This window comes from Aotus nancymaae, unplaced genomic scaffold (assembly GCF_030222135.1).
Source record: "Aotus nancymaae isolate 86718 unplaced genomic scaffold, 86718_ANA_hifiasm-v0.15.2.pri h1tg000020l, whole genome shotgun sequence".
NCBI classification, from domain to species: Eukaryota; Metazoa; Chordata; class Mammalia; order Primates; family Aotidae; genus Aotus; species Aotus nancymaae.
Genome location: NW_026988432.1, coordinates 13,735,290 through 13,807,378, shown reverse-complemented (window position 1 = coordinate 13,807,378; position 72,089 = coordinate 13,735,290). Strand labels below are relative to the sequence as shown.

The following is a 72,089-nucleotide window of genomic DNA, read 5'->3' as shown; positions in this document are numbered from 1 at the left end:
AGTTCAGCCCCAGAGTGTTAGAAAACATAATTTGCTGACTTTTGGCACTGCAGGAAGAATAAGCTTCCAAACAAGAGCTGCAATGTGGTGGCCAGGGAAAATTCTCAGTCCGAAGATTCCTTGGCCTAGCAGATGAAATGAGGAGGAAGAGAAAGCTTTCCCAGCTGAAAGCAGGGTGGTGCTCTCTTTCCTACTCAGTGCAATTGTTCCAGGTTTGCAGGTCCCAGATTCCAAGACTTTGGGGTCTCCTTTAGCTCACTTGGAACCGATATATTTTGGAGTTGGTAAGGGTTGGGGGGCTTTGTGGAGAGAGGCTGAGGAGGGATTTGGGTGTGGGCACAGGAAAGAGCAAATATAACATAAGGCAAGATTTAGAGCTGACCATACAATTTAAGCTTGAAAAGCATTTTGGAAAGTCACAAGTAAATCACTCTACTTAGATATGCATCATTAAGGAGTCATGACACAACTCATACAAGAAGGGACTGTGGTAAAATATGGTAGCCGCAAAAAGCCCCCCCAAATATTAAAATATCTCTTACACAATGTTGGAAATTCCTATTAGTCATAATTGGGGGTCAGTTAACTAACAGGGATATCATTGTCTTGAGGGGGCCACTACAAGGAATTTTGGGAAACATCTGGTTAAAGACAGCAGATTAAAGACACTCATTTAACTTCAGGCCCCTTCTAAAATCAGACAATAAATTAGCAAAGTTTTCTTATTGTTGCTACTGTTGTTTTAAAGCATTAACCTAGGAAGATAAAGGGAGTTGGAGAGAATACAGCAGCCATCCCTTTTTGAATGCTGAAAAGTAGATTGGTTATTATGAATGGTAGAACCAAAAGGGTTTGATACTAGAAAGGAAGCTATTTGAAAAGTAGAAAATAAATTTAATTTACTCATTTAATATTGTTAAAACTGAAGAATTAGTAGCAAGTACCTCAGGAATGAAGGGTTGAAAACAAGCTAAAAACAAAAAGATAAGCATTCCGTTGGAGAAGCAGTTGGACTGTCAGATCCCCTCACACAAGCCACGCAGTCTGCATAGCAACCTTCCCCTGCAGGAAGGCAGGTGATGGAGCTTGATTCTCCAGGGAGAGTAAAATAGAGGGTGATAGTCCAGATTGCCGTGCAGCAGACAGAGATAGGATCACGGTTGCCATACTGAAAATGGAGGAGTAAGTAAAAGCTTAAGTTCTGAATTCTTATATCTGAATTCTTATATAGGCCCTACTGGGTTCCAGAAATCTGTTCCAGGGATAAGATTGGAACAACCTTCTCAGGGATCCAAAGATAAGAACAATGGGTATGTCTCCCCAAAAAAGAGCCCAGCTAGACCATCCTACATTCAACATTTTTCTCCCTTCTTCCTAGATTCCCTTCCAAGCTGAACTTCCAATTTGCCTTTTTGGTGTCCCTTTCTAAAATGAGTAGACCACAGAAGGATTTAAGGAGCACATCTAAAATGGAAGTATGACACCAAAGTACTTTTTAGGTTCAAGATGCTTCTCCTAGGAGTTGCCAGAGGGTCTAGGAAACACAACCCAGAAGGGTGGAAGAGTTAGTGTTCCACACAACAGATGCAAACCAGTGAGGGGCAGGATACTACAATAAACCTGTAGATAAATTTTTTAAATTCTAAAGCACTCTTCCAGGTACTCTATTTCCATGCTGCTTCTCTAAGATGTCCTGTGTGTATGAATATTTGGCTGGTTTTTCAAGGTGTAGCCACCTAGGTAATGAACCACTTGGTATCAGTTTTCCTTCTTTTGCATCACCTCTGTTCTTCTTTCACTCTTGATGCCATGGAATTGCACCGTAAAACAACCATTAGAGGGCCAGATTTGCCTTAGGGTCTTTTGTTGGGTAACAGGAAATAATGTAATTGGGGACATGAATGAACGCATGGAGCAGACCACTCATCTTCCGCCTACTGACTCCCATTAGACCACAGGGTAATTGAAAATGACATTTTATTCTATTAAAGAATAGGTAGTTTTTACTCTTTGTTATGGGAAATTTCAAATGGAGACAAAAGAAGAGATAATAGTTTAATTAACCTCAAGGCACTCCTTAACTAACTTCAATAATTATTATCCCATAACTTCTCTTGTTTTATCTATATGACCACTTTTTTTCTCCCTCTACTTTGATTATTTTGAAGCAAATCCTAGGCATTATTTCATTTTATCCACAAATATTTTAATACATCTCCCTAAAGTACTCTTTAAAATTATAACACTAATTCTAAAAACAATCTTTTTATAGTATCAAAAAGCCATTGTTCAAATTTCTCCACTTGATTTTTGTCTTTTTGGTTTATTCAAATCAGAATCCAAATAAGATCCACAAATTGCATTTTTGATATAGGTCTTATTTCTTTTAATCTAGATCTTCCCCCTTTCTTTTTGTCTTTCAATATAGTTTTTGAAGAAAATGAATAATTTATCCTATATATTTTCCCACAAATTTCCATTGTTTTGTTGATTTCATCCTTGTATTTAACGTATTCTTCTCTTCGCTTGCATTTCCTATGAACTAGCAGTGGGAAAATGACTTGATTAGATTCAGATCTTCCTCCCTCCCTCTCTCCCTCCCTCCCTCCCTCTCTCCCTCTCTCCCTCCTTCCTTCCTTCCTGCCTTTCTCCCTCCCTCCCTCCCTTCCTTCCTTCCATTTTTACATTCCTTCCTTCCTCCCTTGCTTCTGTTTTTTTTTTTTTTTTTTTTTTTTGGTCAAAAATACTTCATGTGGGAGGGGGGTTATACATGTCCATCAAGTGACATTAATGCCTGGTTGGCTTTCCTTTTGTGATACTAAGATTCAGCATTGAAAGCATGTGTAGCCAACCTATCATTATGAAATTTCTTTTTGCCTTTAACCTAATGGACTTAGCAGTAACTGAAGATATGACATAGACCCTTTACTTTGTTACAGATAGCAAAATGGTGATGGTTTAATTTTGTCAATTATTCTTCATTTACTAGTTATATTTCTAGGAAGAAAATCTCTTCCTCCTCAAGGAAAAGTATGATGAGTATTTTAATAATTTACATCATTTACCAGTTTTCCGAATAATAATCTAGTCTATAGTATCATCTGAATTTGACTAATGGAGTTTTATATTTTTTCCCTGTAAGTAACATTTTTAAGTTATGGACTTTAATAGATTTAAAATTTTAAAATTCACTGCAGTTATTATTGTCTTTCATGCTCAAAGTTCCTAACTTTTTCAATTGGCTCCTACGTCTTTTTGACAAGACCTTAGTATCATTCCATGACCTCTTTGCTTCCTGGTACAACAGGATGGTTCCAACTCATATTTTATATTGCCTGCCCTAGACCTAGAATTATTTTCAAATATCCCTCATCCTCTATTTTAAATATAAAATTTTTTGTTGTTTTAACTTTTAAGTTCAGGGGTAAAGTACAGGTTTGTCATACAGGTAAACTTGTGTCATCAGGGTTCGTTGTACAGATTATTTCATCACCCAGCTATTAAGCCTAATACCCATTAGTTATTTTTTTCCGATCCTCTCCCTCCTCCCAGCCTCCACCCTCTGAGAGGCTCCAGCGTGTGTTGTTCCCTTCTATATGTCCATGTGATCTCATCATTTAACTCCCACTTATAAGTGAGAATGCGAGGTATTTGGTTTCCCGTTTCTGTGTTAGTTTGCTGAGGATAATGGCCTCCAGGTCCATCCATGTCCCTGCAAAAGACATGATCTCATTCTTTTTTATGACTGCATTGTATTCCATGGTGTACATACACCACATTTTCTTTACCCAGTCCATCATTGATAAGCATCCCTAGTCTTCTTTAGAGGCAAAAGTTTTGTAACTTAATATAGGAGAATATTTTTCTGAGATTGGGATAGAAAAAAATTTTTTAAGATGGAGTTTTTCTTTGTCACCCAGGCTGGAGTCCAGTGGCATGATCTCAGCTCACTGTAACCTCCGCCCCCCAGGTTCAAGCAATTCCCACCTTGGCTTCTTAAGTACCTTGGATTACAGGCACCTGCCACCACCCTATTAATTTTTGTACTTTTAATACAGACAGGATTTCACCATGTTGGCCAGGCTTGTCTTGACTCCTGACCTCAAGTGATCAGTCCACCTTGACCTTCCAAATTGCTAGGATTAGAGGTGTGAGCCACCTCACCTGGCCGAAAAAACTTTTTTTTAAGACACATAATGCTAAGCATGTACAAAAGTATATATGAATATGACAGCATCAAAGCCATCTTAAATGAAAGTCCAAAATGGCAAATTAGAATATTTTTGCAACCTATATAGCTAGCAAAGGTTAAATATCTAGTACATATAAAGAAGTCCCATAAGTCAACAAAAAGACAAATAACAACCAAAAAACTGCCTTTCAGATTTTCCCGTCAAAAACTTTTAAGTAAAAATTCCACAGAAGAGGAAATACACATCATCGCGATATTATGAAATAACAAGAGCTGTTCAATCTCTTCAGCAGTCAGAAAAATGCAAATCAGGACATGCCGCCTTATACATACTATAATAGCTTGTCAAAAATTAAGACATTTGACAAAATTAAGTGCTGGAGGGGTGTATATTGGAGATGTCTTTGTATATTGTTGATGGGAATATGTATTTTTAAAAGCATATCAGAAAACAAAAACTAGAAGTAACCTAAATATGTATTGACAGGAAAAAAATGGATAAATAAATTATGATACTTTAATTCTTTCAATGGAGTAGCAATGAAAAAATGAAATGTACCTACAAGAAACAACTGGCTGAATTTTGAAAATATAATGTAGAAAGCTCTAGAGGACTTGTAACAATTTAGTAAACAATTTGGCATTGTTTTCTATGTACACTAGTGAAACCCTTCCATTTCCCATGCATATGTTCAGAGTTTCTCTAGAGGAGTCCAAATCCCATAGCATTACAAATTATTTATTTATTTATTTATATTATACTTTAAGTTTGGGGTACATGTGCAGAACATGCAGGTTTGTTACATAGGTATACATGTGCCGTGGTGGTTTGCTGCATCCATCACCCCATTGTCTGCATTAGGTATTTCTCCTAATGCTATCGCTCCACTTCCCCCCATCCGCTGCTGTCCCTCCCTGAGCCCTCTACCTCCCGACAGGCCTCAGTGTGTGATGGTCTCCTCCCTGTGTCCATGTGTTCTCATTGTTCAACACCCACTTAAGGGTGAGAACATGTGGTGTTTGGTTTGCTGTTCTTGTGTCAGTTTGCTGAGAATGATGGTTTCCAGCTTTATCCATCAATGACAGACTGGATAAAGAAAATGTGGCACCACATGTTTTTTGTAGGTGAAATTGTGTTGGGACACAGCCATACCCACTTGGTCATATCTGCTTGCCTATCACAGGGCAGAAATGCGTGGTGGAGACAAAGACTAAGATATTTACTATCTGACCCTTTTACCAAACAAGTTGGCAGTCACCTTCTCTAGAATATTTATAAGGTAATGCTTAATTTTTATAAAGTTCACACACAAGCAATACTCAACAATACACTATCTGGGCAGACTTTCATGGATCAAGATATGAAAATAAAACTAGAAAATAATGAATATAAATTCAGAAGAGTGTTTACTTCAGGTAAGGATGGAAAGGCTGAGTTCCTTCTTTGGGAAAAATCCACAGTAAATAGAAGTTAATAGAAATATACCCTTCTATGCACTAATTAGTATATTAGAAATATTAAAAAAATATAAAGACAAAAGGAAATAATTCAAGAAAATTCCCTGAGACTAAATGACATGAGCTTACAGGCTAAAAGAGCCCACTAAATGCCAGTAAAGTGGATAAATGTAATCCTACCCAAGAGACACCATGGTGAAATTTCAGGACATTGGAAACAGAGGGTCTGTAAGCTTCCAGAGACCAAAATAAAGTCACAGATTAAAGAACAGATACTAGAATGACGTTGGAATTCTAACAGCAAGACTAGAGGCTAGAGTAGGATAAAAAAAAGCTCTTGAATTTTGAAGCAATATTTTAAAATCTAGGATTCTATATATCACCCAATTACCAATTTGGTAGCAGCATTTTCAGACATTTATGATCTCAGAAAGCCTTTTCTCCATGCCTTTGTTTTTTCAAGTAGGTACTAGAGCATGTGCTGCTTAAAAATGAGTCAGGGAACCATGAAGAGGTTGGTAAAAGATATAGGAAAAAGAGAAGACAATCCAAGAGAGGGATAAAGGGATCCACCTCAGGATTCTGCGTTATCTTTAGCAGTCAGACTTTCAGAGGCCTAAAGAGCAACCCTGTTCAGTCTGGGCTGTTCAGTCTGAAGCCAGTCAGAGGCTCTGAGTGTGATTATTTTAATGAGATGAAATTGATTAGATAGTTCAAGCATTTGAATGTGTTAAAATAAGACTTGTCCAGCTAGGATAGTCTTCGTGGCCAAGTTGGTGATAAGTATATATAACATTAATCAAATTTTTTAAAAATCTGAGATAATGCTAGGAAAATAAAATGTGCAGAAAGTAAAATTATAGAATATGGCCAAGCAGTGAATTCTATGCACATAATCATGATAATGTAAACTAAAAATATTGATCAAAGTTTGGTATTACTACAGGTATATTTGAAATACGGCAGGATGGGAAATGTTCACATGTGAATGAGAAATAGTCAATGCCCAGAGCTCTTTAAGAAGTAGCAATATAATCATGTTCTTTAGAGATACAGAAGTAAATACCGAAAATTAAAAAAGCATTAGCTGAAGTAGTTTTAAAAATTGTCTTGAGGAGTGAGAAATGAGAAGAAAAATAATGTGCATATTTGGTTTTAATTAAAATTTAAAACAAATTGCAATAATAACTGTGTAGAACTAAAGCTCACGTATTAAATATCATCATCTTCCTCCAGTCTAACCAACTAACCAACCAACAAACCAAATAGAGTAATACCTGGAGTTGGCCCTTTCCTTGATAGAAATTAATTAAACAAATCTGTCTGAACCCACGAAGATGAGATATCATCTTTTGTAACCTCTTCAGCACATTACACAATCGAATGTGCGTGAAGTTTGTTGCTCCAGAAACAAAGTGCTGATGTCAATTGAGATAAAAAGAAAAAAGAGCAGCATCTGCTGATAGTTGTAAACTGGACTGAAACAGACCACAGTACTCTCCTAGAAGACATAAAGACATAATGTCACAGAATACCAACCTCAGATAAATTGCAAACCTCAGACAACGTTACTCTGGGACCATGATAAAATGAGACAAGATGAAATCATTTCATGATTTTGTCTACGTGCAGATAAACACATCACTGTACCACCTATAAAATACCAAATATACACTGTCTCACCCAAAATGATTGACTACTACTTCTTTAATATTTACAGTCTTATCCCTTTTCTAGTTTCTCCTCCCTGTAGATGACATTTACAGAGATACCAGTCAAAGACTTAACTCCGCTTTCCAGCAGCACCCAATCTTGGACAAACCCCAGGCACAAGTAGAGGTGGGGTGTCAGACAATGCTTGATCAGAGGCAGCGCGACTAAGAGAAGATTCAATTTTGCAAATTTTTTTCAGGGCTTACCATTTGCTAATGACGACATTAGCCCTGGGGAAATCAAGACCAAAATCAAAATCAAGAGGAGTGATCATCTCTGTCTTTGAAGCTCTAACAGCTTCTTAAGCAATCACAGAAATGGAATCACACATAGCAAAATCAGAATGAGCAAGCAAGGTATTGTCAGTGGAAAGGGCATTAGCCTAAAGCATCTGGGTGGAATATACGCTATCACAATTCATTAATAATGAGGCAACTCCCTTGTCCATTCTGCATGTCTGCTTCCTCAGCTGTACAACATTTATCTTATTCAAACAACTGTTGAAATGATTAAATAATATAATGTACATTGAAGGACGTTATAATGGGACCATTACAATGTAAAGAAAGGGAAGCCAGAAGAAGTTAAGTGACCCACCTAAGATTACACGGCTATTATCAGATTTCAGTTTAACACTCAAGTGGAGGTAATTATCCACAGTATTTCTAAAATAATAGTAATATCAAGTGCTTATTGTGATTAGACATTCTGCCTAACATTTCACCTACATTATTTCATTTATAACAACAATGCTTTAGTTTTATGTATATAGTGTATGACTCTTTTCAAATCTCTCCTACTTCATAATTTAACCAGAGGTACTGGAGCTCGTAAGCATGATTATATTTCAAGCAACTATATAAGAAATTTTGGACATGCAGGATTTGTGCTTATCTTTCCACATTAAGAAGAAGAAACAGGATCTTACTTCAAGATTATGATGCCATGTCAAAAATCACACAATTTGGTGTGATTTCAGTATGAGTCAAGAGATAAGGGGTAAGGGGTCATGACTCTACATTAGGAAAGTGTGGTGACCAGAGGTTCTTTATGGATGCTGAAGTCTTCCAAAAAATGTTTCAAATGGGTTTTATGTGCTCATGCAGGAAAACAGGAATTTGTCATGGAGTTAAGAGAATTCAAACATTTGTAACCCTAGGAAATGGTCACAAAGATATGCATACTTGAGTGGCTGGGGAAAAGTCTGTAACCTTTCTTGAGTAAATGGTATGCATTTATTCACTATCTTTCCGTGTGTTTGGGTTTCTTAGTAGAGCTTGAAGAAACATGAGACTAATATAATATGTAGTCAGTTCTGAGTCAAAGAGGCATTGGACACTAAGAAGGCAGTGGTATAGGAAAAGTTAAATTATCATACTCTTTTGAGCTTTGCCTATAGAATACTGAGCAATGCTTTCACACTAAAGAAACAAGCATACAGGTGTGAATATTGAAATTATCAAGAAACGTGATTGAAATAGTGTTAGAAGGGCAGTAAGTGTAAAACATCGCTGAGAAATAATATGCGTTGGGAAGTACTGATTCCTTTGACTTAGGCTTCATCTAAGCAAGAGCTTTGAAGGGATGGATTCAGTATCTAGAAGCAAATGTCAGGAAAAAAAAAATAGGCCATCACAAGTCCTGACCTGAAGGAAATTCAGTAAGTTCTTGATCTTTGTTTGATTTCATTAGCCTAGTTACTTGCACGTCAAACACATAAATCTTACTCTGAAGCCAATGTTCTTGCAAATCATATGCCATCTATGAGCTAGAGCACGGTGTTTAGCAGCACCTTCCAAAGTTGGGTTTTTTTGGTCATTAAAAGTTTTATTTACTTCTGTTTATAGCCAAGTATCCAATAAAAAACTTAGAATATTAGGATAAGAGTAATAGCCTTCCTCCCTTGTGACTGCTCCTCTTGTTGCCTCTAACTCTTACCGTCTTCTCTTTTGTCTTTGTCTTATTCCTTAGTACTTAATACGTTCTCGCAGCTTAGAAGTTTTGGAGTCCTATCTCCAGTGAGGCCTTACCCTAATGAAGGAGTAGGGACAGAGTTCTCTTGCTGCCTGCCTGATGCACTGAGTGCTTATTGCGATCAGTCAAGTTCAAGGTTTCTATTTCTTTTCCTATGGATCCTACCCCAGCACCTGCCCCCTAAAGTCCCCTGTGCTCCTAGTCCCAACATTCACCTAAGATCCAGTTCATGAGACTCAGCCTTAACTGCTCCCTGTCCTGGTAAACAGTGTTCTAGCCTCATCGCAAAGCGGGGAAAGCAGGAAGGCCATACTTTGAGGCTGTCTCAGTACTGCTAGGGAGGATCAAAATCGAAGTACAAAGGTTTGTTTTCAGTTGAGTTCAAGAAACATTAAGTGGAACATCCCCAGTGAACACATAGTCTATTAAGTGGTGTGTATATAAAAAATAAAATGTACATGTCTGCTCTCAGGAGAACAGAGGAAACAAATATGTAAAACCATAAATTGGACACAATTTTCTAAGTATGTTAGTAAAGGTAAAGAAATAGTAATCATTAATGCTAACAATTCTTGTGTACCTATGTGGCAGATATTATGATGAAAACGTTATCTAGAGTGTTTATTGTGATTAGAGAGGAGCCAGATCACTGATGGTCTTGGACGCATATGAACCTAGCTAAGATATATCCGGTATTTAATGGAGGCTCATTGAAAGATTTTAAGAAGAATCATAGCTGAATCAGGTTAAATTTATGGATTAAGGGACAAGACACTAGAAACACAGAACCCGGGGCTAAGATGATGAAGGCCAGAGCCAGGGCAATAATTTTAGAGGAAAAAAAAAAAAGAGAGTAGCACACTGACTCAAAAAATATTTTGAAGCTAAAATTATTGTTAAATGGTAGATGTGGAAATGGATAAGAAAAGATTCAAGGACGTTGCTTTGATATTAGCTTGAATAAATAATAGGCAAATGGGAAGTAAATGGGGACAAACAGGTCTGGAAAAATGATGGAAACATGATGTGTCCAGCTTCGGACCATGGACATGGGTGCAGCCATAACCGGGGAGGGGTCATGGCTGGAGACAGAGTTGCAGGAGGCTTTGCTGTCTCTTTCTTTTTTCCCCCACCCACCACTCACATACGATTCACATTCTCATCTTCCTGCCTGTACACTCAGTGTATTATGACTAATCAACAGGGAAAGAACTGAGCAATAATTTTTTCTGCCACCTCCTCATTTTTTTACAAGTCTAAATAAGGCTGTCATGATTAAAAAGCAATGCAAATTTTCTGGTCCAACCCTAAGATAAAATGCATGACTACTGAAAAGTTCCTTTAGTTTTTCCTTGCCATTTCCTTCCTAGAAATCAAGGCATTTCCCATGTTATTTTATATAGGACCAAATGAAATCTGTCTGCAGGGCATACATACATGTATTTCGTTTGTTTGTTTGTTTGGAGACAGAGTTTCACTCTTGTTGCCCAGGCTGGAGTGCAGTGGTTTGATCTCGGCTCATCACAACCTCCACCTCCTGGGTTCAAGTGATTCTCCTGCCTCAGTTTCCCGAGTAGCTGGGATTACAGGCATGTGTCACCATGCCCGGCTAATTTTGTATTTCTAGTAGAGATAGGGTTTTTCCATGTTGGTCAGGCTGGTCTTGAACTCCCGACCTCAGGTGATCCACCTGCCTAGGCCTCCCAAAGAGTTGTGATTACAGGCATGAGCCACCGCTCCTGGCTTGTTTTTTTGAGATGGAGTTTCGCTCTTGTTGCCCAGTCTGGAGTGCAACGGCGTGATCTTGGCTCACCACAACCTCCACCTCCCAGGTTCAAGCAATTCTCCTGCCTCAGCCTCCCTAGTAGCTGGGATTACAGGCATGCACCACCACACCTGGCTAAATTTTGGATTTTTAGCATTGACGGGGTTTCACCATGTTGGCTAGGCTAATCTCAAACCCCTGCCCTCGTGATCCACCCACCTGGCCTCCCAAAGTGCTGGGATTACAGGCGGGAGCCACTGCAGCCCCCGCATATATGTATTTTAGTAGCAAGTGTCAATCAGTTTCTGGTCTTTTATTTACCCTTAATTTGAAAAGATACAAAAATTCATAAGAAGATAAAACAAAAATAATTGACATCCCGTGTTTTACAGTTACTTAGTTACGTATTTATCATCTGAGTACACATGTGCTATGGCAATTAACACTGAAATAGGCTACTTTCCCTAGGCCTAGAACATTGCCTGAGATGTACTAGGAACATGCTACATAAGAGAGAGACTAAATTAAGACTTGTTAAGTAATATGAATAATTCATTTATTCATAATTAATCCTCAAGGATAATGGAGAGTTGAGTGATTCATGGAATCGAGGTTATATGAGTCTACTCTTATATCATTAGACCCTCCAAGGAAGCACACCATCATAAGCATGGAGTTTCACTGGTGTGCATGAGGAGTGAATTCATGATTCACAGTGTTCTGAGGCTGCTCTGGACATGCAATCTTGCATGCTTTTGTCATGACAGGTCTTTCTCAAATAGCTGAATCACAGAACCTGGATTTTTGTTCAGACAGCTTACCAACCTGACATCTGTGTTGAGGTTGTCGCTTGGTAACAAGATAAATACTCCGATAGAGGTGTTACACTCCCTAACAAAGCTAACTTCATGTGCAGACTTTCTCACACTCATAGCTGGCCCAGAGCCACATCTTAACATAGGTGAGGTTTGCTTTCTTTGCCCTGAAGATCAGGACCTTCCCTCCCTGTGGCCTAGGCCTACCCTTATTCAGTGTTCTCATCCTCCTATCCTCTTCACACACCCCGAAACTCCTTTCTGGACCACCCCTTTCCCTGTAAAACCCGCTTCACAGGAATTTAGATACATGTAATATTTCTCCCAGAGCCTTTAACACACAAAGTGTTATTGCTAATTTATTCTCTGATAAAGAGATTTCAAAAAATGTATGTTCGAGAATGTTTTAGCCAAGATGTCCCAAATTCACACCGTGGAGGTGACTGCCTTCACCTTCATTTGGTTCTGCTCACAGCAACAACTACGTAAATTTATGGAATAAACCATGCCATCTAACTACTAAGGCTAATTAATACTAATGATCTTTGTCATAAATTAACATTGTTTCAATATATCTAACTGGAAGTCATTAAAAAATAAGGTTATTATGTAGAATTTTATATTAAAATAGGACTTCCTTTTTGACCTACTTCATATCATGTTTGAGATAATTTCAGTGGTGATGTTACTGCTGTACAGAAATGATGCATTTTCCTAATTTGTACATTCTCATATATCCGTAAATCATGTAAAACAGGTAATTATGGAAGTATCACTGGTTGCTCTTCAAAGTGGGGAGGATAGAAATGCATTACAATGTGCCAGACATGAGCAAGTCATTTAGCAAACACTAACTGAACACCTAACGTGAACCAAATGCCTGTCCTAGCCATTGGGGAAGACCATCACAGTCTTGGACTTCATGGCTGTTACCATCTAGCAGGGAAGATAGGCACTGAATTATAAACTACATAGGTTATGCAGTCACAGTTGGTTAGATGTCTCAAAGAAAAAGCACAGCATATGCATGTCTCGATTAGAATATTAGCACTTTATTACTTATAAAGGTATTTTCTTCTTTTGGATATTATTTCTTTTTTATATATGATTCATTGTAATAATAGTGGAGAGAGGAAAAACACCTCAATATAGAAACTTTGATAAATTATTTCTGATTTTAAAAGTAATGCATGCCTATTATGGAAAATGTGGGAAGGTTTTTAAGGTACAAAGAAAGAAAATGGTGAATCTATAAAGTTATCACCTAGACATAAACCCTGTTTATGTTTTGAAGAAATATTACACTAAGTAATATTTCTTATGCATGTATTTTATTTATATAATTAAGATCATACCACTGATATAATTTTATTTCCTTCCTTTTCCCACTTATGATTATCTCATACACACTTTCCTAGAAAATAAGAGACTTTCTGTTTCGGTAATCTCATACTCCATAGGAGTGATCTGCTCTGAGTTTGTCAGATGTACTATTTCAGGTTATTTGAGAAAGCTTAATCTTACATATTTTCTAATGGTAAGGAACATACTTTAGTGACTGGGTGTTTTTTCTAGTTGACCTACTGGCCGGGTTACTGCTATAGTCTCCTAAGACATTTCCCACTCTTTAGGTTCCTTCTCTTCTGAATTTTCAGATTTTTCTTCTTCTTAAAACACAACTTTTTACAAGTCATTTCCCTTCTCCAGAGTTTACAGTAGACTGACTTTAGCTTAGATTTCAACTCAGTCTGTTATCAAAGGCTCCTGTATAAGACATGAGCCTTTCCTGCTCTGTGGCACCAACTCAGTTCCAGACAGACCTCAGGAAGCTATTCAATAATCTTTACTTCCCACTTGTATAATATTAGTGCCTCCCTCTCTCTATTGTGTAGTTTTCATTTATCTCAACTCTTTCCTCAAGGTCCTAACATACATTATCCATCCTTTCCCTTCTTTGTGTGATACTTACTATTGGCACCACTCAATTTGGTTTGAAGTTACATATTATCTTTTACAAGCTCCTCTAATTGTTTGAGGTGTGAAAGTCTATTCTTCTTTTTTTTTTTTTTTGAGACGGAGTTTCGCTCTTGATACCCAGGCTGGAGCGCAATGGCGCGATCTCGGCTCACCGCAATCTCTGCCTCCTGGGTTCAGGCAATTCTCCTGCCTCAGCCTCCTGAGTAGCTGGGATTACAGGCACGCGCCACCGTGCCCAGCTAATTTTTTTTTTTTTGTATTAGTAGAGACGGGGTTTCACCATGTTGACCAGGATGGTCTCGATCTCTTGACCTCGTGATCCACCCGCCTCGGCCTCCCAAAGTGCTGGGATTACAGGCTTGAGCCACCGCGCCCGGCCGAAAGTCTATTCTTCTTATACTGAACTCATACAGTTGCTCTAACCTAGGCAGAAAGGCAGCTCCCAAATTAAACACCAACAGTCACCCTGTTATATATCAGCTATTGTTATGCAGCACTCACTACCAAGGGCAATCTGCTGAGGACTTGGCAGGCATTATCTCATTGATTATTCACAGAAGCCTGTATTATTTAGAATCCTTTTGGCTGCAAATGACAGAGAACCCAAAATGTCAAATGATTCTTAAACAACACAGACTTATTTATTATAATATCTCGGAGAACTACAGCAAGAGCAAAAACTAGAGGTAGGTGGTTTCTGGCATTGGCAGATGTCGGGGATTTTGTTTGGCATCTCTGAAAATTTCTTAGGCTTCCTATATGGTTGAAGTATGATGGTGGCATCTTCTGGCATGGCATTCTAGCACAACCATGCTCAAAACTGGGTAGAAAGGGATGGTATAGATATTGAGATTCTTTCTTGATGCTTCCTTCTGTCAAGGAAAGAAAACATTTTCCCAAACGATCCCCAGTGGATTTCTCCCAAAAGTCATTGTCCAGAATTGGGTTTCTATGTCCACCCATCCCCTGCAACCCCCACCCCCACCACAAGACTAGCAGCCAGGCTTTCCTTTCCTGAGATCAAGGATTCTCTGAATAATACCTGAAGAAAATCAGGAAGAAAGATAGCAGAAAGGCATTGATTCGGAGTAAGCAATCAACAGTACCAGTTGTATAGTGTTATTAGGAAATTCAAAGTTAGAGCAGTTGAGAAATATGTGCAAGATTATACAACTAGTAAATGGCAAAAAGAAGATTCTGAGACTTTTCTGAGTCTCTCAGAATTCTTATCCTTGTTCATCACAGTATAGGGCCTCTAGAGAGTTTTACCATGTTACTTTACGCATCAAAAAATATTTGGTAAGAATTTACTTGATGCTCACCACTGCTCTTGCTGCTGAAGGGAAACCAAGTGTATATTTAGAGATAGATCCCAACTCAGATGATACTGCCAGAATATACAAGATTGCTACACTACATACTCAACTCTGAAAGTTGCAGCCCTATGTAGACGTTCACCGAGGATTGTAGGAGTCAGAACGGACTCCACGGAAGTTATGGGGTGTGAATCAAACATCATAGATGAGTCAGTGGGGAGAAAGAAGCATGACATTCCTCTTGAGAATAACCGGAATGAAAACAATACGGTGAGAAAGAGTAGCACCTGAAAAGTGAGTGAAGCAAAGGGTGGCTGAAGTTCTAGATGTATTGGCATCTGTCCCAACTTGTTGAGCTGCCAATGTGTGGCTAAAAAAACAGTTAAACAGGCTGGGTGCGGTGACTCATGCCTGTAATCCCAGAACTTTGGGAGGCTGAGGTGGGCGAATCATGAGCTCAGGAGTTCGAGACTGGCCTGGCCAAGTTGGTGAAACGCCATCTTTACCAAAAACTGCAAAAATTAGCTGGGTGTGGTGGCAAGGGCCTGTAATCCCAACTACTCGGGAGGTTGAGGCAAGAGAATTGCTTGAACCTGGGAGGTGGAGGTTGCAGTAAGCTGAGATCGCACCACTGCACTCTAGCCTGGGTGACAGAGGAAGACTACATCTCAAAACAAACAAACAAACAACAACAACAAAAACAGTTAAACAGTTTGGTCACATAAACATTACCAGAGGGGTCTTCTTGGACTGAGGCTGAAAAGACAGAAGGGACTTAGCTCAACACCAGACTCCTGAGTACTCATAGGAGGAGAGCACAGAGGACTAAGGGGCGTTAACACGTGTAAAAGGGTCAGTGGCTCCTAATAAAGGATAAGATCTGTTTTCTGTTTTTCTCTTTATTTTATTTTTATTTTTTTGAGATGGAGTCACAGTCTGTTGCCTAGGCTGGAGTGCAGTGGTACAACCTCACCTCACTGCAACCTCTGCCTTCCATGTTCAAGCGATTCTCTTGCCTCGGCCTCTCAAGTAGCTGGGATTACAGACGTGTGCCACCATGCCTGGCTAATTTTTTTATTTTTAGTAGAGATGGGGTTTCACCATGTTGGCCAGGTCAGTCACAAACTCCTGACCTCAAGTGATCCTCCCGCCTCAGCCTCCCAAAATGCTGGGATTACAGGCATGAGCCACCGCACCTGGCCGTAAGATCTATTTTCTAATCAAGAGAAGATGAACAGTTCTTCTTGTGTCAGAATATTAGGGTAGAATTCAGAGTTATTTAGAAAATTACAGCTTGAGACAACGTAAGACAGTTTAAATTAGAGAATTTCTAAGAAAGAAAATGGTGGATTTTTTCTTCCCTCCAACACCCTAAACATCACTTGGGTCTCCCTAGGCTCAAAAGAGAGTAAATCTTGGCTGGGCACAGTGGCTCATGCCTGTAATCCCAGCACTTTGGGAGGCCAAGGCGGTTGGATCACTTGAGGTCAGGAGTTCGAAACCAGCCCGTCCAACATGGCAAAACCCCATCTCTACTTAAAATACAAAAGTAGCCAGGCATGGTGGTGCATGCCTGTAATCCCAGCTACTTGGGAGGCTGAGGCAGGAGAATCGCTTGAGCCTGGGAGGTGGAGGTTGTAATGAGCCAAGATTGTGCCACTGCACTCCAGCCTGGGCAACAAGAGCAAAACTCCATCTCAAAAAAAATAAAATAAATAAAATAATAAAAAAAAGAGTAAATCTCATGGCACTTGTATATTGGAAGAAGCCCACAGAACATGGCTGACGAAAGTTAGAAGGAATATTGTAGAAATTGATACTATCCTTGAGCACACGTGTAGTGGGAGAAATCTTGAAACTGGGGCTGACAGATTTTAGCTAATTTTGACAGGCATGTGTAGATATTGACCAATTCTTAAGTTTCAGAGTGACCTCATCCTCCCCCAAAATTTCTTAAACTGTGCCTTTACAAAGAAGTATTTCTATTCTAATGATGTCTTGCTGAGTAAAATGTTGAATCACTCAAAGGATATAGATTAAAAAAGAGAGAGAGAAAAAAAAAATGCTGTGTGGGAGGGGCAGAGCTGTATAAAACCAGTCATTACCATGTCTGAACTGTAACAAGTCTCAGAGGAGCATTGCCTGTCAGACAGCAACTCAGAGAATAACCAGAGAACAACCAGGTATTTCAATGATTTCCATGCCATTTCTGTGGGAAACAGGATTTCATGTTTTCTCTGCCCTCATGCTGGTATTAATAGATTGAAAATTTGAATGTGGGGTGTTTGCAGAGGGTGAGTAAAATTTAAGTGGTGTTTTCTTGTTTAGTTGTTTAATAAGACATATTTTATTTCAAGATTTGAATTACATTTACAAGGTGTAATTTTGAGTCTCAGAAGCCAACAAATGCCTATGTAGCATTAACCAAAATGAAATGTACATTCGTATTGTGATGTCAGTTTTATTGAACAGGTTAGAATATGTATGTTCTCTACTAGCTACTGTTTTGACACTGAATTTGATGGAAATAGCTACAATAAAATATTTTCATTTAAGCAATTGAATGTAATCTCTACACTGTATATAAGTAATAGGAAAAGGGGACTCCATTTGCATCTTAGATGAAAAAGCAGGAACTGAAAAAGTTAAGTAGCAATTTGGGCTGGATCAGTCTAGTACAACAATATGTTTATTGAGTTTAGTTCAATAACGAGTCAATTTAGTGAAAGAGAATAATCAGCAAAACTAGTTGTGGGCTTGACTGAAGTATGGTTCAGTAAATAACTCAATACCCCATAAAAAGATACTTATTCACTATGAAAGCCATCAACTAAAAGAAATTGCTTTTAATTCTGTTGGGGAAAATGTACCAGTATTTGATGAGATATTCTCTTGAAACTGTTGTTTTCTCTCAGTTCTCATTTATTTTTGTGGTCAATTTCAAAATATTTCCACTGCCTAATTGTAAAAAAAAAAATAAAAAATTGTTTTAAATGCTGCAGCAAACTCCAATCTAACATTCAGGGCCAATAGGATGAGGGACGGTGGCCGTGTGGCTGGTGACTCCTCCCAGAGTCTCCCTTCCCTGTGCCAAGTTGCAGTGGTGCATTTGTCAACTTTGTGTTGCAGGAACCAACACAAGCACCAGGAAGCCCAGCCCTGCATATTATTCCCATTAATTCATCCCAGTAATACTATTAAACCTTAATTAAGGGCATACTATATGGAAGTCAGTGAGGTCATATAAATTACTATAATGTTAAAAAATGCACAGGAGGTATACCTGTTCCAGGAGGCTGTGATATTTCACAATGCTCCATGGTTTCAATTTTGCATTGTTTTGAAAGATTTTCATTCAAACATAAAGTATGGCCTCATCTGAGAGTCAGAAAACACTGCATATGGATGCCTTCATAGATTTCGAAAATTCCAAACCTCTCAGACCTTATTTGAGAATTTTGTAGGAAACCATTAGACTTGGAATTGGAAGTCTGGGATCCAGTTTAGGCTTCGGAAATGAACCAGCTGTGTAATCTCCATTTTCACATTTTCATTCGTATAACAGAAATTACTGAGCCTTACTGGACAGGCAATTAGGTAAATTAAAAAGGGAGCTGAAGGAATTTGGTTAACTGCCATATAGACATCAAATATTATTTTTACATTAAATGTAATTAATTGCACCTTATTTAAAAATATAATTCAAACTATTTTTTTGAAAGACGTAAATGCTTCCAGGACAATTTGATTCTGTTCTTATTATCTTCTTTCTTTATCAAGTTACCTTAAATTCTAACTTAATATTAATAGAACTTTCTGATAGTTTGTCTTTAGAGTTAAATATTTTTACTGTCAAAGTTACTAACTATGTGGATTGTTACAAATAATCTAGTATGGATCATTCCAAAGGATCATGTATTTAGGTATGGAAGAAGTCTAAATTTACTTTTCTGGCTCTGATCTCTTATTTACATTTTTCACATGGGGATAGAGAAATATTTTACTTATGTTATTAATACTCAGTTTGTTTCCAAAAAGTATTAAGGTAATTAATTTTAAAAATCTATACAATAAATACAATTAATTTTAAAGACAATTTTAAATTTTAAAAGTAAGAGGAAACAAAGTTTTGAGCCATCCAGTGTAATCTAGTATCTGTGATGAAGCAAGAGAGAAAAAAAAAATGACTGTTTTTTTAAACTTAATAAGCCTTTTAGTAGGATTACAGGTTTACTACGTTTTTATTTTGACTTCCTCTTTCTAGCATTTCTTGAACTATAACTTGCTTAAGCACTTATACTTGATAGTGAAGGTATGAATCACCGAGCAAAGCGATGTGGAACGTTGGAAAGAGTGGACTTCCTTAGACAGACCTGGGCTTGAACCCCTGCTCCACTACCTACCAGCTGTGTGACCTTATACAAGTTACTTAATGTTTCTGGGCCTCAGGATATAATCTATAAAATAGGGAGAATCACCTCTACCTCATATAGACCCTGTAAAGATTAAATGAGGAGAGGAGGTATGAGAGTTTTAGGGATAAATTTTATTTAATTTACTATTTTCGTCTTGATAAAAGAGTTTGGTTATATTTCAAATGAGAAATTTTAATGCAAATTCCAGTCACTTTCTTAAAAAAAAAAAAAAAAGAGTTCATGAACCAAGGGTTCACACAAGAAAGAAGTGGCCATAGGTCCTTGTTGGGGAGCCCTGCCAAGTGAGACCACAGGTGTAGACAGCCAAGACCAGAGCCAGAGGACACCCTTCCTCCTGGGTACTTCCCCCAGCCCCTCCCCAGTTCTGGGAAGGCACTGTCACAAGAAGGTTTCCCAAGGGATGATGATTGTTAGCATTGTTTGGTGTATTTATATATTTTGATAATTATCAGGTATGTTTTAAGCTATGATGAAAGCAAAACATACAGCTGAAAAGATGATCATTGGTCAGGACCAAAAAACACACACACCTTGGGTGTGACCATGCATTCAGCTGCCTGCAGAACCTGAGGTCAGGGAAGGTCTCAGATGGTTCATACCTTGGTGTGTGTATGAGTTTCATAGACCTGGGATTAAGGATTATCCCTGCAATTGTGCCTGGCATTGACTTTCTACCTGGTGGGGTGGCAGAAGAAGGGGGTCTTCTAGTCCTCCCAGTAATGAACTCCCCAGTATAGGAAGCCTTTTTGTAGTAAGGCTGTGGAATGTGTGGTGCGTATAGGGAAGGGGTGTTGGGATAGGGGCTGAGTGAAAGTCCAAACCTTCAAACAATCAGTCTAAGCCACTTTAGAAACAGGAAACTTGAAAGAAATTGACCGTCTTACCCGGCGCAACACGACTATGTATGCAGGTGGCATACATTTCAATAGGTGTGTATCTTCCTGTGTGGCAGTGTGTGTGGTGTGGATGTGTGCAGTGTTTTGTAGGGGCAGCATAGAAGCTGAGAGTATGACTTTAGGGTCGGCCTATCCAGCTTAAATTCCTACTCCCATCCGTATTTATTGTCATTGTTATTCTATGGCATGCCACAAAATGTCACTACTCACCATACAAAACACTTCATGTATCTCAGGACTGGCTATGTAATTTACAGGGTCTCGTGCACAGTGAAAATGTGGGCCTTTTGCGTACAATTATCAAGAATTTCAAAATGGTGACAGGAGACCATTTGGCCAAGCATGGGGCTTTTTATGGCTGCACAGGTGGCATGACCATGAAGCTGTCCCTGCCCTGCCTCATGTTCCATGAGGGAATCCGACCCTGCTCACCCAATGTTAACTCGTTTCAGAGCTGTTTTTTTCTTCCTCTCTTTCCTTCTAGATTGAAACAATGGAGGACCTTTGTGTGGCAAACACAATCTTTGCCCTCAATTTATTCAAGCACCTGGCAAAAGCAAGCCCCACCCAGAACCTCTTCCTCTCCCCATGGAGCATTTCGTCGACCATGGCCATGGTCTACATGGGCTCCAGGGGCAGCACCAAAGACCAGATGGCCAAGGTGAGTTTGAGCTAAAGCTCCACATTTGGGCTGAGAGGTTCCTGAATGGAATTGGAGAATTGCTCTTGTTTTATGCTAAAGACATTTTGACTCAGGAGGTCAGCAATCACTACAGGTAATGAAGCACTGATCCTTACAACACAAATTCCTTAGATTCAAATCTATAAGACAGCCAAACCCCCAAAACCTTCAACTGTAGCTGTTGAAGGCATATGGGAGTTGAATAGCCTGCAAGGCTGGAAACAGTTATGAGTGGCCACATCTTATATTTTAATGATACGGTATTCTTATTTTTCAAAGTGAGTGTTTTGTACTCATTATCTCATTCAGTTTTATGACAGATATCATTTTACAGATGAGAGCACTGGTGATGTCAAGGAAGCCCCTACTGTCTCCTAACTCCTAGCTTGGGCTCCTTCACGTTGCTCTGCCACTGTGGTGTTTGTTCCCTATTCCTACGGAGAATTCCTGCTAATGTTAAGAGAGTATCACAAAGGGGGGAAAAAACCACACCAGAGCAGTGCTCATTATACCCACAGAAATGCATAAATAATGAGGTAGCTGCAGAAGACCTGGCCATATGATCATGCCTGTGAGGTCACAGCAGCAGAATGGGACCTGGCATTATGCATGGCCAGCCCTGAAAACCAAGGTGGATGGGGTGCACAACAGCATCGTGAGGGATTTCTGCAAGGCCACTGCCTGCCTTCCTTGGTAAATGGACACGAACTCAGTCAGGGAACTCTTTCCATGGAGTCTGGGCCCTGGAAATTATGTTGGATTACTTCAGTTGTACACTGCAATCGCCACTGCAATAGTCACTCCATGCATACAAAATTCTTGTGATCATGCCATTTCCTAGGTTAGGGACTTCGATGTGACCATGATATCATCAAAATTTCCTTGCATTCAAACATACAAATATTAACATTGAAGGTTTTAAGGACAAGCACACATTGTGCATGCAGTCACACCAAGATGCTACCGGCTGGTTTCCAGTTTCCCACGAGAAAGTACCTGAGTGTAAATACATTCTTTCCATGCACATGGTGACCCATGTAAGGTGGGCCTCATTTGAAGTTAGAAGTTTCACAAAGAGAGCATTGGCCAATCTTGCTGCAGGAGGACAAGGGATGGATGAATCACCCTCTGTGTTTGTGACAGTTTGAACATCCAGACTTGAAACAAAACTCAGTTGCTCAACTCCCTGATACAAGTAGCCTTTTGCAATACTCTTTCCCCTTTATTTATTTTATTTTATTTTTGCCTTGAAAGAATAAAAGATAGTAAATTGACGTGAAAACTTTAGAAACATCAGGTCTTAGTTTTTTTTTTTTTTTTTTTTTTAACGTAAAGGAATCAGAAGCAATGTATTTTGGGAGCAAATGCTAAATGAAGTGCTCTGGATGGTTAAAGTAAAAATCTTGATTTTGGCACTGGAGGAAAATAAACTGATCGTTCTGGACACAAGACAGCTTTTCTGTATCTAAGAAATTCTTTAAGCCTCTGAGACTGTGTGAGGATTCTATGTAGTCTTTTTTGACAAATATTTCCGTTTTAAATTATACTTTAAGTTCTGGGGTACATGTGCAGAATGTGCAGGTTTGTTACACAGGTATATATGTGCCATGGTGGTTTGTTGCACCCATCAACCTGTAATCTACATTAGGTATTTCTCCTAATGCTATCCCTCCCTGCAGTCTTTTTACAACTCTGTTGCATGTGCAGATTTTGAAATTCAAATGTTAATATGATTGCTTCCCAAATAAAAAGAAAAAGACATTTCTTGGCTTGGAGAAAGAAGTGCAGATTTTGGAGACCGACGTATCTGTGTTTGAGTGTTGGCTTTGCTCCTTACTCTGTGTGTATGAGGACATCGAAACCCTCTGCATCTCAGTTTTCTCATCTACAAAATGGAATAAAAATGTGTAGCCTGCAAAACAGTTGTGAAAGATTAGAGATAATATGTAAGGCACCTAGTAGCAGTCATTGTAAACATAACCAATACTTATGAGAACTTAACCAGGCATCTTTCTGAGAACTTCTTATAAATTTACGCACATAATACAAAATACTATGAGGTAGGTGCGATGATCACCATACTCATTTTACAGATGAGGGAATTGGGACAAGAAGAAACCACACAGTTGGGAATTGCCGAGGCTGTTAGGAGTGGTATAGTTGTAGTGAAAGAAAAGAATAAATAAAAGGTATACGCTCCTAGGCAGCGTAGGTCTGTGGGAATTAGGGCGCCAGCTCTTATGCTTATAGTGAGGCAACAGACCATCCAGGCCAAACTGTCCTCGCATGGACTAGGGGCAGCTCACAGCCCCATTTTTGCAGGGAGCTCTCCCTGAGTGACTTTGACACTAATTCAGGAAGGCTTTAGTGCTAGCCCAGAGAACCCTGATTTAAGGGTCAATTTCCTTGTCAGGGAGGAAACCCAGCCAAGCTGTCACAGGAAATATTCTTCTTTTGTGTGAGGGCAGAGTCGCACCACTTCTTTTCAGAGAGTACTAGGCAGGAGTTATGATGTATAACTGGAAGAGCAGAGAAAGACCTCCCAAACCCTAACACATCTCCCCCTAGCCCAGAAATTCCCCAACTTGCTGGACGAGGCTGCCTTAATTAACTTCATTAGCAGAACCCCTACCCTCAAGCCACTTACCAGATCAGCTTCTCCTCAGGGGCCCCATAGGGAAGTGCTGCAGGACAAAGGGTTTCCAAGGAGGTTGGAAGGGGTGGGTGGCTGTGAGGCTGGGCCAGCTTGCAGGTACTAAGGCTGGCAGACCAAGGCGGGCGGGAGGCAGTGTTGTGGGAAGGGGATCTGAGGCAGCTTCAGAGGGAACAGTTTTCGCTGCCAGCTTCCCCATGTCAGCCAAAACTGCCTACTTACCATACAAAGAGATTCAAGGTGTCGTCAGACCAACTTGTCCCTGACACGGACATTCACGTCTCCGTGTGTGAATATGGTATGTGTAAATATTTTAGGTCAGCCCTGTTAATATCACGTGACCCATTTTTATGCTTTAGCTGACTTTGGCTTGTAGTTTTTGGCAGATTGGAAGTCTTTTGTATATAAGGCCACTGAAAAGAGAGAGAGACACAAGGTTCTGAGTTAACCTTGTGACTTTCTTCAAAATACTGGCATTTTTTTCAAAGCAATTAATTGGTTGGATATAATTTAGACAATTTGGGGAAGAGGTTTTACATCATTTCATAATAACAAATTGTTTTCCAAAATGGCCAGGATATAAATTTCTATAAGGGAAATTTTGGTTGGCTGACACCTTTATATTACGCAGAAAGAGTATTGAGCATCTGTGCTTGTTTCCCATGTATAAGGGCAGGGAAAAGATCTAGGACCATTGTAGAGCCACTTGATAGCCAGCGTTTTAAAAGTTCAGTAAATCTGGGGGCAAGTGTAACCATTCTCCTTAATTCTGATTGCAGGTGCTTCAGTTTAATCAAGTCGGAGCCAATGCGGTTACCCCCGTGACTCCAGAGAACTTCACCAGCTGTGGATACATGCAGCAGATCCAGAAGGGTACTTATCCTGATGCGATTTTGCAGGTATATGACTTACTGGTTCATATCTCTTTTGTATTTTATTTCTACAATCTTCTTGTCTTAAAGCCACAATGTTAGACTAGGAAGGAAGCAAATATATCCTCCCCCATTCACAGAAAGAAAGCTAAGACTTGGAGTTATTAAGAAAAATATATCCTAAGGTGATACCCATAATGAGAGATGCGTGGGGGCAGAATCCAGACTTCATGAGTTGTAGGCCAAGCCTATTTCTTTCTAAGTTCTCTCACGCCCCTCTGTCATTGGTGAGGTATGTGTAATTTATTATAAATCCACAGTAGAGACTCCTAGAATACACGTGTATGGATGAGTATTTCCAGAAGAGAGGGCAGGGACTGACAATTAATTGAGAAATGGGGGAAGGCCAGGCCCAATGACTGCATAAGAAATCACTGACCTTCAGATATCTTTCCCTCTATCTATCTAACCTATCATCTGTCATTGATGTCTCTCATCTATCTTATCTATCATATATCAATCAATCTTATCTATATATCTTATCTATCATCTATCTTCTCTCTCATCTGTCTTTTATCTATTAATCAATCCCATATCTCAGGCAGTAATACCTTTCTTCAATACTCCATTTCCTTAAATGTCAGGTATCCAGTTAAATTACAGAAACTGGGTACAGACTGCTCCTGTTGGTAACCGACTTTCGCAGTCATGCTTATGAAGTAAATTATGAAGAGGTATCGCCAAATCTCTCTTTCTGGGCACTCTGACAATCTTTCTACCCATTGCCCAGGGAATTATGGGCTGGAGGAGGTGGACAGGAGCCTGATCGTGTGGAGATTATGCCAGGTCTCCTGCAATACCTGGCAGTCCACCTGGAAGGCTCTGTCCCCTGCCCTAGGACAGGGTGCTTCTTTGTAAGATCATTACTAAGACGTTTCCTCCCTGCCAGCTTTACTGAGGTATAATTGACAAATAAAAAGTGTATGTATTCAAGATGTACAATGTGATGACTTGCTATACCTATACATTGTGAAATGATTACAGTCAAATTAATGAACACATCCATCACTACAATTAATTACCATTTGTATGTACGTGTGTATGTGTAGTAAGTACACTTAAAAATACATATTCTTCACAAATTTCAAGTAAACAATTTTATGAACGACAGCTATTAACAAACACAGTCTTATTAACTATAGTCATTATACCATATATTAGATCCTCAGAACATATCCATCTTATAAATACAACAAAAATTCCTTAGAGTCCTTGAAGTTTAGGAAACTGAAAAGGGACCTTTCTTCTAGGCTGTTAGTTACCTCCTGGTTAAATCCAATCCATAGACACAGCAAAATTTGAAACAAATTAAAATCCATCGTATTGGTTTTAATGCACCACATCCTTATCAAAATAATTTTCTCAAAGATTCCTCTAAAGTACTAAAAACAAAGTATGTATTAACATAGCATTTCATCATTGTACTCAAAAATGTTATCATGACTTAAGAAATACCTTGTTTGGTAGTCCTGTGTTAAATACAGAGAATCCCTTCTTTCTATTCAAGGCACAAGCTGCAGATAAAATCCATTCATCCTTCCGCTCTCTTAGCTCTGCAATCAACGCATCCACAGGGGGTTATTTATTGGAAAGTGTCAATAAGCTGTTTGGCGAGAAGTCTGCAAGCTTCAGGGAAGTAAGTGAAACCTGTAATTGAAATGGCTGGGTCCCAAACAAGTAATGAGGTCACTTTCAAAGCAATTCTCTACAATTCTACAGTTCATAAAAGCAGAGTTGGAATTCCACACCTGCTCCCTGGGGCTGGCCTCACATTAACAGCTGCCCCTCCTGTTCCCTCTGTGGCTGCCTCCTCTTCCTGTTGCAAATGTCCCAGTTGCAGAGTCATAAATCAGGAAAACAAACGCAACTGTTTTCCAGAGACACTATCCCCCAAGCCAAACCTCTTTCCTTTTATTCTGTGTCTATAATGCAAAGAGTGCAAGACAGTGGGTAGAGATGGGTGGGAGTGTGCACCACTTCACACCCATGTGGGTTCTGCACTCTTTCTCCCTTCAGCACCTGCCTTCCATAGCCAAACTCCACTCCCACCCTTACCCTAGGTCTCCTAATCTCAATAGGAAGATCGTAATTCACAATTACACCATGGCTTGTTTGGTATATATTCTGTGTAACCTTTGGCATTGTCTTGCTTCAAAGGAATATATTCGACTCTGTCAGAAATATTACTCCTCAGAACCCCAAGCAGTAGACTTCCTAGAATGTGCAGAAGAAGCCCAAAAAAAGATTAATTCATGGGTCAAGACACAAACCAAAGGTAAAACCAAGAAAATATTTTCTTTTCTTCTTTCCATTTTGACAACTCTGATCTTTTTCCATCCGTGAACTTAGCCTTCACCCCTTTACAATTTGTCCGAGTTTAGTTACTTTGGTGGATGCAACTTTATTCCTGTTTAGCTCAGTGGTGTTTTAAGTGAGAAGAAATAATTGAGGCCTACTAATAGAAGATATATGGTTAGTAATTAAATATTTGATTTTGGATATTACCTGAGAATAGAATATGAAAGGAGGCAGAATTTTCCAAAATGGGAAATATGAGTCAGATCCTCAGACTGTCTATACCAGATCTAGAAGAACATGATATACTTTGGAAAGGCACTATTGTATTCCTTAAGGGCCTCTCTTTCACTTCCTTCTGATTTAAATAACTTTCAACTGCAAAACTTTGAGAAAACAATATAAAAGGAAGTGAAAATCTCGTTTCAAATTTGATAGGAGGTCTATATTTTAAATGCATTATTTCTTCATTTTTTTCTTTGACTTTGCAAGCCTTTTGAGAAATTGGTTTCAATTTTATTTTTGATTTAAATAAATCTAAAGAAAAACTACCTTGAAGATCAACATCTCTGTAATTTGATGAATTTAGTTTGATGGCTACTCAGAAAATTCAGGAAGTAATTTCACAGTTCTTGATTATGAAACCTAAATATATGTTATGTTTCCTGTAGGCAAAATCCCAAACTTGTTACCTGAAGGTTCTGTAGATGGGGACACCAGGATGGTCCTGGTGAATGCTGTCTACTTCAAAGGAAAGTGGAAAACTCCATTTGAGAAGAAATTAAATGGGCTTTATCCTTTCCGTGTGAACTCGGTATGAGAAAACAAAATGTATCTTCCTAACATATATTTTAGAGCCTTTGACAAGATATAGACAGAAACATTAGAGACCTCTCATTCATTTTCCTACATGACTTGCTAGTTAGAGATTATGCAGGTTGGACAGTTGATTGACTCTTTCAAGAAACAGTACAGGTAGTGGGGAAGACCATGGCTTTGTAATTATATGTTCCCAGACTCAAATGTTGGCTTTACCACTTAGTTCAAAGAGCTGTAAGTACTGACACATGGCAGAGTTCCTGGCCCATAATAAGAACTGAACAAGTGTTATAGAATCATGGTTGTCATTACCATTATTGTCTATTTTACTAAATGATGGATATAAAGTTGAACAAGCTAATAACACCAGAGTACCAACTGTAAAGGTGTACAAATAATTTATTTTGTTGAATTTAAAAAAACCCACATTTATCCAACACGAAAGTAGAACCCATCCTCCTTTATGTCTAATTGTAAATCTCTTGACATCTTATAATTGACTTCCATATTTTACTTTTTAATAATATTAGACTCAGCGCACACCTGTACAGATGATGTACTTGCATGAAAAGCTAAACATTGGATACATAGAAGACCTAAAGGCTCAGATTCTAGAACTCCCGTATGCTGGAGATGTTAGCATGCTCCTGTTGCTTCCAGATGAAATTGCTGATGTGTCCACTGGCTTGGAGCTGGTAAGGCATTGAGATATTTAAATTTCTGGGGCTAAACCTGCCTTTTGTGAGATGAATATATACTCCTTACAAAATGATGTGGTAATTTTTCATGGAAATATATAAAACAGTTGACAGTAAATGTAGCATGTCTCTACATTTCATTCAAAGCCTTAACCATGCCACACATGCTACCTTCTTGTAAAAATCTGACCAACCTATGAACTTTTTATATCACCCACAATGTAGTAAAGTCACTGATTTTTAATATTAGACTTAAAGTTGTTTTACTTCTTTTCTAATACTTGCCGTATTTTCTTTTGTTTGTTTTGTTTTGCTTTGCAGCTAGAAAGTGAAATAACCTATGACAATCTCAACAAGTGGACCAGCAAAGACAAAATGGCTGAAGATGATGTTGAGGTGTTCATGCCCCAATTCAAATTAGAAGAGCATTATGAACTCAAATCCATTCTGAGAAGCATGGGCATGGAGGACGCCTTCAACAAGGGACACGCCAATTTCTCGGGGATGTCGGAGAGGAACGACCTGTTTCTTTCTGAAGTGTTCCACCAAGCCACGGTGGATGTGAATGAGGAGGGCACTGAAGCGGCCGCTGGCACAGGAGGCGTTATGTCAGGCAGAACCGGTCACGGAGGCCCACAGTTCGTGGCAGATCATCCTTTTCTTTTCCTTATTATGCATAAAATAACCAAGTGCATTTTATTTTTTGGTAGATTTTCCTCACCCTAAAACTAAAACATTCTCTTTCTGCAAAAGATTTTCTACATGAGCTGTGTGCCTCATAATTGCTATGTCAAATTGCCAAAAATTTAGAGATGTTTTCTATGTATTTCTGTTCTTCTGAACAACTTCTGCTACACGCTAAATAAAAACAAAGAAATAATTAGACAATTGTCCATCATAACATGACAACCATATTAATCATTTGGTCTTCTAAAATGAGATGATGCCCATTTAGATTTTCCTTACTATCAGTTTATTTTTATAACATTTACTTTGTTATTTATTATTTTATATAATGGTGAGTTTTTAAATTATTGCTTACCGTCTATTTAATGTAGCTAATAAAGTTATAGAAGCAGATGATGAATTTCCTATTTTAAAAAATGCATTTACTTGTTCTCATAATGAAGAATGAGTAGGTGTCCCTCCATGCCTTTCTATAATAAATATCTGGAAAAAACATTAAACAATAGGAAAATATATGTTCTGTGCATTTCTAGCAATACATATCACATACATGTCTGTATATTATATTCAATTGCAAGTATATAATAAATAAACCTGCTTCCAAACAACAATACGTTTGTTTTCATTTCATTAGGTCTACAGATCATAAGACCTATTACACCTTGATTCCCAGGAGTTGAGCATCATGACTCACAAAAATGGAGAAAAAAATAAACATGATGAAGGAGCCAAGGGCATAACCACCCTCTTTCAAAAAGACCCAGTGTTGAGGGTGAGTGGGATGGGGCAGAGTGAGAAATGGATTAGAGCTGCTTTCTCACAGTAGTAAAGACATAGCAATTCAGAACAGTCTAGAGTCTTTTGGGGAAACCAGTGTCTAAACATTAAGGACACCAGGATTAATGACCAAGTCGAGTGGTCCAGACACAGAAGGCCTCACTCACTGAACTGAGAGTTCCAAGTAGTGAAGATGGGGAGATGGGCTGCGTCCAAGAGGAGGAGGGAAAACGTAAGATGGCTCCTTCTACGGAAGTTTGTTTCAAATAGCAGTGAATGCTTTTGAGTGAGTCACAGGCAGAGCAGAACAAGAAGACCTGAGGAATAAGGCAAATTGTAGGTTGGGGGCCTCAACTGGCAATAGAGTCTGACTGCAGAAGTGTGACTAGGTCCTGGAAACATATCACACTCCCTTTGATGGCAGGCAGGGATGCTTGACCCACTAGAACACGGTAGCTAAAGAAGTAGCTTCAAGACTTAGACTCTCTGCCTCCAAATCCCAGTTGTAACACGTACAAGTAGTTTAACCACGGGCCAACCGTGGTGCTTCTTTTTGCTTCAGTTTTCTTTCAGTGAAAACGAAAAATACTGCTTTTAACATAAGATTGCTATGATGACTAAATGATTTCACATATATCAAGCAATAAAAAGAATACTTGGCATAAATAATATTTAATAAATAAAAATGACTATGATCTTTCTTATCTTTGTTAGTAATAAAACTGTCTCATTGAAAGCTGGTCAAACATGAATCCAGAAAAGTACTCAGTTAACATTTTAAGGCTTGAATAATGGTGTATTTCCTCTAATCAGACATTCCTGAAAATTAAGAGTTGCTGTTGCTTGCATTCTTCTACTTACTTTTAAATTCATTTCTCTTTTCTTTCTTTTTTTTTTTTTTTTTTTTTTTTTTGAGACAGAGTTTTGTTGCCCAGGCTGGAGTGCAATGGTGCAATCTTGGCTCACTGCAACCTCTGCCTCCCGAGTTCAAGTGATTCTCCTGTCTCAGCCTCCCAAGTAGCTGGGATTACAGGCATGTGCCACCACACCCAGCTAATTTTGCATTTTTAGTAGAAATGGGGTTTCTCCATGTTGGTCAGGCTGGTCTATGTGCTTTAATAATTCTGCAAGTTTATAGGTGGTAACTTTGTGACTTATCATATTAAAATATCCACATATCACAAATATCCAAAATATCTTAAAATATCCATATTTCATACTCATTATTGAGTTAGAATATGGCTATGCAGTTCTAGGTACAAAGTGCTTTTTAGCACTTTGAGGGTATGATTTTATTATCTTTTTGTTACCCAAAATTGTTGATGGGAAAGTTGATGTTAAGATAATTCTTGCTCCTTGTAATTTGATTTTTTTGTTCTTGATGATTTTTTTGATATTTCATTACACTAAGGATATTTTAAAAATTATATTTAAAAAAGTTTATCCTGTTTATCAGCAGATTTTCCTATCTGAAAACTTATATCTCATTTCAGTTCTCGGAAACCTCAGCCATTAACTATGGGCTCAGTGTATCTCCCCAAAATTCGTATGTTGAAATTTTAATCCCAACTGTGATGGCACTTGAAGGTGGTTCCTTTGGAAGATAATTAGGGTTAGATGAGGTCATGAGGGCAGAATCCATGATGGAATTACTGCCCTTATAAGGAGCTCTAGGCACCAGATCTTTTTCTGTCTGCCATGTGAGAATACAACAAGAAGGCAGTCATCTAGGAACCAGGAAGCAGCCCTCACTAGAACTTGACCATGCAGGAATATGGTCTCAGACTACCAGTTTCCAGAACTGTGAAAAATCAATGTTTGTTGTTTAAGCCACACATTCTATGGTATTCCGTCGTAGCAACCTGAACTGACTAAGAAAGCCACAGCCATTATGTACTCAACTGCTTTGGCCACATTTGATCTACTCTCTTTTTCTGGATTCCTATTAAGATAATATTGATGTATCTGATGCTTCCCTCTCTGTTTCCAAAGTTTTTTGAATATCTAATAAATTTACATGGCCCAAACATCAACTATCATAAAAAAGACTAGAGTAAAAAGTCTTCCTTCCACTCCTGTTTCCTATTCATTTAGTTGTTATTCTTCCGTCCTTACTAGTAATATATGTGCATATTGCAATATACACACAAGGTCATAAATAAAAACAGCAAACAAAATGATTCTAATAATACTGTATTATTAACACAGGATATGATTATCCCTTTCTCTTTCCTAGTCCCCCAACAAGCAACAAAATAACGTGCAGCTATGATTTTATTATCGTAGGCAGAATATCTATATGTAGGGTGATATAGTTTGGATATTTGTCCCTGACCAAATCTCATGTTGAATTGCAATCCCCAATACTGGAAGTAGGACTTGGTGGAAGGTGTTTGGATCTTAGGGGCTGATCCCTTAGGGCATGGTGCTGTCTTCACAACAGTGAGTTCTCATGAGATTGGTTATTTAAAGATATGTGGCAACTTCCACAACCCTCTCTCTTTCTCGCTTCTGCTTCTATTATATGATGTGCCTACTCCCCCTTTGCCTTCTGCCATGATTGTAAGTTTCCTGAGGCCTCCCCAGAAGCTGAGCAGATGCCATCACTTTGCTTCCTGTACAGCCTGCAGAACTGTGAGCCAGTTAAAACTCTTTTCTTTACAAATTACCCAGTCTCAGACATTTCCTTACAGCAATGCAAAAATGGACTAATATATAGGGGGTTTAATCAAGAAGTGAGGAAGAAATCTAGAGAAGGTTTTGAGGAAAAAAATGAATAAAACTTAATCTTTAACTTTAGGGAAGGTGAAACAATTTGCTGCAGAATTCAGCGAAATCTACATTGATGCCTTTACTATAATGCAGGCAACACAAGCAAGTCTTCATGCTGTGCAGTGATGCTGCCCAAGTCACCATGTCAGTCAAGGTGAGCAGTCCTTCTATCTGGAGGTGCCATATGATGCTTTTGTCTAATAGTAGTCCTGGGGCCTCCTTGGAATCATATCTGCTCAGTGCAAGCTGGGCAGGCATCATGGAACTTTCTAGCACATGCCTCATTCCCCAGTGAAATCCAGAGTAACACTCTACTCTGAGTTCCACATCAACATTCAAATGTTAAACTCTGAGCCATCTTGCCAGAAAATAAGTGTGCCTCTGTGAAGAGTAAAAACAGGAACTACGTGAAGCAAAATATACTAATTACTTTACAAAGGCTCCTTCTTTCTCCTAGTCCCTCCTGGAGATGTCCTCCTGTTCCCATTTCTCTCCCCATGATCCCCTCTTCCTCCATACACACGCAAATGAAACAAATGACCTGTTATTTTTCTTTTGTAATAAGGAGTGAAAAAGCATTCCTAGGGGAAAAAAAAAGGAGAACCAGAAAATGATGAACTAACATCCCACTCAATAATGGTGTCTACAATTTTGATCTAAACCCCTTCTCCCTGCTAGTGGGGAGAACAGACATCCCACTCATTCGAGTTTTCCTTTGGGTTCTACACCAATGCTCCAAATGAGAACAGAAAATCTTCCGAGTGCCTTTCACATAGCAACTGAGAGCCATTTTAACAGGGTTTACAATAAAGGCCAGGCATGATGGGTTGTGCCTGCAATCCCAGCACAGCGAGAGGACAGAGGTGGGAGGCTCACTCAAGCCCAGGAGTTAGAAGCTGCAGTGAGATATGCTTGCAGCACTGCAGTTCTGCCTGGGTGACAGAGTTAGACTCTATTTCTAGAAAAAAGCAAAACTAACACAACAAAAATAAATAAATAATTCAGTAATATGTTCAATTTCATTGATCACTATTATTCCACTGATTTCAAGCTTTCTATTTTTGTTTTATATAAGAAAAAATCTACCAGGGAAAACCATGCCAAATATTCTCTGTTGGCAGACTAGAGAAAGGATTAAGCCAAAAAAAAAAAAAGCAAAAAAAAAGGATGAGTTACAATGTGTCAGAATCCAGGTCTCCACATGTATACAGACATGGAAAATGTGAGTAATTAAATAATTCAGGCAAACCCTTAACTGTCTCTCTCTGTCTTTTTATTGAAACTTCTGGCTAAAATAAGCCTGAAAGAAAGAGTATACTTGCTTGTGAAACTGAATCAAAGGGTGGGGCTAAGAACGGGGAGTGGTTAAGATTTTTTAAAAACATTTCTTCTGTTGAAAGTTTCCCAACTCTTCAGCCACAATCTCTTACTAAAGGAGCAAATTGCCAATTCTTTTCCAGTGGAAGAAAACAAGGTATTGTAAATATTTCTTTGGTTAATGATTTTATTTAAGCTTTTCTTCTTGGTTGAAGGGCTTAGCTAAGTAACAAATAATGAATACCTCCCCTCCCCAAGAAAAGTCCAGAAATAATAAATAAGGCCCAATCCCTTAAAAATTTTTCTGTACAAGTTAAAAAGTCTTAATCCTGAGCTGGCTTGAAGTTTGTATTAGAAAGAGGGATGTGGGGGAGAGAGCATTCATTCCCCAAAAAAGTTAGAGAAATAGTTTTACTAGGATTGTGGAGTGGAATTTGCTTCTTGTTTTACTGGGTATTGTGAAATCATGAGTGGAGTTTCCTCCAGTCATATTTCTGTATCTTTCAACATAGTCAGAGAGAAATAGGATATTCCCTCAGGACAGTTGAGCCAAAACTCTTTAACTCTTTAGCAAAAGTGAGCTTGGCAGTCTGAGTTTGGATCCTAGTCATTAATATATGGAACTTTTGGCTTGACCCTTTAACTGTTTGCCCTCAAACCCAAAACCCCACTCTCCTCTCCTGACCACCGCTTCATGGGCCATTAGCTTTCTTCTCTTCTGTGGAATAATCAATGTTCCTAATCCCATACTTTAGGTGTTTTTCACAAACCACCCCAAGCTATTACCTGTCTCTAAAAAAGACCTTAGGTGAATAGAGAAGCACCGGGGATTGGGGAAAGCTGTCATTCTCTGATATGCACAACTCCGTGAGGAACTAATATTGTCATTGGCATCAGAAAGAAAAAAGGCCCCAGGGAGTGTCTCATGGAAAAAGGGACAAGAATCCTTCTCCCCACTCTTCAGATCTTTCTCCTTCTGATGGTTCTCTACCACCCAGTCTTTCTCTCTGGCCACTAAAATCTTAAAGACGATGAGATACAATGGCAAAAGCAACTGTATTCAGAGTCAAGAGAATGAAGTTGCAGTTTTGACTGCTGTGCATCCTTCACTCAATCAACCTCTCTCAGCCTCAGTTTCTTAGCAGACAAAACGGGGGAGTTGGGTTAGGGGGACTCCAAGGGTCTTTCCAACTCTGATATGCTGGGGCATGTGTGTCTATGATGAGACATTTTGATGAATGACACTATCCTTTTCTTGCTTTCTTAATTCTCTTTGGCTTCTCCTCTGAGCCTGTCTACAGGTTAAGCTCATAGATGATCAGTTTATAGCCTTGAAAACTGCAAAAGAGCAATTAATTTTGAAAATCACATGATGAACTTCTGACCTAGACATTTCCAGTCTTCTCTGAAAATATAATTGTCCAACATTTGTATGGAATAGTTATTTCCTTAAAATTTCTGTAATCCCAGCACTTTGGGAGGCTGAGGTGGGTGGATCACGAGGTCAAGAGATCGAGACCATCCTGGTCAACATGGTGAAACCTTGTCTCTACTAAAAATACAAAAAATTAGCTGGGCATGGTGGCACGTGCCTGTAATCCCAGCTACTCAGGAGGCTGAGGCAGGAGAATTGCCTGAACCCAGGAGGTAGAGGTTGCGGTGAGCCGAGATCACGCCATTGCACTCCAGCCTGGGTAACAAGAGCAAAACTCCGTCTCAAAAAAAAAAAAAAAATTTCATCCCACAATTCTACACCCGTCAGAAAGTATTCTTCATTGTTGGGTTAAATATCACTAATCGACAGCTTAGTACTTGATTAGATTACTTTAAAAAAAGAGAAGAAAGAATTGTTTCTCTTGCATGTTCTGGGTAACATCTGATATATCAATAATATTAATAAGGGAATTGGTGAAGATGAACACAACTTAATATTAAGTTTACATGAGAAATTAACTTTCATAATAGAGAATTATTGTATTCAGGAACATGTTACAAGTAAATAAACACTAGAATAACCATAAACTGAGGTAGAAAGATAAAAACCCCAGCCCCTAAAATGGTACTTTCTCCACTTCATGAAGAGTGTGGTTTGGCCAAGAACCAGACATTTTCCATGTGAATTTAATTCATGAGTTTTAAAAATACAAAGATTGATATATACTATACTGTATGCAGGTAACAAAATTTTTTTGAATGAAAATGAGCCTTAAAGGAAGTACATAGTTATTTTGAAGATGGCATTTGATCTGTTGAGGAAGAAATAGCCACAGGCAAATATTCAATATTTTATGAGGGTATAGAATTACTACAGAACTACGGTCTTTTTGTTTTCTATTTAATCAAATAATGTCAGCCTGGGAGTATCATAGCCTTTGAAGTAGGCAGGAGCCACACCTAAGGCATGATTTAGAGGCAGGGAAGCTGTTTGGTTAAGTGTGAGTTTATGGTTAGGAGGGATTTCCACAGTATCGCTATTAACTCCAAGTTATGATGAAACCAAAACTTTGTCTACACATGCCTCTCTCATGATTAAGTTATTTGAGTACAGAGAACTCCTGATGTTTTCCAAAGTTCTCATTCTAGGTTTCTCAGAAGGGCAGGTGACATTCATGCAAGACAAAACTCTACACAACCTTGACATTAATGAGAGTTTCTAGGCCTAAGAGTTTGAATTATTTTATTTTCTAAATAATTTCAATTTTTGTTTTTGATTCAGAGGGTACACGTGCAGGTTTGTTACAAGGGTATAATGTATGATTCTGAGGTTGAGGGTGATTCTATCACCCGGGTAATGAACATAGTACCCAATAGTTAGTTTTTCAATCTCTTCCCGCTTCTCTGCCTCTGGAAAAACTAGATATAAACACATGGAAACAAAACTAGTGGTGCGAAAAATGTCAAGAGAGTGGCAAAAACTATGTTATGGGACTCTACTTTTAATTGACCAGAATCCATTCATTCTCTAATGTACATTAGCACTAAAATTTGAGGCAATTCCCTTAAATTTTCTAAACTTCAGTGTTTTAATACATAAAATACTAATATTGGACTAGAATTTTGCTGAAGTCTATTCAGCTTTTATGACTATGTATATGGATATGTAGGAAAATATGAATACATACTTTTATAAAAATGAAGTAGAAGAAATATTAATATGCTATCTTTTGCTTTATTTTTCTCAGGTTTCCTCAATGGATGCTCTAGCAACGTCAATCAACCAGTTTGCCCTGGAGTTGAGCAAAAAGCTAGCTGAATCTGCTCAGGGTAAAAATGTTTTCTTTTCTGCCTGGAGCATCTCAGCTTCCTTGGCTATGGTGCATTTGGGCGCCAAAGGTAACACTGCAGCCCAAATGGCCCAGGTGAGTGGAAAAGGTCAACCATCTTCTGTTTCTTGTAAACTAAGTGTTTTATTGCCTTTTAACTTCAGTTTCCTCTTGACAACTCAATAATTTACATTTCACAATGACATTCACTAAAAAATTCTGTGCCATAAAACAAATCCTGGTAAAGGGAATCAATTTGCAAACTGTTGCTAGGAAAGCCATTTAAGTACCTGTGTCCTTTAGGAAAATAAAATGGAGAAAGGATGAGGTTGTTAATTTTTATTCAACAGCCAAACCAATTTTATTTTGATGATACTATTTCAAAAAGTAGTTGGTCAAACTTTAAATAATAGAATTATTCAGCATCTTTATAATCAGATACAGATTTTCTTGAAGACACAAAAAAGAAAAATAAAAGAATTCTGTTTCTCATGCTTTGTTTGATTCTCTCTTTGTTTAGTCCCTGGTTATCCGAATGAATCTAAGAAGCTCATTAAGATCATTAAAATAATAATATAATACTATTGTATAGAGAACTAGTTTTGCAATAAGCGTCCTCAAAACATTGTGTGTATGTAAATATATAGATGTAGCCATAGATAGCAAAATATCCATATGTGTGTGTAAAAATATAGTGTATATGAATACATATATATATATGTAACAATATGTATATATAAATGTGTTTTTAAATAAAAATAAAAACAGAAAGAGTAAACTTAGCCCTAAATCTTGTAAAATCAAAAGGCCAAATGAAACAATTTTCACCCAAGAAGGTGACTTCTTTGCAAAGTATGGATATGAACACAGCTGGTAATTTGAGAGAGGTGGGCAGAACAGATGCTCTATTAGTTTGGACTTGGGATATCATCCTTACTCTTGTAGTTCACAAGATATCAGGTGTTTTAAACAAGACAACAGCAACAACACAATCCTTGTTCACAACTTGTTAACGATTGGTTCATTAGTTCAAAAGTCTTAATCATTAATATGAGAAACAATCTTAAATGGATTCCAATTTGAATCTATTTAACATAAATATATTGCTGAGTGTTGCCTGTCCTTGTTTCAAATGCTAACGCTTTCAGTTGCAAATGAGCCTCATGAATTAGCTGTGCACCCCTCTTTGTATGGTAGGTGGCCCTTGTTCTATTACCATGGGTTAATGCAACCCTTGATGTATTTCTTATTGTCAGCCAGGTCCAGGACATGGGAGATAAAAGTATTCTCTTCTGTTCTACTGTTGTATAATTCTGAGGAAAGAAGGGTATCTACATCCTTCCTGTTAACTTTTCAATGAAATGCTGGGGTGAACACAAAGATTGTGCCTATATATGTCAAGTGGTGGTAGACAATAGGAATTAAAGCATTTAACTAGAAAAAAAAACAACTAAAATTCCTTAATTTTCCACATAATTATGGCTTTTACTTAAACTGTCTAAATGACGGTCTCAGTTGGACATCTAGCATTCTTCTTAAAACAACCATGAGTAAAAAGGAAATATGGAAAATAAGAGAATTTTACCTCAGGGTTTTCCCAACATCATTCTAGTTATAAAACATAGGAAAATAAAGAGACTAGCACTTAAATTGGAATTTAGAAAATTTATTTAAAAGCAGTTCTTGACTTATTCTATTAGTTAAACACATTATTTAAGTCAAGTCAGAGTCCCTTTGTTTAATGAATTATATGTTCTGCAATTACAGGAACAACTGACTTGTATTTACAGATGATGTGTAATTTATCTGATTGCTTCTCTGCAAAGTGTATTCACTTGTCTTTTTATTGAAATTACAGGTGCTTCAATTTCAGAGAGACCAGGGAGTCAAATCTGACCCCGAAAGTGAAAAAAAAAGAAAAATGGTATATTTTATCCTTTAATAAACATTTGATAATTAAGGAAAAAGTACTTTTAGCACATATATTTTAGTGATAATTTAAGTGACTTTTGGCTGATAACTTTTCTTAGAAACATATATTAAAGTTATAGGAACATTTTTTCGGAATATAAAATATCTACACTTTTTGAAAGATCTCTTCTCCCCATGCCTTTTTAATCTCACTAAAAATTTCTCTACTTTCAAACTTTTTTTGCCTGCTTTTGTAAATTAAATATATAGAAAATTATGGCTAAGATAATATTTCATTCTTTGCACTAACATTAAACATTTTTATCTACTTTAGGATCATTTTCCTCTTTTGTTTGCCTTTCACCACATAATTTAATTTATCTATTGTTTGCTAACATATACATAACTCTTGTTCAACATTTTCATTTGACTAATTCATTCTCTTTTACAGGAATTCAACTTGAGCAACTCTGGAGAAATACACTGTAATTTCCAAACGCTTATCTCAGAAATCCTCAAGCCTAATAATGACTACATACTTAAAACAGCCAATGCAACATATGGTGAGAAAACGTATCCATTTCACAATGTAAGTGCAAATGTATTATTTTAAGCTAATGGAATAGAAAGGGCAACGTGAGACCAATCAGTAAACTCTATTGCTTTAGGGATCCCAAGGACAATCCTAATGTGGTCAGTACTTCCCTGTAAACAATCAGTTAGACCAACCAATGAGTGTCTAGTGGTAAAGGACACCAATAACAGGTCTCAAACCAGATCTAGCAATCAGATACTTATGTCTAGAGTAAAGAGGTAACCCCTAAGAATGGCCCACAAATACATATGGAGACTTGGCTGGAGACTGTGTACTGGAGAACAAAACTGACCTTGGGGTGAAAGAAGTGGGCCGTTTTAACAACAAGACATTACAGACTTTGGGAACATGAAACATGAGATAATATCAACTTCTCCTCTTTGCTAGTGGTTGAAACCCCACCAGTGCAGACCATGATGACTCCATCCTCTGTTAAGATTCAAGAGGTTCTCGGAGGGTCACATGACAACCCTGGCTAATCATTTACTTCTTTGTCCATCAGAGGATCCAGGTGCCCAGCGGGCAAAGAAAAAGGAAATTAGATAGGGTAGAAGGATAGCAGTAAGATAAAATAAATCTACCTTGTGATTTCAAGCAATGCTATCCCTGTTCAAATCTAGTGAATTCTGGGGAGTTCAGGACTTAAGCTTTGTTATTACTAAAGATGCAAAACCAGCCAAATGGAGTCTTAAAGACAGTTTCCTTTCCTGTAGGCTCAGGGACTCTGGTTTGATTCAGAAGTGGGAGAAATGACTGACTCAGTGGGCACTTGGAAATAAGAGGGACATAGAGATAGATATGAACATCTTTTTATATGTCCACAAGCCCTGAGTTAAGACAGGGAGTAGTCCCTCATAAATATTTAAGTTTTCTTTTAACTAGATTTTAAATTCCACAGAACTTAGACTTCATAATCTTCAAACCAATTTCTGGAAGCAGAATTAACTCATCACTTTTTACTCCCTACAAGCCCTCCATAAAGTAAGCAAATTTACTACACAGCCTTGAAGAATAAATTATGTTCCCAAGGCAGGTGCCTCCATAAAAGCAACCTCAATCATAGCCTACATGTGATGACTGCCACTGGGTGAACATCAGAGGATCAGGAGGAGGAGGAGGCCTCATTTTTTTTTTTTTTTTTTTTTTTTTTGCCTCAGAATGCCTAATAAAACATTTGATTCTGCTTAGAAATTCATTTTCATGGAAGAATATCATCTTCAAGGGCCCTCCACAAGGTTCTTGGACGTTTAGAGTACACAGAAGGAAGCTGCCAGTATCACAGGCCTTGCTTTGGTTTCATCCCTGCCATAGAAAGTCAAGTACAATGCCAAATATTTCTTGGCCACTGGGGTCACTCTTGTAATTTGTAGTCCCTTTTCATTCTAGCTTCATTTCAAGGCATGGATAAAAATGGAGAGGAAGAGGATGTGGAAGCCCCAAAACTGTGGGCATCAGTACTTTCTTCCACAGCTGGAGTTCTGCATGGCTAGCCAGTGCCCTGCTAAGTTTGAAGAGGAAGGTGTTTAGTTTTTTACCAAAACTGGGAGTCAGGAAAGAGAAGAGGGAGTGATGGTGTGGGAGTGTGCAAATTAATTGTCCACCTACCTAGTTCTTTTGATAATCTAAGTAGATTTGATTTCTTGGTTTTGAACAACTCTACAAAACGGGATGTTATCTATGTCTTTCAGAAATATTTAGAAGACGTGAAAACATATTTTGGTGCAGAGCCTCAGTCTGTTAACTTTGTGGAAGCTTCTGACCAAATCAGAAAAGAGATCAACTCTTGGGTTGAAAGACAGACCGAGGGTAAGCTTTCACCAAGGGGCTCAGCAGCGAGCTTTTCCCAAATATCCTTTTATTTATTTTAGTCTGTGTCACGTGTAAGGATGTGTATTCCTTAATTAGAAGGGTGGATACATTCTGAATATTCAGAACATTTATTTCTATTCATGTACATAATTTTTAGATTCACTGCCTTCCTAATAAGTCTTATGTAAAATACATAAGTCGAGCCATCACTTTATCAAATAGACAAGAAAATTATCATCTCCCACTAATTCCCAAGACGAGTCCAAGCATAAAAAGCAGACAAATGCAAAAAGGAAATTGGAAATTCTGCTGCATGCATGATTTTTAAAGAAAAATATTAATAACAGAAATGTGGCATTAAATGTGCTATAGAATCTTAAGTACTTTTCAAAATAAGTTCATGTACAAGTATCAGTTAGAGTATGGGTTAAACAGTGCTAAAGAAGAGGCCCAAAATATAGTGGTTTAGTAAGACACAAGTCTGTCTTTCTCTCAAATAAGATTCAAAGGTAGTTAGGCATCTTGATCTAATCCCTTCCCAAACGCCCTACCTGTTAATACTGCTACATTGAATATTAGGTTCCAACATAAAAATTTTGGAGGGACACAAATATTCAGGTCATATCAGCAACACATTACATTAATAGATTTCCTAATATATGTTTCTTGCATTCCTAATGTATATTAATTAGATTTATTTGCTAAAATGTAATTTAGGATTTATTTGTTTATATTCCCAAGAGAAATGGATTTACAGATGGGAATTTTGGTGCTTTTTTGTCATGTTTTTATACTGGGTATATACTAGCTTGACAAAAGTAATCAGAGAATTTTCTATGTTGTGCTTTGAAACTGTTTTTATAGTGTAGAGATTTATCATTTACTTGAAGATTTAAAATAATTTACCTGTCTACATGACTGGGATTGACACTGTTTTCACAGGAGGTAATTATTTGACAGTTGTGAAATTTCAATCGTGTTTAATTTTTTTTCAGATTGTCTACCATTTCTTGAGTTTCTATTAATATTTTCCTGGAAAATCATTTTTAAATTAATTGCCACAAGCTGTCTCTTATAATTTTAACACCTTTCCCATGTCTGCATTTTGGCAGTTTAAAAGATCAGCCCTTTATTCTGAGTAGTCTCTGTTGCAGAGTGAAGCTGGGTTGACCAGGAGGTTCTTCTCAATTCAGTTCTATGTACCTCAGTTATCAAACATGTGCCTCTAGACCAAACCTCTAATACCTGATTTGCGAGATATATATTTGATATATTTTTATAAATCAGTCAAGGTGCTTTGGTAGAGAGTTTGGAGAGAATGTATTGGGAGTTGACAGTCAAATATCGGTTTAAGTTGTAACTATAACAATCTGATAGAAGCAGTTGCACACAGCAATGTTTTGGGCAACAGGAAAACATTGGCACAACCTTTCAGATGTTAATCGGAACAGCTTACGGTTTGTGGCTACAAACAGAAGTGAAAAAGAAGGAAGCATTTTGGTCCCCTCAAAGTAGGGGTACAAATCAACTCATATTAGAGAGAAGTTTTTATAATTAAAATGCAGGTTTATACTTAATGTGGAATAATGCTTACTGACCATTCAGTATATTATTTCTTCAGTGTTTCTCTCTTTATTCACAGCAGCTATGCTAGACAGGAATAGTACATGTCCATTTCTGGAAAATCCAAAACCAGGACTTTTTAAGAAAACTTTCATAGTTCCAGAAAAAAAAAACAGAAATCTGGTTGTCTTTAGTTAAAATATACATATTTGTACAAGCCACTTGCAACTGGCATTTTGTTCTTACAGGTAAAATCCAGAATCTCCTATCTGATGACTCTGTGGATTCCACAACCAGGATGGTTCTGGTGAACGCCTTGTACTTTAAAGGAATCTGGGAACATCAATTCTTAGTGCAAAATACCACAGAAAAGCCTTTTAGAATAAACGAGGTAGGAAACTTTTAAAGATCAGTTTGAATTTTCACATGGCATTGTAAAAATGATTCTATTATAAATTCACTCTTCTTTTAAATTATACGTTCTAGTGAACTATGGCTCTTACTAGGTGGACTAAAAGCCTCCACTTCTATGGGGAATTCAATGAAATTCCCCTTACCTTGTTTTTCTCTGGATATACAATCACTCAGTCCTTGCTACGCTGTGAGCTGGGTAGGGTGGTTTATATATTTATTTCCTAGGTGAGAAATAGTGTAGCCAAGTGACTGGAGGCTGTCTGAGTTAGAAGCAGCCCAGAATCAGAACTTAAGACTCCTCACTGTAGGTTCTGTACCTGATCTGCTAAACCAATACTAACTTCTACCAAATTCTTACCCTTACATAAGTAAAAGCAATAAAAGGGAAGATTAATGTAAGGTTATAGATCAGTTTCTCATGAATGGGCCAGAGTGTGGCTGGGCTTTGGGACCTGATTGGAAACAAGGACTCAAAAATTGTCAAGATTTTTCCTCTATTTTCCAACTCTGTTTCTATCGTTATTCTTCTCTTAGGTTGAAGTCTAACTTTCTCTGCTTCCCAGTTCACAATGGCAGAACATAGCTACCCACAGGACCTTCTCCATGCTAGAGACCAGTTGGAAAATCCCATCCCAAATTCCTAGGAAAGGAACTAGTTGACCAAGGTTTGTTACAATTGTTTAGTCTAGGGATAGGCCACAGACAGTGCTGCTGTGGAGCTATGGCTGTAGTGAAGATGTGCAATGGGCATTTCCCAGTCAGGGAGGTGAGGATGGGGAAGGAGCTGAACACATAATCCAGTAGGTTAATGACAAGTGAGCTGGATAGTTGCCTGGGTTTGAATATTCACTGGAAATTTTCAGTTGCAAGTGCTAGAAAAGTATTCCAAACTAGCTTTGCCAAAATGGGAATTGTACTGGAATTAACTTAGGTAACAAAAAACTGGGAAGCCAGGAGTGAGTGATTGTGGTATTTAGAGTCTCAACACACAATCCCAGTTCATTCTCATTCTGTCTCTTTCTCTTTCTTGCTCCTCTATTTGCTACTCTCATTCTCTAGTAATGATCAGGGAATATGGTTGCCGCATATTAAGCTTAAAGCTTCACAACTCTAGTAGACAGAGAAAGTGTTTGCCATTAGTTCTAAAACAGTGGTTGCAAAGAAGGCTCTGGTTGGTGCCATTCATGGGCTCTCTCTAGAAACAACCACAGGATGCTGGAGTACTCCCAGTAAACGGCCCTTGTCATATGGCCACCACGTTAGCATACGGTGGGGCTTTGTGATCGACAGTTCCACATAGAATGGACAAGTAACATATGTCTACAACATGTACGTTGCAGGGGTGTTTGTTTTGCTTTTATTTGGCAATTGGTCTTATTTTTAAACAAGCTTTATTTTTTAGAGCATTTTTAGGTTTACAGAAAAAATTGTGCAGAAAGTATAGGGTTCCCATATGTTCCCCTTTCAAGACACACACAGTTTCTCTTAATATTAACAACTTGCATTAGTGTGGCATATTGGTTATAATTGATCATTGAATATTCATATGTAATTATTAACTAAAATCTGTAGTTTACAGTTGAGTCCACTCTTGGTGTCTTACAGTTCTTTGGGTTTTGAAAATGCACAGTGTCATGTAGCCACCATTACAATAGCATTTAGAATAATTTCACTGCCCTAAAAGTGCCCTGTGCTTTACCTGTTCATCCATCCCCCTAAATCCCTGACAACCACGGGCCCTTTTTTCTTTGTACAGTTCTGGCTTTTCTGGAATGTCACATAGTTGGAACCATAGAGCATGTAGCCTTTTCAGGCTGACTCCATTCACTGTGAATTTAAGGTTTCTCCATGCCTTTTCAGGGCTTGATAGGTCTTTTTGTTTTATTGCTGAATGGTACGATTGTACCACAGTTTATTTATCCATTCACCTATTGAAACACACTTTAGTTCCTTCCAATTTTTGGCAATAATGAATAAAGTTGCTATAAACACTATACTGTGTGCAAGGTTTTCTGTGGACACAGTTTTTAACACATTTGAGTAAATGCCTAGGGGCACGATTGCTGTATTGTATGATAAGCCTAGGTTAACTTAGTAAGAAACTACCCAACTGTTTTCTAAAGTGGCTGTGCCACTGTGCATTCCCACTAGCAATAAGTGACAGTGCCTGTTCCTCCACATCTTTATCAGCATTTGGTGTTGTCAGTGTTTCATATTTTAGCCATCCTCATAGACGTGTGTAATTTGCAGTCTCCTAATGACATATGAGTGAGCACTTTTCATGTGCTGTACGTCTTCTTTGTGAGGTATTTCTTCAGATCTTTTGCCCATTTAAAAAACTGGCTTGCTTGTTTTATTATTGTTGAGTTTTAGAATTCTTTGTATATCTTGAATACCAGTCTAAGTATGTGTTTTGTAAAATATTTTCTGCTCATCTATTGCTTGTCTTTTCATTCTCTTAGTGAATGTCAGTTTTTATAATACTAAACTATGTTCTCAAATATTTGCATGTAAAATATACCTTACTCAGCTTCTGGAATATTGGCATTTCCATAATTTACACAAGATCATATATTAAGTGTTTGATATAATACCCCTTGCTATAGTCTACAGAGGTTGCCACGGTCGTGTTAGAAACAGAAACTCACATATCTGCTATTGGCGATACTTTTCAGTGGAATACATATTTCCATAAAGGAAGGTCTGGATAACTTTATTCACCGTTTAGCAGAGGATCACCGACTTCACCAGCATCCCAGACAACTGGGAGCCAATGACGGTAAAGAATTTGGGATTTGGTGGAACACTTCTTCAGTGACCTTGTTTTTTTTTTAAGACTACAAGCAAACCAGTGCAAATGATGTTCATGAAGGAAAAGCTCCAAATTTTTCACATAGAAAAGCCACAAGCATTAGGCCTTCAGCTCTACTACAAAAGCCGTGACCTCAGCCTGTTTGTACTACTGCCGGAAGACATCAACGGGCTGGAACAGGTAAATAACATCAGTGTGACTGACGTGAGGGTGTTTCCAGTGTTTGCTAGGAAAGGAACTGGTTGGCCAAGGTTTCTCCCAATTGTCTCCCAATTAAAGAATGGTCTCCCTATCCTTTAATTCCTATAGAGAAAAGTCGCCAATGTACCTTGAGTCCTAGGCACTTCACCTTCACAGTATTATTTAAGCTTTATAACGCTCTATAAAATTAATATTACTGTTCCTCTTTCTCAGAAAGGTTAAGTAATGTATACACATCTCCAGCCTGGGGGCATCACACAAATAGCCACATGTACAACAGATATGATTCTACTTTGTCAGTCACAGAACTATGTGGATTGATCGTAACAATCTTTCAATCAGTCTAGGTTTCCCTCTGGTAGGACCTAGGTAATTGTAAATTAATATTTTAATCATTTGCATTAGTATACAGACACATACACAGGCATTAATCTGTTTTCCAAAACTTATTTTTTTGAATATTTTTATCAAGTAAACAACTTTCAGGAGAAAAAGTCTGAACAATACCGTCTTCAAGAATTATTTAAGCTGTTTATCAGTCAAATTTCTATTAAGCTAGACACAACTTGGTCAGACCATGCTTCTGAGCAATTTGCATGCCTAAATTGAACATGAGTTTCATGCAACAGATGGCCTTTCTTTGCCACTGTCTAATATTTCACATGTGTCAGACTCTGAATACTGGTAAGTTTCCACAGTCCTACTGGTATGTAGGAAACATTTCCAAATTATATCATAAAATTTGTGAAACTGGAGAGGATAGTGAAAATAAAACCAGTTTGGACAAATAACCATTAGAGTCAAGGCTTTGTAAGATAAATACCTAGAAGTGCAATTTCCTGAGATGAAAATATTGTCATGTTATTAACTTAAATGATTTATAGGTATGTCATTGACAGCCAACACTTCGGTCTAGAAAATGCATATGCATTAAAACAAATATGTCATTTAAAAAATAAAACATACAGATATACATATGTAGTATATACACATATATATTTATTATTTTAAAATTTAAAATATAAAGAAAAGGAAAAGCATCTGTAAACTCACTATAAAGTCATTACTTTTGAGATTTTGGGGGTTCTCTTATCTTTTCTTTGTTTTTGACTAAGTTTATAATTATTAATCTCATATTGTTTTGATTATAGATATGTTATTTTATCCTAAATTTTGTTTTCAAAGAGCTGTCTCCCATGTTGATAAACAAGTTTTGTTGTGCCTTGGCTTACAACTTGAACTAGAGTATATGCTTTTGAATAGATAAAATCTAAATGTATATTTATATTGACGTATTTGAGTGTATAGCTGATGTCTTGCATGCTATAGCAGAAGTTCTTCCATTTTGAATTAAACTCGAACTCTCCTGTAGTCAGATAGCAATTAATCTGCAGAACAAAGATTTTGAAGGTCAATATTATACAACCAAAGGATTTCCAGATGTGTGTGTGTGGTCACCCTGAGTAATGGGAGTGATCATAATTCATCTATGCAATTCTTAGGGAGCTCTCTCAACTACCATTTTTCATTCTATTTTGGAATTACTGATTCTTTCTTTCTTGATTCCAAATGGGCAGCTGGAAAAGGCCATCACCTATGAGAAGCTGAGTGAGTGGACCAGTGCAGACATGATGGAGGTGTACCATGTGCAGCTTCACCTTCCCAAGTTCAAGCTGGAAGAGAGTTATGATCTCAAGTCAACCCTGAGCAGTATGGGGATGAGCGATGCCTTCAGCGAGAGCAAAGCTGATTTCTCAGGAATGTCTTCAGCGAGAAACCTATTTTTATCCAATGTTTTCCATAAGGCTTTTGTGGAAATAGATGAACAAGGTACTGAAGCCGCAGCTGGCAGTGGGAGTGAGATAAGTTTCCGAATTAAAGTCCCATCTATTGAATTCAATGCAAATCACCCGTTCCTCTTTTTCATCAGGCACAATAAAACCAATAACATTCTCTTTTATGGAAGATTTTGCTCCCCCTAAATCCTGCATATCTCTCAACAAACAAGACCATCTTACAGTGTGAAAGATGTGCCATGAGATGGAAAAGCACAATTTTCATAAAAATAAGTTTGTAGTCTAAACCTCTTTCATATTTGAATATAAGTAGATAGATCTTGAAATAATGCATTCTAATGATCCTGTCATATCTGTATAGCTGGAGTGAATGATGACTTTTATTTTTACCACGTTAACATTTTATATAATGTGACTTTCATTTACTTTTCAGAACTACTATGCTTTTCAACTGACTGCTTTACAATTCTTGATCACTTGCAATATCCATGATACTTATCATTATATATTTCATATACATCATTAAATGAAAAAATCTTTATAAAGGTGATATGATATTGATAAATAAGAAGTTTCTCAAGATTATCATTTTGAACAAAAATTTAGCCAGATATGGTAGTGCATACCTGTGGGCCCAGATACTCAGGAGGCTGAGGTAGGAGGATTGCTTGAGCCCAGGAGGTTGAGGCTGCAGTGAGCCAAGATCACACCACTGCCCTCCAACCTGGGCAACAGAGCAAGACCCTGTCTCAAAAAAAAAAAAAAAAAATCGTTTTGGTGGCTCATAAATTATCACTGTAAAATTAAATACCCTTTTTCTGTAATTTATAAAATATTATAAAAAATACTTATATTGACATTAACTTAAAAAACTAGTGAAATCCAAATGAAATTTGTGATTCAGCTAGTAGCAGTCTTTCAATGTTGGTGCCCTGGTTTTGACAAATGTACCGTGGTAATAATGTAAGATGTTAGCGTTTGGGGAAACTGTACTGGGGTATATTAATTCCCTGTATTATCTCTGCACCTCTTCTGCGAATCTAAAATTATTTCAAAATAAAGTTTTATTTAAAATAATCATGGATGGCTGAAATATTCAAAACCAACATCCCCCAGTAACCTTAGCCCCGGCCAGCGCAATGCAGCGCGCGATCCTCATCCTGGGCGCCCATCCTCGGATGCTGCCTCTTCCTTTGGGGCCCCGGGGCCTGACCTTCCTTCCGGGTCCGCACAGAAGCCTGAGCGCGCGGCCGCTAGCACTGGTCCAGCGCTGGGAACGCGGTGTGCCCAGGCTGCCATCTCCTGGAGACTAATTGCAGTGGGCGTCGAGACTGAACCACAGTCTCAACAACGCCTAATTCTAATTACAGCTGGTGATGGGCGAGGTGACGGAAATAATTGGGGCACTGTGGCAGGAACCAACAGATGGTCTCCTTAGGGTGTATGAGGTGTCCCTTGACCCTTCTATCCCCGGAGTGGACCTCAAGGTGACTTCTCCCCCCAGGACCTCCTACCCGTGACGTCCTGTGACCCCACCCCCGCTGCCACTCCAATCCTCTCAGGCGCCCTGGGGTGGAGCACCGGGCTAGCTGGGGGCGGGGGGATGGGGAGCTTCTGCCAACAGAGTCCAGCCCTGCAGGATGCACGTGGCGCAGAATCCTTGAGCTTCGGAGTGAAACCCACGCCCGCCCGCGGAGCGGAGCCCTAGCCGGGGAGGGCGGGTTCCCGCAAGGCCAGCGCAGAAAGGAAGGACGCGGTGTGTAGAGGCAGGGGCGCAGGAGGGGGCGTGCAGCTCGTGCTCAGAGGCCGGAGGAAGCAACTCCCCAGGGAGTGGGCGGTGGCCCCAGGGACGCCTCCCGGGCCCCATCTCTCCCCGGAGTTCCGGGCAGCCTCGCCCATCGCTCCTGCATCCCAAGCGCCCTGGCCCAGCACGGGCGCTGGGCTCAGCTGGGGCCACCTCGTGGCCAGGGCTACCCCATTTTTAGGGCCTGGAGATACCTGTTGCTTTCAGGGACTCCGAGCCCTGTATTTCTCCGTCTGACTCAGCTCCTAGTCCACGTGCGAGCCTCTGCTCTTTTCCTGACCTCTCCGGATTTCAGCATCTGGCTCAACTTCCTCGTCATCCGTACCTGCACCGTCATCTGGCCATATATCTACAGCTTTCAGTTCCTCCTAGATGCCCGGCTAACCTCCAACCCATAAGATTCTACACCTTTACCGCCACGCTCTCTATGACTTCATATGAATCTTGTCATCTCCCCAAACTGCTCAACTTCCTCTTTAAAACTCCTCCTCCTTTTATTTGTTGTCAATAACTCTCTTACCTGGTTCTTTCTGTGCCTCTCTTGCCTCTCCATGTGTCTTTTTCCGGCTCTTTTTTTCTCTCTTAACTACTTACACTTTGGTATTCTTAGGGCTCGGGTGCTCTTCTCACACTCTCTGGAAAATCTCTCCATTCCTGTTACTTGAGCTCTATCGATTTGCTGAGGACCCCTGAGTTAGCATCTCCTGAACTTTCCATATAACCTTAGCATGTCAAAACGAAATTCGTTCCTCTTTCCCCATTCTTGCTCATTGTTACTGCCATTCACTGGCTTGTCCAAGTCAGTAAGTCTGGAAATCATGCCAGCTTTCTCCTTCCTTACCTTCCCATCCTTACAATCCCCAGTTTCTGTCTATCCTCCTCCTTAAACGGCTCTTCTATCCATTTTTTTTAGTTTAGGTTTTTCATTAAATCAAAACAATTCCCTAATTCCCTAGTATTTTACCTGCTGTTTCTGATTGTCGCTATTCAGAAGGCAGATGACATGGTAAAAGCCATCTGTCCGTACATCATCCTCATTCTAGCTTCCCCTCTATCTCTAGACCAGCATGCTCTCTTCTGTTCCTCGCAGCTAAGTTTCTTGAAAGAGCAGCCGAAGAGGGTTGTCTCCACATTTCCCTTTTATATCTTAATCCAATTCAATTTGATTTTTATCCCAACCACTCTCACCAAGGTAAGTAATAACTAGATATTGAGAAGTGGCCTCTTCAATTTTAATGCTCCTTTTCCTCTAGTATCAGCTGCTGATACTATTCACCTCCTTCCTTTCCTTTGTCCAGCTTTTACTGTATCTTCTCCTTTTTTTCATCCTCTTTGCTCTGTGCTCTTTCTGAAGCCATATTTCAAATACTGACATTGCTGGGCACAGTGGCTCATGTCTGTAATCCCAGTACTTTGGGAGGCCAAGGTGGGAGGATCACTTGAGCGCAGGAGTTCGAGACCAGCCCGGACAACACAGTGAGACCCTGCCTCTACAAAAAAAAAGAAAAAAAAATTAGCTGGGCATGGTGGTGCATGCCTGTGGTCCCAGCTACTTGGGAGTCTGAGGGAGGATCACTTAGGCCTAGAGGTTGAGGTTGCAGTGAGCCGTGATTGTGTAAGATAAAATTGGCATTGAAGTTAGTTTCTTCTCACCCATCTCTTAAAGCTCCATTTTGGAAAATAGAAGTTATAGCAAATTAATATTCAGAGCTTTAGGGGTCTAAATGTGCCTGATGACACAAATGTGACTGAAAGCTGTAATCTCCCTGTTGTGGTTCATAGGGCTGATGTGATAAGTCACGTTTGTATTTGGTCCTGGGGTTCCTTGTATCCTGGGGTTAAATAATGTGCACTGTGATTAATATGAAACTAAGAGAGGAAACAAAACAGTGGGCAAGAGAGTTCTGCAGATTTTTGGAGGAAGAAAAAGGATAGAAGAGTGAGAGTGACACCCTCAGTGCCTTTTGGGCAGGGAAATACCCTATAAAGAGCTGTCAGACTTCACATTGGAGGTGCTAGTTACCTGAAAAGACAGGAGGGAAATGCAGGGATGAGAAACAGAGGCCTTGGTCTAAAGTCTGTTTACAGAATGGTTTGATCCCCTGATGCCAGTACCCAACTTGGCAACCAACCACCCTCCCTCCTCTATCCAGCTACCGCATAGTAGACCAGTGTCTCACCCCTACAGGATCTGATGCTCAAACTCAGGGACCCACAGGTTCTGTGAGGGGATGAGGGAAGGCACTAGGCTGGAAACCAGCTGATGGCCAAGTGAAAGTCCCCTCAATCCCTGACCCCACTTGCTTCCAGACCACCAGAAGATTAGTGTCTGGGAAAACCCACTGGTCTCAGAAAAAGGACTTTCATTTCCTGGTTCCTCAACAAAATCACATTGCAGTGAACCACCTCCCTCCCACCCCCCATAGCCTCCACCCTTACAGCTAAAATGACCTACCCATGTAAAGAGAACTTCTAATCAGTGTTTTCATTTTAAACATGGACTGGAAAGTTCAGCATTTCTGGAAAAGCCTATGTATGAAGAGAGAGACCTAAATAATAAGAGCAAACACTAACCACAATGGCAAAGACATCTGAGAAAGTCAATACCAGAAGCACAATAAAACTGTAATTGACGTTCTTTAAGGAATTAAAAAAAGAATGCTGTGACAAAGAACTAACAGGGCACAAGTAGGATTTTTTGGAAATCAAAATTGTATTAACTTAAATTTTAAAAATTAATAGAGACCAGGTGTGGTGGCTTACACCTGTAATTCCAGCACTTTGGGAGGCTGAGGTGGTAGGATCACTTGAGATCCAGGAGTTCAAGACCAGTCTAGGCAACATGATGAAATGTCGTCTCTGCAAAAAAATGCAAAAATTAGCTGAACATGGTGGTGCGTGCCTGTGGTCTCAGCTACTTAGAAGGATGGAGGGGCCTGAGACCAGAGGATCACTTGAGCCTAGGAGTTAGAGGCTGCAGTTAGCAATGATCACAACACTGTACTCCAGCTTGGGTGGCAGAGTGAGACCTTGTCTCAAAAAAAAATTAATAGAAAGATTAGAGGATAAAACCACATATGTCTTTTGGAAAATTGAACAAAATATCAAAGTGATGGAAAATTTGATTGGAACATTAGGGCAGAGTTTTCAAACCTGAATGCCTATCAGCATGGTGTGCCCTTGTAGGGATCAAGATATTGATCCCTACAACTCCGGGCAGTTGGGTGGCATCTGGGTGGCTGGAGTTGGTCATTCTTGCAATGAGCAGTCTCACTTATCCCAAGCTGATGTTCAAATATTTTCTGAGAGTGACATGGCATGAAAAGGATTGGAAAGCTCCAGATGATGGGTTCATTCCAAGAGTTCTAGCACCTGACTAACAGAAGGGATGGAAAAAGAAAACAGAGAAACTGTCTGGAGAAAATTAACAAAAAGTACCATAAGAAATCTTGAATTGCTAGATTGAAATGGCCCACCAACTGCCCCACGAAAATGATGAACTTGGCTCACAGGACGAAGTCTCTGTGACATTTTAGATGATCAGGGATAACAGTAAAGTTTCCTAAGCTTCCAAAGAGTAGGTGAAATGGAAGGAGGGAGAGAGTTGGCATCTGAGTGTCATAAGACTTCACAACAGCAAAACCAAAGGCTGGAAACCAAAGAAGAAATGCCTCAAGACTTTGGAGGTAAAATGATTTGCAATCTAGATTATAGACCCAGTCAAAGGATCAATAGTCTCTAATGGAAGAATAAAGATATTTTCAGATATGCAATACATCAAAGTTTGTGTATTCTGTCTTGGAAAGCTATTGCTTCAACAAAACAAAGGAGTAAATGATGAAGCAGAAAAAACACTGGGGTTCAAAACAAAGGACATTGGAGAAGGGCTGTCTTAGGTGAGACAAGGATCCCGCACACTGAAGAGCAGTGGGTTCAGAAAGGAATAGAGTCAGCATGTGAGTGATCATAGCAATGGACACAACACATTGGAATTATGAAAGAGATGGGTAGTGCAATTGCAGCTCACCAGACAGTCTCTAAATGAAAATACATTTCAGAAAGGAAAGGTGTATAAAATCTTTAAATGCCAACAGGGTTTACAGCATGGCATGTGTAGGCACTAAAAATAAACATCCATTCCAGTTTTGTCACTGGTGTGGCCTTAGAAGAGCAGTGTGTTTTTTGGTCAGTACGTGAACTCATACGCTGCCTGAGAATCCAAAATTCATTCCTTACAACTCTCCTCCCTTAAAAGAAACCAGGAGAAGTGCTGATACCATGTTTTTGGAGAATCTAGTTTACTGGATTTATAAGTGTTTAACTTTGTAAGTTTCTTATTAAAGATGTTTAAAACTTTAAAACATCTGCTATATCAGAATTTGTAATCAATGATTAATAAAACATCTGATAGGCCAGGTGCAGTGGCTCATGCTTATAATCCCAGCACTTTGGGAGGCTGAGGCAGGCAGATCATTTGAGGTCAAGAGTTTGAGACCAGCCTGGCCAACATGGTGAAACCCCATCTCTACTAAAAATACAAAAAATTAGCCAGGCGTGATGGGCCTGTGCCTGTAATCCCAGCTACTTGGGAGGCTGAGGCAGGAGAATCGCTTGAATCCGGGAGGCAGAGGTTGGAGTGAGCCAAGATCATGCCATTGCACTTCAGCCTGGGCAACAAGAGCAAAACTCTGTCTCAAAAATAAATAAATAAATAAAACATCTGATATAATAACCTTTGTAATCAATGCTTAAACATTTAAAAATGATTTATTTGCTGTGTAAGCAGTGTGCTTGAAAGTTTAAGGGGAAAAATTAAGTTTACCAAATTGGAAAAAAACCTAAGTTGATCAATACCTAAAGTATAATAGTAGATAAAGTTGTTCTCAGCTTATAAAAATTCTTTTTTGGTAATGAAATTTTAGACTTTAAAGAATGCTGCACTCACCAGTGGAGTAAAAGACTGTGAAAGATGAAAAATGGGATTGATAGGTTATTCTTATGTGGTTGAGCATATAAAATAATTACTAAAAATGTTTGATTGATCTGTAGAAAATTTGGGGAAAAATTTGCCAGAGATACATTGAAAACTAAAGAAATGAGGGAAAAGCAATATTAACATAAAGAAACACAAAACAGCTTTATGTGGGGAAAGAAATGATTAATTGTTTATTACTTGGCTTAGCAATCAATACTCTTGAGTTGCAATAAAGCAAACATTTGGATAGAGGAGGTGGTAAGGGATGTAAAAGAACTAAATATTGAGCTCCGAAATCGGGAAAGCATTAGATAATGTCTAAAATTGTTAGGTCAAAAACAGTAGTCTACACATATTATATCTAAATATGGAGGTATATGAGGAGAAAGAGAAAGATGACTCGTGATCAGTTGCTTCTGGGAAGATGGAAGGAGCAGGAAGGCGCCTGTTGATTTGTGAATGTCTGACTTTTCAACTAAGTGCAAGTCCGTTAATTTCATAAAAAGAAAAGTTGGTCAAATGACATTTAGAAAACGTGAAAACGTAGAATAGTATAACTAACATCAAAATTACCCATTACCCAGAAATATTTGATGTTCAGTGTTTCTTTCTATTTATCTATGAATTATATATAACTTTATTTCTAATTTACACTTAGTCTTGTATATTCCCATGGGATTACTATGATTTTTTTTTTAATACTTTCATTATAATATACATTCATGAATGTGACAGAATCTAGCAGGTTCTCTGTTGTTGGGCATTTAAAGATTTTCTCTGAGGTACATGAAGTGTTTCAGTAGTCAACTTTCTGCATAACATTCTTATTAGTAGTTGTGAGTTTTACCTTCAGTGAAATTCTTTAAAGTGAAAATTTTTATTCTGAAGGTACAAATATGTTCGTGGCATTTTCTTTTACATCTCTACCTCCTTCAATTCTGTTTCTTTTTGTAAAACAGAATTCTAAATTACACTAAAAATACTGGTGTCTCAATTACAGCATCACTTGTAGAGTATAGGAAGGAATACCTGATTTACCAGTATTGGAAATTAATTGTTTTTGTACTTATAAATTTCATATTTTAAAAGATATTTTTGGTTGGGCACAGAGGTTCACTCCTGCAATCCCAGCACTTTAGGAGGCTGAGGTGGGTGGATCACTTGTGGTCAGGAGTTTGAGACCAACCTGGAAAACACGGTGAAACTTCATCTCTACTAAAAATACAAAAATTAGCCAGATATGGTGGTGTGCACCTATAATCCCAGCTACTCAGGTGACTGAGGCAGGAGAATTGCTTGAACCCAGAAGGTAGACATTGCAGTGAGCCAAGAGCAGGCCACTACACTCCTGCCTGAGTGACAGAGTGAGGCTCCGTTTCAAAAAAAAGATATGTTTAACTTGCTCTCTGCCATTTCTTTTGTTGCTTTGTTGGAAGTCTTTGTACCATGGTCATTAAGAGGAACTCTAGAGCTACGCAAACCTGGTTTCTAATCTGTGCTGTTTGTAGCTGAATGATCTCAAGGGCAAAAGACTTACACAGCTAATGCTCCATTTCTTTGCTTATAAATGCAGATTTTTACAGCACCTGCCTCATCAGGTTGTATGGATAAATGAAATCTTGCAAGAAAAGCCCTAGTGTAGTTTTTGCATGTGTACCTATTTGCTCACTAAACAAAAGTATTAACCATATTTATTAATAAATAGAGTAAAAATGCAATCATATGTAAGCCCATATTGATGTAATATTGTTTTAAAATCCATTGTTTCAGATTCACTGTCATGGATGCTCTATCAGAAGAAACTGGCACTGTTGCATTAAACCTTTTGAAAAAGCTAGGGGAAAACAACTCGAACAACATATTTTTTTCATGTCATCAGACTTGGCCATGGTCTTCATGGGGGCGAAGGGAAACACTGCAACCCAGATGTCCCAGGTACCTGGAGACACTTGGAGACAAAAATAAATCCTACTTACTGGTTGAGTTGTTCTTCTACATTTCAAATCCCAAAGAAATTCCTCTTTTAACAGACAACTTTGCTAGCATCACAGGATGTGGGTAGACAGTTGGCAGGATGGAGCATGTTGCCACTGCCTGACCGTCTATGGTGACCTGGGGTCATCATGTAGGTGCTTCTACAGGCAGCTGGGCTAGAAGGTCCAGGAAGGTCTCACTCACTTGTCTGGGTCTTGGTGCTGCTTGGTGGCTGGGGCCTCAGTACTCTACAAGCAAGTCTTTCATTCCTCCAGGCCCTTCTATGTGTCCTTGCTTTAGGACAGCTTGTGTTTCCTTATACTATGGTAGTTGAGTTGCAAGAGAGAGAAAATGGAAGCTTCCAGGCTTTTTTTTTTTTTTTTTGAGATGGAGTCTCACTCTTGTTGCCCAAGTTGGAGTGAAATGGTGCAATCTCAGCTCACCACAACCTCCGCCTCCTATGTTCAAGTGATTCTCCTGCCTCAGCCTCCCGAGTAGCTGGGATTACAGGCATGGGCAACCACATTGAGCTAATTTTGTATTTTTAGTAGAGATGGAGTTTCTCCATGTTGGTCAGTCTGGTCTCGAACTCCCAACCTCAGGTGATATGTCTACCTTGACCTTCCAAAGTGCTGAGATTTTAGGCATGGGCCACAACGCCCGGTTGGAAGCTGCCAGGCTTTGTAAGGACAGTGTCATGTCTGCATTCTGTTATTCAGAGCAAGTCATAGGACCAGCCCAAATTCCACAGGAGGGGAGAGAAACTCCATCTTTTGATGTCAGGAGCGGCTTGTGCATGTAGAGATGGAACGTATGGTTGGCAGCTGTGTTTTCACACAAATTACCACAAACAGTGAGCATAAACAACCAGATCTATTTTGTTAGGATTTGCAAAAGGTATTTCCACTCATACTAATACTTAGAGACTGAGAAGAGCTATAGGTAGGGAGACTGGGTGGCTTTCAAGGCATTTTTCATCTTTAATTAATCATCATTTAAGCTATAGTAAGGATCTGTAAACCTCGTAGTGCTGAGTTTAGTGTTGTGTCTATTTCTTGAAGTCAGGGAATGCAGAAAATGTTTGTTATTTTTCCTCGTTTTTTGATTTGTTTACTTTCAGGCACTTTCTCCTGTTCTATGGGAGAGAACATGTAGGCGAAGAGAGTAAGCAAATGTTTGAAGGTCACACAGCTAGTAAGTTGCAGAAATTGTATTCATAACTACTGTTACATTTCCTCTCCAATGCTATACTGAAATAGAAGTATAAAATTCTGTAAAAGAAAAAAAAAACACAAATTCTGTAAAGGAAAATTAAATATTTAGCTGTGAGTAGTTTAAGAGAAAGCTTGTGAAACAATTCTATAGCACACGATCAGTAAATTAATTATTTCAGTCCATTTAATTTCCACCAAATTTTCTGATCTTATATGGCATAATGTAGGTTTTTGTTAATATCATAAATCCATAGAATATATTAACTAAATATAGTTTGAAGTTTTTGTTTTTTGAAACAGAGTTTCACTCTTGTTGCCCAGGCTGGAGTGCAATGGCATGATTTCAGCTCACTGCAACCTCTGCCTCCCAGGTTCAAGCAATTCTCCTGCCTCAGCCTCCCAAGTACCTGGGATTACAGATGCCCACCACCATGCCTGACTAATTTTTGGTATTTTTATTAGAGACAGGGTTTCACCATGTTGGTCAGACTGGTCTCAAACTCCTGACCTCAGGTAATCCACCAGCCTTGGCCTCCCAAAGTGCTGGGATTACAGGCATGAACCATTGCGCCTGGCCTACTTTGAATTTTTTTTGCAAAGTTGATTGTAAAGTGAAACACCACTAGTTATATGTGGTTACTAAGGTTTCTGTGAAATTAATTAAAATTAAATAAAATTAAATGTTTATCTCCTTAATCCAAGTAGCCATATTTCAAGCGCTCAATAGCTTATGTAGCATTACTCGGGACACTGCAGATTTACACCATTCTCATCATCTCAGAAAGTGCTGATGGAGATTGCTGGCCTAGAATTGTATATTTTCCCAATATAATTTATGGAACAACAGACTCATATTTATATGCTGTTGTTCTAAAATGTAGAGGCAGCCGTGGCATTTGCTGTGTTGATCCTCACTCAACAAATTTAATGGTTCGTGCGAGCGACAGATTCTATAGTCACAGCATCCCTTTAAAAAAAAAAGACTTTAATTTTTAAAGCAGTGGGTACATGCTTAGTCACTCCCATTATTAGCATCTCCACCAGCGTGGTACATTTGTTATGACTGATGAACCTCCACTAACATGTCATTATCACCCATAGTTTATTTTAGGGGCCATGTAATGTAGTCCCTATATTACATTACATACACAGGGACTATGTATGGTGTTGTATTTTCTGGGGTTTTAGACAAATATGTAGTGACACATATCCAGCAGTACAGTATCAGACGAGCAGGTTCACAACTAAAAAATCCCCTGCACTCTGCCTGTTCATCCCTGCCAATCCACAAGCCCTGGAAATCCCTCATCTTCTTACTGTCTCCATAATTTTGCCTTTTCCAGATTGTCATATAGAGGTCGTTGGAATAATACAGTATGTAGCCTTTCTGATTGACTTCTTTCACTTAGTAATATGTACTTATGTTTTCTCTCTGTCTTTTTATGGCTTGGTAGCTCATTTCTTATTGGCGCTGAATGATATTCCATTGTCTAGATATATCACAGTTTATTTATCCAATCACTAGAAACAGCTTTGTTGTTTCTAGTTTGGGCAATTATGAATAAAGCTGCTGTGAACATTTGTGTGCGGATTTCTTCAACTCCTTTGAGTAAATGCCAAAGAGCATGATTGCTCGATTGTATTTTTAGTTTTCTAAGAAACCGTCAGACTGTCTTGCAAAGTGACTGTACAATATGGCATTCTCACCAGCGGTGAATGAGAGTTCCTGTTACAACTATTTCTGCCAGCATTTCATGTTGTTAGCGTGTTTTCACATTTGTTTAGTTAAAAGTATTTTTTAATATCTCTTGAGTTTTCTTCTTTGATTCATTTATTATTTGGAAGTGTGTTGTGTATTCTGTAAGTACTTCTGGATTTTTCAGCTGTCTTTCTGTTACTGATTTCTAATTTAATTCCATAGAGGTCTGAGAGCAGATATTGGATGATTTCTATTGTTTCATATTTGTTAAGTTGTGTTTTATGGCCCACGATGTGATGGGCCATAAACTTGGTCAATGTTTAATGTGAGCTTGAGAAGAATGTGTAATCTGTTCTTGTTGGATGAAGCAGTCAACAGATGTCAACTATATTTAGTTAATTGATGGTGCTGAGTTCAACTATGTTGAACGGCTCACTCATTTTCTGCCTGCAGAATTGGTCTATTTCTGATAAAGGAGTGCTGCAATCTCCAACTATAATAGTGAATTTATTTATTTTTCTGTCAGTTCTATCAGTGTTTGCCTGAAATATTTTGAAGTTCAATTATCAGGTGCATGCATGTAAGGATTGCTACATCTTCTTGAATAATTCTCAGTGTCTTTAATCATCTCATTGATGCACTGCTACTCTCTTGAGGGATCCATCAGTTCAAGAAAATTATTTGATGTGCAGACCACTGTATTAGTTTACAAGCTAAGATTAAATATAGCTGAAAAGAATTTGGACTTTGGGGTAATTCCTTATATTTGTAAATGTATGCTAAATCATAACATTATTGATTTTCTGATGAGGTGCAACGAAGAAGTAAGCTGTTGGTGTTTATTGTTTCTGTAGCTGTAAAATTATGTTCCTCAGATTATCCTAGTGTTTTAGAGATTTTTGCAGCAAATTCTACCAAGCAAAAATAGAAAAGCTTGACTTTGTTAATGATACAGAGATTTCCAGAAGACACATGAATGCCTGGGTCACTGGTAAGACTGAAGTTGAAAATATATCGTTATTCTGTTTCAATAATATTTTAACAGTGTTATGGTTGATTTCTTTACAAAATTATCAAATATAAAAGGAGTGATTTTTTTCTCTAATTATACAAACTTTAAAAATTTGTTTCTGAAATATTGTCAATGCACAGACATTTCTCTAGCTTTCTCGCCACTCTTATCAAATATCTGATGTTTCTCAATATTCAGTACATTTCTTCCAAACAATCACATTTTAATTGGCTTTTTTTCTGGTTAATATTAAGTAGGTTTTCTTTTCATTAATATTAAAATTTGAATTTTGGGGTTTCTAGCGATCTCTCTCTCTGGTATTCCCCTTGCTCCATGGTTTATCCATAAAATATGGCAAGATGCCTGGCTGTGCCCTTTTTGCCTTTAGTGCTTAATTTAAGCTGTTTTTCATTTCATGACACCATGAACTCCCTTCATGCATACTTGCTTTCTCAAAGAGACCACACAATCTGAGTATCCCTCCTGATACAAGCGTCAGATAATACATTTAGCTAAATGGTTCTTTAACTCTTCTTTACAGGTAAAATTACCGAGGTGCCATCTCCAGGTTCAGTTGATTCATTGACTAAGCTGATTCTCGTGAATGCCAAAGGAAACTGGGATAGTCCATTTGAGAAATACAAGATTAGGAAAATGCCTTTTAAAATCAGCAGGGAATTCTGCACTATCAAAAGTGATTTTAGGAACTGTCATATTGCCTTTAACACCTGCAAGAAGCTTAACTTCAAGAACTTTGAATGGCCATGACCCTTTGGTAGTTTAGCACCTGGACTTCCCTCCAAACCTTGAGACTTTTTCTCTTTCTGATGTCTCAATAAAGGTGACTACATTATTTCCAGGCCTCTGGTCCTGCTCTCTGTATCTCATCTATACTGGGCACTCTCTATACCACAAATCTGAGTGTATAGCCCTTGGCTTCCCAAAACTTGTGAGACAAAGTTCAAACTCTGTGGTATGATGTGTGAGGCTCTTCATGATCTGGATCCTGCCTGTTTCTGTATCTTCATTTCCCTTTGTACCTTCATGCTCTTTCTTTCTGCCAGTGTCCCCTTCAAGATACCTTTCTTGACAATGCACCTCCTCAAGCTCTCTCCTCCTCTAAGCTGTCACAGTGACCCCTGCCAGTCTCCTTGGTGGCATGGCAGTCATTGAATCAGGTGTCTTTTTCTCCAGCTTTGCTTGTTGCTGTTTGAGTGTAGAGAATGCTACAAGTGTCTAGCATACACATGTGCTCAATAACTACTGAACCAATGAATTATGTTATCGTCTTTTAGTAATAAAGATATTAAACAAGCACAAATTTTTGCTTAAAACCAAGTGAGCAAAAACACATACACAGGACAGACACAGCATTTAGCTACCTGCAATTTTGAATATATTATTTGCACAAGGCCCTTTATCTTTTCTAAATCTTATTTATTTACTTTTTTGTTTAACTCTAGAAATGTTTTGACATGCTCAAAGGTATACAGAATATGTTAATTAAGTAGACAGAATATGTTAATTATGATTTAATTCTTAATCATCATTAGTTAAATCTTTCAGTCCAATGTGAGCGTGAATCTTCAGTTTCTCAAGAAATGTATTTTTTTCTGGCTTTATTTTGAAATGAACTGTCATATTTTCTCCTGGCAAGATATTTCTCTTCTTGAAATTTCTTTTAATAAGATGTATGTTAAGATGCCACTGAACACTTGCTCATAGTGTTTATACTCCTGAAGTTCATCTCCGTTAACAGGAAGTCTGAAGGTGGGCAGAGGCTTCCTCCGTTAACAGGAAGTCTGAAGATGTGGGATGTGGGTGAAACTTCCAGACCAGCTCTCTCTACTTCTGCTTTGTCATTTTTAGAACATTACCTACTTCTTCATGGTCTTAACATAGTTCAGGCATTAAGTCCACAATGCAGGCAAGAAGTTAAAAAAACAAAAGGGGCGGTGCAAAAGTCTTTTCCTCCTGAGGTTTTACAATTTTACTCATAAAGGGAAACTTTTTCTATATTTCACTGGCCAGAATTGTTTTACTCTATAAGGAGATAATAATTATATCTTCCATTCTAGCATCTACAGTAGAGAAAGGCAATTTAAAGTAGTTGTAATGGGTAGTAAGAGCACCAACCTATGTGCTTCCTCAAAGAGCACAGATTTTGATTTGATGTTCTTTCATTTTAATTCTAATTAGTACTTTTATTCCTAAATAAAATAAAATATCTATACAAATGCATATTTACTAAATAATTCAGTTAACACAAAAGACCAAGAATGGACCCTTTTCTATTGCAGGACTAGAGGTTTGGGGGTTTGGAGGTGAGGAGAGGAATTCCCTAGACCAGGAGTTGGCAAACTATGGACCAGGGTCAAATCTAGCCCACCACCCATTTTTATACATACAATTTTATTAAAACAACCATATTCATATTGTCTATGGTTGCCTTCATCCCACAACAGCAGAGCTAAGCACAGATTGGGGGTTCTTCATCTAAAAATTTGAAATCTGAAATGCTCCAAAGTCTGAAACTCTTTGAATATTATCATCATGCACAATTTACCAGGATTTTAGCTTTTGCTCTGGGTCACAAGGGTTTTCAGTTGAGGAGTGACGTGACTTGGCTTATGTTTTAGCAGAGTACCTCAGGCCACTGTACTGAGAATAACAAGGAGGATAAGAGCAGAAACAGGGCATCCGGGGCTAGGATGATAGCAGTGAAGGCAGCACAGGTTAGATTTTGGTTACGTTTTACAAATGGGGCAGATATAATTTGCTAATGGGTCAGATACGTGGTGTGACAGAAAGACAGGAGTCAAGGTTAACTCCAGGGCTTTTGACAGCTGGAAGGATGGCATCCCTGTCAGCTGAGATGGGGAAGAAAATAAATGAAGCAGACTTGGAAGGGAGTAGGGGAGCCCAGCGTTACAAGTTAGACTGGAGGTTTCTTCTATAAGTTCAGATGCAGATGTTGAGTAGGCAGCAAAATGGAATATCTGACCTACTGAGGTGAGCTCCAGGTCAGAGGTGCAAATTTGGGTGTCCTATTTAAATTCCTCACTAAATGAAATTATAGCAGAGAAAAGAAATCTTTTTCCTTGATCTTCCCAAGTTCTCTGGCTGGGGCCCTAATAAATTAGAGTAACACAAGACAATTAACAAGAGAAAACCAAACAGAAATGTATTAACATGTACGTCCCACATACACATGGGAGAACTCAATGATGAGTAACTTGAGCGGGTGGTTAGAATTAGTGGTGTATTTACCTAATTTACTAGGGGAAAGGGAGGGGAAGGAAGGGCACTTAGGGAAAAAAGAAATGACTTTTTGGAAAGATAAATGAATCCTTCAGAGTAGAATAGATGGCAGATATAAAAGTCAAATGACAGTGTCTGGCTGGGTGTGTGCAAAGTTCTCATCTTTAAGAACATAAAGGTTGTTCCCAAGGAATAAACTTAAGACAACTGAGTTCTTTTGAGGTCTTTTGGGAGGCTCTGCTTTTAGGTAGTTAAGATATTTCAGGAACTCAAGTGCCTTCAGCTCAAAATAATTCTTAAGCCAAAGTGGCATATTTGGGGGTGATATATCCTGGTTCCCTTCAAGATCACCGAGAGAAAGGAAGGTAAGGATGGAGCCCTGGGAGCCCCAGTGTTTGGAGATTGAGGTAATGAACATGAACCAGTAAAGGGGCTACTCCAGGGTTCTAGAGACCAAGGAAGAAAGCACTACCATGGGCAGAAACTGGCCAACTCTGTTGATTATGTCCAATATTCAACTCTTGTGCTTCAACTTAATGGTTAACTGTTTTCTTTATAGAACAAAGGAAAATCTGTGCAAATGATGTTTCAGGAATCTACTTTTAAAATGACCTGTGCAAAAGAAATATTCACCAAAATTCTAGTGCTTCCCTATGTTGGAAAGGGGCTGAATATGATCAGCATGCTTCCAGATGAAAACACTGATTTGAAAATGGTAATGAGTGTTCAAAGTATGCATTGAATCAAAGTAAAGGCTTTCAGAAGCCTTTTAGGAAAAAAAAAACTTTGAAAATTTGCTTTGATAAGTGTTTGCTTGACATATTTGGCTGCATTCGGCGGGATGGTTTTCCATTTTAATGGCTACATTCAGTGGGATGGTTTCTATGTGCTGAACACCCTTTTAGAAAATACTGTTATCTCAGAAAGGACTCAGGTTGGCACCAAACCAGGTCAGAGTTCAAGGTCCTGCTTTACAATTTAGAAACTTGTCTTTTATTAGCTTGTCGTTCCTATGGAAAACAATGTCAGTACTTCTCAATGAGGATTATTATAGGATAAAGGAGATGGCCTATATGAGGCATTTGTTTCAATGCGAGCATGACATTGATTAATGTTTGTAGTCTTCACTCCAGCCTTGCCCAGTAGTTCTGAGTTTTCCCTTCAGAAAGCAGTCATATGGAGAAGAGCTGCTGTGACTCTATGCATCACCTAGGGATCTTGTTAAAATGTGGATTCTAGTTTAGCAGGACTGGGATGGAGCCTGAAATGCCGCATTTCCACCAAGCTTCCAGGTGTTGCTGAAGCTGCTGGCTCATGGAGCACACTGAATAGCAAGGTTGTAGAGAGTCAGTGAAGACTTTTAGCAGGACAGTAATTGGATTTTTAAGAAAGCTAGTCCTTATGGCTGCAACAAATAAATTAGAAGGAGAGAGAATGGAGACAGATCAGAAAGCAAGCCACTGTGGCATTTCAAATAAGACATGACAAGGGCCTGAATGAAGGCAGCAGCAACAAAGCAGAGGAAAGGCTGAGAGGTCTTGGAAGTCAAATGAACAGAAAAATGACGATGGATTCATTGGAAGGGAGTCTGGGTGAAAGAAGGGACAAGTCTGAGATGTCCTACGTCAACATGCTTTTGTTAAGAGCTAGAACAACCAACTTTAAGAGGACAGTCATTCTCTTACAAATATACTCCAGGTTGTAAGTTTCTGCCCCAGGGAAAAGGTTTGGCAAAGTTTCTGGAATCCTGGAATCAAGGCATTGAAATAAAAGTCATCTCCTACCTGAATGGTTTAGCACTAATGTGCTCTCTTCCATGTGGGTGCTGTTCAATATGGTAGCCACTGGCCACCTTTGATGACGTACACTTACATTAACAAAAATTAAATTGACAACACAGGCCTTTCCTGCACTATCCACATTTCAAGTGCTCAGTAGCCACATTTGGCTCGTGGCTACCACATGAGGCAGCACAGCTGGAGAGTGTTAACATCACAGAAGCAAGTCACATTGGACAACACTGATCTAGATTGTCAAATCACCAACTCTCTTGTTTTAGGTGGAAAAAGAACTTTCTTATGAGAGATTCATAGAATGGACAACACCAGACAAGATGTATGCAAAAGACATGGAAGTTTTCCTTCCTACATTTAAACTGGAGGAAACTTACAACACAGAGGATGTCCTTTATGGTTTGGCATGGTTGATGCCTTTGCACAGGGCAGGGCAGGCTTCTGAGGAATGTCATCTAAGAAGGAGCTGTACTTGTCCAAGGTCATTCACAAGTCCTTTGTGGAGGTCAATGAGGAAGGTGCTGAAGCAGTGGCCTCTACCACCTACATGCTAGTTTGCCAGGGCTTAAGAGTCCTCCCCAGACTCTGTACCAACCATCCATTCCTTTTCTTTATCCAGCACAGCAAAACCAATGGTATTCTCTTCTGTGGCCGGTTTTCCTCTCCATAAGGAAAGAGTAGTCATTGGATAGAGTCCTCCTTTCTCTAACTGACCGAATTTTCCTCTACACTTTACAGTATGCCTGAAGCCCAAAGTGACATTATTATTATAGTGGTGGAAAATGAGATATTAGGAACCTGCTTTTGAAATTCCTTGTTCAGAATGCTTGTGTGCGTGTGTTTGCATATTACATTTTTTCTAGGCCCTGAACTTGACATCCTCCGAGGATACTGTGGTGACTTTGACAGTGGTATTTCTTTGTCAAAATGACTCTCCTTAAAATGAGGTGTCTCACCATCCTCACTACTCCCTCTCATTCCAACTGTCAGAGCTGAGTCCTGTGCCTTTCTTTTGTGCAAGGTGTCACCCACATGTTCAGCTGTGCTATTCTTCTTCCAAGCACAAGAAGATAGATGTAAATTTTCCTTCTTCTCCGGACAATAGTATTGACATAGGGACCCATTTTAAAGGGAGAATAGAGAGTAAAATAAAGACGGAGGAGGAGGTGTGGTGAGCAGGACTCAGATTCTCAGAAGCGCCCTCTATTCCGGAATGTTACCAACTCTTCAGAAGCCACCACAGAGGGTGAGAGAGCAATTAACTCAGACCAGTGAGAATTCAGTCCAATTTCCTCGGTGTTTTTGTTTTAATCACAGTTTTCATTCATAGGAATCGGTGGGTCACAACCTCTTCAAATGTACAAGTATCCTGTTTCTCTGAAAATTTACAATTGCTATAAGGAGGCAGAGGTGATTATATATGTTCTATTCACGGTAATGTAGTTCGAGACAGCTTCATGGGTACACATCACATGTCTTTCTATTTTATTTCAAATATTTACTGAAAGGACAGGTAAGCTGTCTGCAGCCATTTATGTTATAGGCTTGAAATGCAACCTCTGTGTTCAGTGATAAGGGAACACACTGATGAGTTAGATTGAAGAGAGAGATTGGTACTGTTTTCGAGAGGACAGCTATAAAGACTATATTCCCTCAATCCCCTTGCAGTCATAAGGTGGCTGGGCACACCCTAATTTCATGACACAACTCGTATTTTCATTCCATAGCTGGTTCACTTTTCCCTTTTCACCCAAGCCAGTGAATTAACTGCAGGGAGGAAATGGGACTGAGGCGTACAAGGAAACATCAACATCGCACGTTGACAGAGAGGAAAAAGGGAGTATCAGAGGTGGCCAGGTTCATCACTCTCATTATTCTCCCTTCTCTGCCCAACACGTGGACTTGGAAAAAAGAATCCTAGGTGGGAAAAATCAGCTTATGTGATTCTTTCACTGCAGAGAGTGCTTCTGAATGTTACAGACAGAAGCAATGGGCTGGCGCCCCGTTTGTGGAAAGGCATGCCTTCTTGTGCAGCTTTGCAGGAAGTCCAGTTAACTGGGTTAGTAGTTGGGAGCTGAGAGTGTAAATAGAGTAGCTTCCTACCATTTATGTGGGAATGTGTTTTTTAGATGGTTTGTGGGTTGAGTTGATTATATTCAGATCATATCAATGGTGAATTATAAATGTGAATGATATTGGTTTGCTCTGTCATAGACCTGTAATACAATCAGACTTTAGCCCTGTAAATCATAATACATAGAAGGTAACAATATGCATATTGCTCCAAGAGGGTCTTGTAAAATGATATGTTTGTCAAATTGCCTTCTAAGAGTTATCACTCAATATTTTGTTTATGTCTTGTAAGGCCTGAAATCCCAGGTGCTGCCTTGACATCTGTGGGCTTCTCAGTGTCTCAGAGGCCTGGCCATGTGGTCTGCTGCTCTTGTCAGATGTGTGTGCCCTATTCACCCACTGAGCAGGAAGGCTCCTCGCCCTTCTAAGTTCTCCTATCAGCTAGTCAGCTGTACCCCACCTGGGTCTCAACCTGACTCACTTCCCGGCCAGCCTGGAAAATTATTCAAACAAGCCTGTCACATTCGGAGGAGCCAGGAATCACCTCTTTCTCTTGTTACTGCAAAGCCTGCCTTCCATAGCCCCTGCTGGTTCACTCTGTTCCCAAATGCAGCTCTCCTGTGACCCTGCATGGCATGCGGCATCCTCCCTCCCTGGGTTGTGAGCAGATAGGACTAATAAACTGCAGCCAAATTCATCTGTCCCTGTCTCATGCCATGTGTCTTGTTATCTACTACTATTTAGTGGGGGAGAGCTTGCCTTTACCAACAAGGTGAATATGAGATGATCAAAACAACTACCCTTCAGTGAAAGGTCCAGCCTCCCAAATAATGATTCCATGTCTATTATGAAATTGCATTAAAAGACATTTCCATTATGCTGAGCAGATTTCTTCTAAGTGTTCACAAAATGAATTCCATTTAGAATTTATTTCTAGGAAATAGTTGATCTCACCTATCTATAGACTTATTCATAGGTGTTTACTGGATACCTGCTTTGCATCTGGGCATTTTACATAGATTAATCCTCAGGAATAATAAACCCATGAGTAATCTAAGACTTAGAAGTTAAGTAGCTTGAGCAAGTTCTTGTAGCTAGCGTGGGGATAGAACCTAAATCCAATATCTGATAATGCCAAAGAATGGATTCTCTTTAAGAAGTCAAACTGCTACTTCAGCTCCTACCAGAGGGCAGCTGTCAGCACAGTGCAGGAGGAGCAGGCACCGGAAAACTCTCTCCCTTTAACATGAAGTCTCATTTCTCTGGGTCTGTTTTCTTTTTCTTTTTTTTTTTGAGACGAAGTTTCGCTCTTGTTACCCAGGCTGGAGTGCAATGGCGCGATCTTGGCTCACCGCAACCTCCGCCTCCTGGGTTCAGGCAATTCTCCTGCCTCAGCCTCCTGAGTAGCTGGGATTACAGGCATGCGCCACCATGCTCAGCTAATTTTTTGTATTTTTAGTAGAGATGGGGTTTCACCATGTTGACCAGGATGGTCTCGATCTCTTGACCTCATGATCCACCCTCCTCGGCCTCCCAAGGGGTCTGTTTTCTTATCTGAAAAGTGGGGCTTGGAAACCCAGCACCAGAAACACATTATCCTGGACCCAGGGATGAGTTCACTGGAACAGTGAGCTGAGGTCAGGTTCAGCTGGGCTAATCGAACTCTGCAAGGGTTGCTGCCCCTCCAGGAGTTGGAGATGGAAGTCCCTGGAGCCTTCCTCTTCCTAGGCATGAATAAGTGGGAACCCTAAGGCTCTCTCATCCCTATTCCTTAAGTAAAGGCTGCAGGACCACAGTTGCAAAGGAGGGGTCCAAAGCCAGGGATGGTTTGGGGACTGAGAGGATAGAGGCTATGCTTGCAGGAGGTACCCCTAAAGGAGCTGATGCCCACCTGCATGCGACAGATGGCCCTGCCTTTCCTGACCTGCAGCTTCTGGGCTAAAGGAGATGGAAGGGGCAGAGGACTGGACGGAGGCTTCCAGTCTAGTGCATTTGCTGACCCTGATCTGACATTCACAGGTCAGAGCATGGACCATGCACACCTGTTCGGCATATCTAGTGGCTATTGGTGAAAGAAGCATCAAATTCATTTCCCACCCATACTAGTGTTGCCTCCAGAAGGAGTTCACTGTCCCTAGTTGCTTCTGACAAAGGATACGATGCTTTCTCAGTTCCTTACATGATGTCCTTGAAATGGAGGGTTCTGCAAAGGGTTAGAAAAAGAGAAACAGACTCAGTAGTTGCCTTTCAGATTTAACAACCAGTTCAACTTGGAACTCTACTCATTACTGTGCCAGGTGTCTATTTATTGTCTGTCAGCTCTAAATCTACCTTTGCAGACTTACTTTGTGATACTGAACCTGAATCTTAAAACAAAAACTGGACTAGCCAGCCCAGTGTTAGGCTTTGCCAACAGAGGGAGCTGGAGAGACACTCTAAAGAGATAGCAGTAGAAATGCACTTTCTAGATTTTGGTCTTCCTAGAATTTCTTATTCAGGGTAAGTGGCCAGCAGCTCACTTGGTCATCTGTAGCCACATTGTCAGGCCATGCTTTCTCCAGTCAATGGCCATTTCCACATTTGGTTGAGATGCAACTTCTAGCAAGTGTATCGCTATCAGGCATTTGCTTCTACAGACCAGCTTCTGCCAGCCCACGCCCTCCAGCAAGGGCAGATGGCTTCTGTGAATCAGCTTTGACCCTCTGGCAAGTTTCGTTGGCACTGCAGACTGCATGTTTCTGTGGCAGCCGCCGGTCCAAAGAGCTCTGAATCTCAGTCCTGGGGCATTCAGTCATTTCCGTTTGCTCAGGTGGGTGTAATAAAATATCAGACTGAGTAGTTTAAACACCAGACATTTATTAGTTTTGGAGGCTGGCAAGTCTTAGATCAGGGTGCCAGCAGATTTGATTTCTGGTGAGGGCTATCTTCCCGGCTTGCAGAAAGCCACCTTCTAGCTGTGTCCTCACATGGCAGAGAGAGCAATCTCTTTCTTCCTCTTCTTAAAAACCATTAATCCCATTCGGAGGGACCCACCCACTTGACTTTATTTTACCCTAATTATTTTCCAAAGGCCCTTTCTCCAAATGCCATTATATTGGGGGTTAGGGCTTTCACATAATAATTTTGTGGGGACACAATTCAGTCCATAGCCTACGTCCCCTCTAAGTTCTTAGTTCTTTCATTTCTACTCACCCAACCATGAGGTAGCAATTTCTTTTTAGTACCTTCTATTTCTGCTCCCATTAGAGTATTTAAAAATAAAAACCTCCTATTATTAGTTAACAATTCTTTTTTTTTTTTTGACACCCTATCGTCAAAATTGAAAGAGCTAGAGGAAGTTAACAATTCTTTATATAAACTCTCCCTTGTTCAAATATTGATGTAGTATCTGTCTGCAGTGTGAACCCTGGCTGGGGTAACAGAATAGCCTTCTTAGACACTATCAGGAAAGACTGTGAGAGATGCTTGAAGCATGAAGTGCAGGTCTACCAATACCCTCCTGGCTTGAGTTAATACAGATATTAGAAAAATTACTCCATGAAAACTGAAAATTCTGAGATTAATGCTGCGCCAGATAGGACACTAGAATGATTGGTATGAACTGGCACTGTCTCAGGCCAACCATCCATGGCCACTCTACTGCTATGCCATATTCTTAGAAGATATCAGAGGTTTTAGTTCCCATTCAATTTTCCTATCTTCAGTACAACCAATCATAAACCCCTGAAACAAAAAGACACATTCAA

General features: G+C 39.0%; 2 protein-coding genes across 4 annotated transcripts; both read left to right on the top strand.

The window, feature by feature from the left end:
• The first annotated feature begins 17,327 nt into the window (after positions 1–17,327).
• On the top strand, positions 17,328–29,919 carry SERPINB2 (serpin family B member 2). Of its 3 annotated transcripts, XM_064378955.1 has the most exons (8): positions 17,328–17,393; positions 21,027–21,203; positions 24,657–24,776; positions 26,317–26,445; positions 26,967–27,084; positions 27,776–27,918; positions 28,454–28,618; positions 28,943–29,919. In XM_064378955.1, the coding sequence occupies exons 2-8, from the start codon at positions 21,036–21,038 to the stop codon at positions 29,345–29,347; spliced, it is 1,248 nt and encodes a 415-aa protein (XP_064235025.1). In that variant the 5' UTR covers positions 17,328–17,393; positions 21,027–21,035; the 3' UTR covers positions 29,348–29,919. The 3 variants fall into 3 exon arrangements, with proteins under 3 accessions (XP_064235025.1, XP_012320801.2, XP_064235026.1); XM_012465378.3 differs by lacking the exon at positions 17,328–17,393 and having other exon boundaries at positions 21,002–21,203; XM_064378956.1 differs by lacking the exons at positions 17,328–17,393; positions 21,027–21,203 and adding an exon at positions 23,928–24,175.
• Positions 29,920–34,242: 4,323 nt separating this feature from the next.
• Positions 34,243–49,615, top strand: SERPINB10 (serpin family B member 10). The gene is made up of 8 exons (XM_012465379.3): positions 34,243–34,331; positions 37,357–37,533; positions 39,296–39,361; positions 39,800–39,937; positions 41,632–41,749; positions 43,564–43,706; positions 46,566–46,721; positions 48,320–49,615. Exons 2-8 carry the CDS (start codon positions 37,366–37,368, stop codon positions 48,722–48,724), a joined length of 1,194 nt encoding a protein of 397 aa, XP_012320802.2. The 5' UTR covers positions 34,243–34,331; positions 37,357–37,365; the 3' UTR covers positions 48,725–49,615.
• The last annotated feature ends 22,474 nt before the right edge of the window (positions 49,616–72,089 follow it).

Bases quoted from the DNA above. Each gene is read 5' to 3' on its own strand.
- SERPINB2 (XM_064378955.1), top strand. From the start codon at position 21,036: ATGGAGGACCTTTGTGTGGCAAACACAATCTTTGCCCTCAATTTATTC. The intron at 21,204-24,656 runs GTGAGTTTGAGC...TTCTGATTGCAG, and splicing joins CCAAAGACCAGATGGCCAAG to GTGCTTCAGTTTAATCAAGT. The intron at 28,619-28,942 runs GTAAGGCATTGA...TTTGCTTTGCAG, and splicing joins TGTCCACTGGCTTGGAGCTG to CTAGAAAGTGAAATAACCTA.
- SERPINB10 (XM_012465379.3), top strand. From the start codon at position 37,366: ATGGATGCTCTAGCAACGTCAATCAACCAGTTTGCCCTGGAGTTGAGC. The intron at 41,750-43,563 runs GTAAGCTTTCAC...TTGTTCTTACAG, and splicing joins GGTTGAAAGACAGACCGAGG to GTAAAATCCAGAATCTCCTA. The intron at 43,707-46,565 runs GTAGGAAACTTT...TTTTTTTTTAAG, and splicing joins AGCCTTTTAGAATAAACGAG to ACTACAAGCAAACCAGTGCA.